This window comes from Nerophis lumbriciformis, linkage group LG16 (assembly GCF_033978685.3).
Source record: "Nerophis lumbriciformis linkage group LG16, RoL_Nlum_v2.1, whole genome shotgun sequence".
Taxonomy (NCBI): domain Eukaryota; kingdom Metazoa; phylum Chordata; class Actinopteri; order Syngnathiformes; family Syngnathidae; genus Nerophis; species Nerophis lumbriciformis.
In genome coordinates this window covers 41,277,768-41,349,856 of record NC_084563.2, presented here as the reverse complement: position 1 = coordinate 41,349,856, position 72,089 = coordinate 41,277,768, and the positions used below count along the sequence as shown (strand labels likewise).

The window sequence follows — 72,089 nt, the reverse complement described above, 5'->3', positions numbered from 1 at the left end:
TTTAGGCTTCATAATGCGCCACACATTTTCAATGGGAGACAGGTCTGGACTACAGGCAGGCCAGTCTAGTACCCGCACTCTTTTACTATGAAGCCACGTTGATGTAACACGTGGCTTGGCATTGTCTTGCTGAAATAAGCAGGGGCGTCCATGGTAACGTTGCTTGGATGGCAACATATGTTGCTCCAAAACCTGTATGTACCTTTCAGCATTAATGGCGCCTTCACAGATGTGTAAGTTACCCATGTCTTGGGCACTAATACACCCCCATGCCATCACAGATGCTGGCTTTTCAACTTTGCGCCTATAACAATCCGGATGGTTCTTTTCCTCTTTGGTCCGGAGGACAAGACGTTCACAGTTTCTAAAAAACAATTTGAAATCTGGACTCGTCAGACCACAGAACACTTTTCCACTTTGTATCAGTCCATCTTAGATGAGCTCAGGCCCAGCGAAGCAGACGGTGTTTCTGGGTGTTGTTGATAAACGGTTTTCGCCTTGCATAGGAGAGTTTTAACTTGCACTTACAGATGTAGCGACCAACTGTAGTTACTGACAGTGGGTTTCTGAAGTGTTCCTGGGCCCATGTGGTGATATCCTTTACACACTGATGTCGCTTGTTAATGCAGTACGGCCTGAGGGATCGGAGGTCACGGGCTTAGCTGCTTACGTGCAGTGATTTCTCCAGATTCTCTTAACCCTTTGATGATATTACAGACCGTAGATGGTGAAATCCCTAAATTCCTTGCAATAGCTGCTTGAGAAAGGTTTTTCTTAAACTGTTCAACAATTTGCTCACGCATTTGTTGACAAAGTGGTGACCTTTGCCCCATCCTTGTTTGTGCATGACTGAGCATTTCATGGAATCTACTTTTATACCCAATCATGGCACCCACCTGTTCCCAATTTGCCTGTTCACCTGTGGGATGTTCCAAATAAGTGTTTGATGAGCATTCCTCAACTTTATCAGTCTTTATTGCCACCTTTCCCAACTTCTGTGTCACGTGTTTCTGGCATCAAATTCTAAAGTTAATGATTATTTGCAACAAAAACAAATGTTTATAAGTTTGAACATCAAATATGTTGTCTTTGTAGCATATTCAACAGAATATGGGTTGAAAAGGATTTGCAAATCATTGCATTTTGTTTATATTTACATCTAACACAATTTCCCAACTCATATGGAAACGGGGTTTGTACATAAATAGAAGTCAGCTTACAGGTCCTCTATTTCGCAGATAAAATCCAATAAATAAGCCTTCACAACAATACTCCTTTTGCATTTCGTGACTTGAATATTAACCAAGTATTAGTGATATTGTTCAGGGTTCGTACACTTTCTCCATGGCCAAATTTAAGCAGTTTTTAAAGACTTTCAAAATAAATTTTCCAGTTTTTCCACCACCCTTCAAAAGGCGAAAACCAATGTGAATCAATCCATAGCCTTGTTGTTTGAAGTCACCAAATGCTGCCTGTAGGAAAAATACGGGAAATCTGCTAAAACCTAAGCCTAACATTGAACCAGCGGTTATCATTAACTGAATGGGGCACTATTTCTGTAGACTATTCAATCTCATTGGTGTTTGCAAACGTTGTTTACGTGTTTGTGTCAGGACATGGTTTTCGCAGCTTACTGTGGGGTTGTTCTCCCAGGAAGGCAAATGGATCACTCCGGACAGGACTTGCAAGTAGAAGCATGGTTTATTCTTGAGAAGTCAAAACAGCACCAAAAACAGAAAACTAGTCGAAGGAAAAGACGTGCCGTTCGCACTTGAAACTAAGGCAAAGACTTAGCGCAGGAAATATGAAACTATGGACATGGAACCTCATGAAACTGTGGCATGAAATAAACAAGACTTAGGCATGAAGTGACCAACTAGCATAAACTATGGCATGGAACAAACAAGACCTACTAGGCAAGGCATGAGACAAACAATGACGCCAGGCCGACTAACTGGCAAAGGCAGGCTTAAATAACGTCTCTGATTGGAAACAGGTGCGCGTCCCGAACACCAGAGGCAGGTGAAAATCATAAGTAGCCATGGTAACAAACAAAGGAGGTGCACAAACAGGAACTAAAGGAGTCCAAAATTAACAGAACATAACAAAACATGATCTGGACCACGGATCATGACGGTTTGTATCACCATCATTCATGTATACATCATTCCTTACAAGAAATAACATTAGTTATTGTTTACTTGCTTGTTTGTATCATAATTCATGTATACATCATTCCTTAAAATAAATAACATTAATTATTATTGTTTACTTGTTTTATCATAATTCATGTAGACATCATTCCTTACAAGAAATAACATTGTTTACTTGTTTGTATCATAATTCATGCATACATCATGTTCATTAAAACAACAATCTCCCGGCATGATGGACCGATGCACCACTGTCCTCTTGGGGGCGAGACGGAGCCGTATATTCAGCTCTGGCATGACAACAACCTAATGTAAGGGCTCGTGCAAAGCCAACAGATCAAGCATGTAACTTTCATTTTTAAGGAAACTTATTCTATTTTTTTCTCCATTTTATAATTAGCCTAATGAGTCTGACTGCCGAACAGTTTAAGAACAACATTTCTCAACAAGCTATTGCAAGGAATTTAGGGATTTCACCACATACGGTCCGTAATATCATCAAAAGTCTGGAGAAATTACTGCATGTAAGCGGCAATGCCCGTGACTTTCGATCCCTCAGGCCAGGCCTGGGCAATTATTTTGACTCGGGGGCCACATTTAGATAAAAACATGTGTCTGAGGGCCGGTATATCTATTTTTAGGAAAACTAATACAAAACCTCACAATAATGTCTAATTGAATGCTAAAAACGTTATGACAGACCGCCTTAAAAAACGTAATGGAATTTTAAATTTTTCTATGAACGATAAAACACTGAATATTGACAAAATATGAATGTCACACCCCCTTTCGATCGACATATTTTACAATCAAGTGAAACGCGGCAAAAATGCAACAAACAGTGAAATATGAACGTGAAGGGTACAAAATAAACCCACCTACAATCTGATACATCACTAAGCTTTAGAACTTTGTTGTGAAAATCTCCTTCCAAGTCTGTGGAAACGCTTCCCGCCCACACTGCTTGGTGCCTCGTCTGAGCTGCTGTGACGTAGATTACCATAGTAACTAATTAGATGACCATAGTAACTGGTATATCATCCAAAAGCACAGATTCCAACCATAAAAATAGTTAGTATCGTTCCAAGACTTACGGTCATTACAAAACATCACTGCACATCATAATGGCAGCTACAGTTTCCATCTTAAAGATCTAAAAAAATGTCCGGCGGGCCAGATTGAAAAGCTCAACAGGCCGCATGTGGCCCCCGGGCCTTAATTTGCCCAGGTCTGCCTCAGGCGGTACAGCATCAAAAAGCAGCATCAGTGTGTAAAGGATATCACCACATGGGCTCAGGAACACTTCAGAGAACCACTGTCAGTAACTACAGCTCGTTGCTACATCTGTAAGTGCAAGTTAAAACTCTACAATGCAATGCAAAAGCCATTTATCAACAACACCCAGAAACTTCGCCGGCTTCGCAGGGCCCAAACTCATCTAAGATGGACTGATGCAAAGTGGAAAAGTGTTCTGTGCTCTGACAAGTCCACATTTCAAATTGTTTTTGGAATCTTTGAACGTCGTGTCCTCTGGAACAAAGAGGAAAAGAACCATCCGGATTGTTATAGGCGCAAAGTTCAAAAGCCAGCATCTGTGATGGTATGGGGGCGTATTAGAACTCAGGACCTTCTTTTTGTGAGGCACTGGCACAAACAATTGTTCCACCGTTCTGCACTTCTTCAGTCCATCACATTTTAAAATAAATCTAAGACAGTGAATCTGAAAATTGACAAGGACTTGGTGACTCTCTGTGGGCTTTATTATAGATCAATGAATAGGAGAAAACATTTTCCTCTCTTCACGACCTAAACCTCTATTCCACAGTCTGGTTTGGGGGTTGATGCCACAACTACCACCGACCACCTTGCAACCACACCTCTAATCATCAGTCTCAGGTACAGAATACCACTCATTCAGACTGTATCTCCTTCCCTCTCTAGTGTTCTTAATTTTTTTGTCAACCATTTAGTGGCATGGTGAAGCAAAATGAGGGATCTGGATCTTTTTGTAAAAAGAAATATTGTAAAGAAAATATTTACATGATAGTATTTCATCTTTAAATTAATCTAGCACAGGGATGTCAAACTGGTTTTCATTGAGGGCCACATGGCAGTTATGGCTGCCATCAGAGGGCCGCTTGTAACAGCGAATAACGGATGAATTTGCCTCTGGATTTCATTATTAATTGTATATATATTTTTAGGTAGACTGTCGATTTTACAGTAACAATTTTCTATTTACAAATTTCTACTAGAAAATATTTTATTTTATTATTTATTTATTTTTATAATATTTTACGGCAGCATCGCGTGGACATCGAGGGTGGTACCTCTGGATTGGCAGACCGGGGTGGTGGTTCCTCTCTTTAAAAAGGGGAACCGGAGGGTGTGTTCCAACTATCGTGGGATCACACTCCTCAGCCTTCCCGGTAAGGTCTATTCAGGTGTACTGGAGAGGAGGCTACGCGGGATAGTCGAACCTCGGATTCAGGAGGAACAGTGTGGTTTTTGTCCTGGTCGTGAAACTGTGGACCAGCTCTATACTCTCGGCAGGGTCCTTGAGGGTGCATGGGAGTTTGCCCAACCAGTCTACATGTGCTTTGTGGACTTGGAGAAGGCATTCGACCATGTCCCTCGGGAAGTCCTGTGGGGAGTGCTCAGAGAGTATGGGGTATCGGACTGTCTGATTGTGGCGGTCCGCTCCCTGTATGATCAGTGTCAGAGCTTGGTCCGCATTGCCGGCAGTAAGTCGGACACGTTTCCAGTGAGGGTTGGACTCCGCCAAGGCTGCTCTTTGTCACCGATTCTGTTCATAACTTGTATGGACAGAATTTCTAGGCACAGTCAAGGCGTTGAGGGGATCCGGTTTGGTGGCTGCAGGATTAGGTCTCTGCTTTTGCAGATGATGTGGTCCTGATGGCTTCTCAGTCGTTCCGCAGCTGAGTGTGAAGCGACTGGGATGAGAATCAGCACCTCCAAGTCTGGGTCCATGGTTCTCGCCCGGAAAAGGGTGGAGTGCCATCTCCGGGTTGCGGAGGAGACCCTGCCCAAAGTGGAGGGGTTCAAGTACCTCGGAGTCTTGTTCATGAGTGAGGGAAGAGTGGATCGTGAGATCGACAGGCGGATCAGTGCTGCGTCTTCAGTAATGTATCGATCCGTTGTGGTGAAGAAGGAGCTGAGCCGGAAGGCAAAGCTCTCAATTTACCGGTCGATCTACGTTCCCATCCTCACCTATGGTCATGAGCTTTGGGTTATGACCGAAAGGACAAGATCACGGCCGAAATGAGTTTCCTCCGCCGGGTGGCGGGGCTCTCCCTTAGAGATAGGGTGAGAAGCTCTGCCATCCGGGGGAAGCTCAAAGTAAAGCCGCTGCTCCTCCACATCGAGAGGAGCCAGATGAGGTGGTTCGGGCATCTGGTCAGGATGCCATCCGAATGCCTCCCTAGGGAGGTGTTTAGGGCACGTCAGACCGGTAGGAGGCCACGGGGAAGACCCAGGACACTTTGGGAAGACTATGTCTCCCGGCTGGCCTGGGAACGACTCGGGATCCCCCGGGAAAAGCTGGACGAAGTGGCTGGGGAGAGGAAGAACTGGGCTTCCCTGCTTAGGCTGCTGCCCCCGCGACCCGACCTCGGATAAGCGGAAGAAGATGGATGGATGGAATATTTTACGGTAAATATAAAAACAGTACCACTGTTTTTTTGTTTTGTTTTTACGGAAAAAGCTGGCAGCTTAGTTGCCAGAATTTTACTATTATTTTACTATACTTTTACATTGTTTTTTACAACATGATCTTGTTAATGGAATAAACAGTGTAAGTTATTTTTGTATTCTAGCAACTTAGCTGCCAGTTTTATATCATAAAAACAATTGTACCATCTTTCCATTTACAGTAATACACCGTTTAAAACAACAACCGTATATTTTACAGTAAAAAACTGGCAGCTCAGTCAACAGAATTTTAACGCAAAAAAACAGTAGTATTTTTTATTTTTTTTATTTTTATGCCGTAAAGAACAACGTAAAATGTATCGTCATTTTTATCAATTTGATAGGTAGTTTGCGGTAACGTTAAGTATATTTATTTATTTTATTTGTTTGGAAAGTATGATAGTATACTGTAATATTTGTTGCAATATTGGATAATATTAAAGTTTAAAAGGTATGCAATTTGAAGCAGTACATATATTTGTTTTTGTCAAAATGAAAACAAATCTATTATATTTTGTGAGAAAATGTTAAGTACTTTATTGACACATATCATTTCCAGGTGTTTGCGGGACAGATCTGGCCCCGGGGCCTTGAGTTTGACACCTGTGATCAAGCACATCAAAGCAACAACAACAATTATCTCTTCTGCTTGTCATATAAAATGAATATCCAACAAAGTTTTAATCGCTTGCTGAAATTGTGGTCACGTGTTTTTAAAGGCCACTTAAATACTATTCACTGATTGCTTTGTCCATTGCTAAGCTAATTGGCGTGTGTTGGACTGGCACAGATGCTTTCATCTGGAGGTTATTTCAACCTCAAACAAGCGTCATTTATAAGCTTGTTATAATAACCGAGCATCGCAAAGTAAGTTGCTTTTGTTAAAATCCCAGCTGACGATGCATTCATACGCCCAGGCTCTTATGCAAACTTATACAGAGTGCATGAATGAATTTTAAAATAAATTGGACATACATTGCCTTAAATAATAAATAATAAATAATCCCATCTCATCTAAATTAAAACTGACAGGACAACAGAAATGTATCATTTTATTTGTTTCGCAAAACTACTGAAAACAGTCAAATATTATATCATAGGTATGAGCTGTCAAATGATAGAAATATTTTATCAGATTACCGTATTTTTCGGACTATAAATCGCAGTTTTGTTCATAGTTTGGCCGGGGGTGCGATTTATACTCAGGAGCGACTTATGTGTGAAATTATTAACACACTACTGTAAAATATCAAACAATATTTTATATAGCTCATTCACGTAAGAGACTAGACGTATAAGATTTCATGGGATTTAGCGATTAGGGGTGACAGATTGTTTGGTAAACGTATAGCATGTTCTATATGTTATAGTTATTTGAATGACTCTTACCATAATATGTTACGTTAACATACCAGGCACGTTCTCAGTTGGTTATTTATGCCCCATATAACGTACACTTATTCAGGCTGTTGTTCACTATTCTTTATTTATTTTAAATTGCCTTTCAAATGTCTATTCTTGGTGTTGAGTTTTATCAAATAAATTTCCCCCAAAAATGCGACTTATACTCCAGTGCAACTCATATATGTTTTTTTCCTTCTTTATTATGCATTTTCGGCAGGTGCGACTTATACTCCGGTGCGACTTATACTCCGAAAAATACGGTAATCTGTTTTTAGAATAATTCCTTACAATTAAACATCAATCAACTACGTCATAAATATGGCCATTTTGTCTGAACTGAATTAACAGAAACATGCATGGCAGGACACAATTACATATACCGTATTTTTCGGAGTATAAGTCGCACCGGAGTATAAGTCGCACCTGCCGAAAATGCATAATAAAAAAGGGAAAAAAACATATATAAGTCGCACTGGAGCCCGGCCAAACTATGAAAAAAACTGCGTCTTATAGTCCGAAAAATACGGTAGCACTGAAGGAAATACATTCATATTTAGCTAAAACATAAAAAATCAGTTGAAAGACATGACACTAAACCAGGCCTGGGCAATTATTTTGACTCAGGGGCCACATTTAGAGGAAAACATGTGTCTGGGGGCCGGTATATCTATTTTTAGGAACACTAATACAAAACCTCACAATAATGTCTGATTGAAGGCTAAAAACGTTATGACCGCCTTAAAAAACGGAATGGAATTTTGAATTTTTCTATGAACGATAAAACATTGAATATTAACAGAATATGAATGTAACACCCCCTTTTGATCGACATAGTTTACAATCAAACACAGCGAAATATGAACGTGAAGTGTAAAAACAAAAGAAAAAAACACCTATAATCTGATACATCTGATAAATCACTAAACTTTAGAACTTTGTTGTAAAAATCTGCGCCTGACACCCGCATTTTAGGGTGTTCTGTGGAAACGCTCCCCACCCACCCTGCTTGGTGCCTCGTCTGAGCTGCTCTGACTTAGATTACCATAGTAACTAAATTGATTACCATAGTAACTAATTAGATTACCATGATAACTAGTATATCATGCAAAAGCGCAGATTCCAACAATTGAAATACTTTGTAAAGTTCAAGTCATTAGAACACATCACTGCACATTATAATGGCAGCTACAGGTTCCATTTTTAAAGATCTAAAAAAATTATTTGGGCTGTATATATGCGCACTAATTGACTGAAAGAGCACGCACTTGGCGTGATGATGTCATGTTGTCAATGGAAAAATGCATTTTTAGACCATATGATTTGCCTGAGCGGCTAGGAGACCCCGAGAGTAACAAGCGGTTGCCTTGTTGCCTTTCCATTAAGAACAAGAAATTCGTTTTTAGTACCCTATTTTTCGGATTATAAATCGCTCCGGAGTATAAATCGCACCAGCCGAAAATGCATAATAAAGAAGGAAAAAAAAACATATATAAGTCGCATTTTTGGGGGGAAATTATTTGATCAAATCCAACACCTAGAATAGACATTTGAAAGGCAATTTAAAATAAATAAAGAATAGTGAACAACAGGCTGAATAAGTGTACGTTATATGAGGCATAAATAACCAACTGGTATGTTAACGTAACATATTATGGTAAGAGTCATTCAAATAACTATAACATATAGAACATGCTATACGTTTACCAAACAATCTGTCACTCCTAATCGCTAAATCCCATGAAATCTTCTTCCTCTGTGTCGCTTCTAAACAACTCTGACAACTCCAAAGGTAGACAATGTGCCGCTTACTCTTGTCATTTTCTGCTGCAGATTTCACTACGTCCAGCTTGTAACCTGCAGTATATGATTTCCTATTCGGTGCCGTTTTTGTTCAGCCCTTCTCAGTTTTTATAAGTTACCGCCAATGTTGAAATGATCCATTTTCATAGGTACAGAAACAGTAGCATCTTTTTTTTCCACAATGCACTTCTGCCATGACCCACCCCCGCCGAATTTTTATTGGTTGCCGTGTGTGTGACGATTGCTGATATACGCCTAGTCTCTTACGTGAATTAGATAAATAATATTATTTGATATTTTACGGTAATGTGTTAATAATTTCACATAAATCGCTCCAGAGTATAAATCGCACCCCCGGCCAAACTATGAAAAAAACTAATATTTCTAATCCGAAAAATACGGTATAAGTTTGCTCGAGCATTTACTTAATTTAAGAATATTTTTCAACATATTGATCAAAAAGGTCTATTTTTTTCTCTACCAAGAAAAGTGCACTTGTTATTAGTGAGAATTACTTATTTTAAGGTATTTTGGGGTTCATTGATGTTAGCTATATAGGGACCGCAATGTCCCTTTGGGACAGAGGACCCTATTGTAATTGTAAGGTTTTATTATTATTATACCGGCCGCCTCTTTGAGCTGTAATTTGACCCTCTTAACATGCTTCAAAACTCACCAAATTTGACACACACATCAGGGCTGGCGAAAATTGCAATCTAATAAAAAAACAACAACAAAAAAAAACAACTCAAAATTGCGCTCTAGCGCCCCCTAGGAAAAAACAGACAAAACTGCCTGTAACTTCCAGTAGGAATGTCATAGAGACATGAAACAAAAACCTCTATGTAGGTCTGACTTAGACCTATATTTCATACACTGACATCTTTCAGCAAAAATCAACAGGAAGTTTGCTATTCCCCCTTCAAAACAACATTTTAGTAAAAACAGTCTTTTTTGCCTCTTTGAGCTGTTATTTGACCCCCTAAAAATGCTTCAAAACTCACCAAACTGGACACACACATCAGGACTGGCAAAAATTGCGGTCTAATATAAAAAAACAACCCCAAAACACAAAATGGTGCTCTAGCACCCCCTAGGAAAAACAGACAAAACTACCTGTAACTTCCAGTAGGAATGTCGTAGAGACATTAAACAAAAACCTCTATGTAGGTCTCACTTAGACCTAGATTTCATACATCTTTCAGCAAAAATCAACAGGAAGTTTGCTATTCCCCCTTCAAAACAACATTTTAGTAAGAACAGTCTTTTTTGCCTCTTTGAGCTGTTATTTGACCCCCTTAAAATGCTTCAAAACTCACCAAACTGGACACACACATCAGGACTGGCAAAAATTGCGGTCTAATAAAAAAACCAAACCCCAAAACTCAAAATGGTGCTCTAGCACCCCCGAGGAAAAAACACAGACAAAACTACCTGTAACTTCCAGTAGGAATGTCGTAGAGACATGAAACAAAAACCTCTATGTAGGTCTCACTTAGACCTAGATTTCATACACTAACATCTTTCAGCAAAAATCAACAGGAAGTATTTTGGGGTTCATTGAGGTTAGCTAATTAGGGACCGCAATGTCCCTTTGGGACAGAGGACCCTATTGTAATTGTAAGGTTTATTATTATTATACCGGCCGCCTCTTTGAGCTGTAATTTGACCCTCTTAACATGCTTCAAAACTCACCAAATTTGACACACACATCAGGACTGGCGAAAATTGCAATCTAATAAATAAAAATAAAATAAAAAAACTCAAAATTGCGCTCTAGCGCCTCCTAGGAAAAACAGACAAAACTGCCTGTAACTTCCAGTAAGAATGTCGTAGCAACATGAAACAAAAACCTCTATGTAGGTCTCACTTAGACCTAGATTTCATACACTAACATCTTTCAGCAAAAATCAACAGGAAGTATTTTGGGGTTCCTTGAGGTTAGCTAATTAGGGACCGCAATGTCCCTTTGGGACAGAGGACCCTATTGTAATTGTAAGATTTTATTATTATTATTATACCGGCCGCCTCTTTGAGCTGTTATTTGACCCTCTTAACATGCTTCAAAATTCACCAAATTTGACACACACATCAGGACTGGCGAAAATTGCAATCTAATAAATAAAAAAATTCAAAAAACTCAAAATTGCGCTCTAGCGCCTCCTAGGAAAAACAGACAAAACTACCTGTAACTTCCAGTAGGAATGTCGTAGAGAAATTAAACAAAAACCTCTATGTAGGTCTCACTTAGACCTAGATTTCATACATCTTTCAGCAAAAATCAACAGGAAGTTTGCTATTCCCCCTTCAAAACAACATTTTAGTAAGAACAGTCTTTTTTGCCTCTTTGAGCTGTTATTTGACCCCCTTAAAATGCTTCAAAACTCACCAAACTGGACACACACATCAGGACTGGCAAAAATTGCGGTCTAATAAAAAAACCAAACCCCAAAACTCAAAATGGTGCTCTACCACCCCCGAGGAAAAAACACAGACAAAACTACCTGTAACTTCCAGTAGGAATGTCGTAGAGACATGAAACAAAAACCTCTATGTAGGTCTCACTTAGACCTAGATTTCATACACTAACATCTTTCAGCAAAAATCAACAGGAAGTATTTTGGGGTTCATTGAGGTTAGCTAATTAGGGACCGCAATGTCCCTTTGGGACAGAGGACCCTATTGTAATTGTAAGGTTTATTATTATTATACCGGCCGCCTCTTTGAGCTGTAATTTGACCCTCTTAACATGCTTCAAAACTCACCAAATTTGACACACACATCAGGACTGGCGAAAATTGCAATCTAATAAATAAAAATAAAATAAAAAAACTCAAAATTGCGCTCTAGCGCCTCCTAGGAAAAACAGACAAAACTGCCTGTAACTTCCAGTAAGAATGTCGTAGCGACATGAAACAAAAACCTCTATGTAGGTCTCACTTAGACCTAGATTTCATACACTAACATCTTTCAGCAAAAATCAACAGGAAGTATTTTGGGGTTCCTTGAGGTTAGCTAATTAGGGACCGCAATGTCCCTTTGGGACAGAGGACCCTATTGTAATTGTAAGATTTTATTATTATTATTATACCGGCCGCCTCTTTGAGCTGTAATTTGACCCTCTTAACATGCTTCAAAATTCACCAAATTTGACACACACATCAGGACTGGCGAAAATTGCAATCTAATAAATAAAAAAATTCAAAAAACTCAAAATTGCGCTCTAGCGCCTCCTAGGAAAAACAGACAAAACTACCTGTAACTTCCAGTAGGAATGTCGTAGAGACATTAAACAAAAACCTCTATGTAGGTCTCACTTAGACCTAGATTTCATACATCTTTCAGCAAAAATCAACAGGAAGTTTGCTATTCCCCCTTCAAAACAACATTTTAGTAAGAACAGTCTTTTTTGCCTCTTTGAGCTGTTATTTGACCCCCTAAAAATGCTTCAAAACTCACCAAACTGGACACACACATCAGGACTGGCAGAAATTGCGGTCTAATATAAAAAAACAACCCCAAAACACAAAATGGTGCTCTAGCACCCCCGAGGAAAAAACACAGACAAAACTACCTGTAACTTCCAGTAGGAATGTCGTAGAGACATGAAACAAAAACCTCTATGTAGGTCTCACTTAGACCTAGATTTCATACACTAACATCTTTCAGCAAAAATCAACAGGAAGTATTTTGGGGTTCATTGAGGTTAGCTAATTAGGGACCGCAATGTCCCTTTGGGACAGAGGACCCTATTGTAATTGTAAGGTTTATTATTATTATACCGGCCGCCTCTTTGAGCTGTAATTTGACCCTCTTAACATGCTTCAAAACTCACCAAATTTGACACACACATCAGGACTGGCGAAAATTGCAATCTAATAAATAAAAATAAAATAAAAAAACTCAAAATTGCGCTCTAGCGCCTCCTAGGAAAAACAGACAAAACTGCCTGTAACTTCCAGTAAGAATGTCGTAGCGACATGAAACAAAAACCTCTATGTAGGTCTCACTTAGACCTAGATTTCATACACTAACATCTTTCAGCAAAAATCAACAGGAAGTATTTTGGGGTTCCTTGAGGTTAGCTAATTAGGGACCGCAATGTCCCTTTGGGACAGAGGACCCTATTGTAATTGTAAGATTTTATTATTATTATTATACCGGCCGCCTCTTTGAGCTGTAATTTGACCCTCTTAACATGCTTCAAAATTCACCAAATTTGACACACACATCAGGACTGGCGAAAATTGCAATCTAATAAATAAAAAAATTCAAAAAACTCAAAATTGCGCTCTAGCGCCTCCTAGGAAAAACAGACAAAACTACCTGTAACTTCCAGTAGGAATGTCGTAGAGACATTAAACAAAAACCTCTATGTAGGTCTCACTTAGACCTAGATTTCATACATCTTTCAGCAAAAATCAACAGGAAGTTTGCTATTCCCCCTTCAAAACAACATTTTAGTAAGAACAGTCTTTTTTGCCTCTTTGAGCTGTTATTTGACCCCCTTAAAATGCTTCAAAACTCACCAAACTGGACACACACATCAGGATTGGCAAAAATTGCGGTCTAATAAAAAAAACAAACCCCAAAACTCAAAATGGTGCTCTAGCACCCCCGAGGAAAAAACACAGACAAAACTACCTGTAACTTCCAGTAGGAATGTCGTAGAGACATGAAACAAAAACCTCTATGTAGGTCTCACTTAGACCTAGATTTCATACACTAACATCTTTCAGCAAAAATCAACAGGAAGTATTTTGGGGTTCATTGAGGTTAGCTAATTAGGGACCGCAATGTCCCTTTGGGACAGAGGACCCTATTGTAATTGTAAGGTTTATTATTATTATACCGGCCGCCTCTTTGAGCTGTAATTTGACCCTCTTAACATGCTTCAAAACTCACCAAATTTGACACACACATCAGGACTGGCGAAAATTGCAATCTAATAAATAAAAATAAAATAAAAAAACTCAAAATTGCGCTCTAGCGCCTCCTAGGAAAAACAGACAAAACTGCCTGTAACTTCCAGTAAGAATGTCGTAGCGACATGAAACAAAAACCTCTATGTAGGTCTCACTTAGACCTAGATTTCATACACTAACATCTTTCAGCAAAAATCAACAGGAAGTATTTTGGGGTTCCTTGAGGTTAGCTAATTAGGGACCGCAATGTCCCTTTGGGACAGAGGACCCTATTGTAATTGTAAGATTTTATTATTATTATTATACCGGCCGCCTCTTTGAGCTGTAATTTGACCCTCTTAACATGCTTCAAAATTCACCAAATTTGACACACACATCAGGACTGGCGAAAATTGCAATCTAATAAATAAAAAAATTCAAAAAACTCAAAATTGCGCTCTAGCGCCTCCTAGGAAAAACAGACAAAACTACCTGTAACTTCCAGTAGGAATGTCGTAGAGACATTAAACAAAAACCTCTATGTAGGTCTCACTTAGACCTAGATTTCATACATCTTTCAGCAAAAATCAACAGGAAGTTTGCTATTCCCCCTTCAAAACAACATTTTAGTAAAAACAGTCTTTTTTGCCTCTTTGAGCTGTTATTTGACCCCCTAAAAATGCTTCAAAACTCACCAAACTGGACACACACATCAGGACTGGCAAAAATTGCGGTCTAATATAAAAAAACAACCCCAAAACACAAAATGGTGCTCTAGCACCCCCGAGGAAAAAACACAGACAAAACTACCTGTAACTTCCAGTAGGAATGTCGTAGAGACATGAAACAAAAACCTCTATGTAGGTCTCACTTAGACCTAGATTTCATACACTAACATCTTTCAGCAAAAATCAACAGGAAGTATTTTGGGGTTCCTTGAGGTTAGCTAATTAGGGACCGCAATGTCCCTTTGGGACAGAGGACCCTATTGTAATTGTAAGATTTTATTATTATTATTATACCGGCCGCCTCTTTGAGCTGTAATTTGACCCTCTTAACATGCTTCAAAATTCACCAAATTTGACACACACATCAGGACTGGCGAAAATTGCAATCTAATAAATAAAAAAATTCAAAAAACTCAAAATTGCGCTCTAGCGCCTCCTAGGAAAAACAGACAAAACTACCTGTAACTTCCAGTAGGAATGTCGTAGAGACATTAAACAAAAACCTCTATGTAGGTCTCACTTAGACCTAGATTTCATACATCTTTCAGCAAAAATCAACAGGAAGTTTGCTATTCCCCCTTCAAAACAACATTTTAGTAAGAACAGTCTTTTTTGCCTCTTTGAGCTGTTATTTGACCCCCTTAAAATGCTTCAAAACTCACCAAACTGGACACACACATCAGGACTGGCAAAAATTGCGGTCTAATAAAAAAAACAAACCCCAAAACTCAAAATGGTGCTCTAGCACCCCCGAGGAAAAAACACAGACAAAACTACCTGTAACTTCCAGTAGGAATGTCGTAGAGACATGAAACAAAAACCTCTATGTAGGTCTCACTTAGACCTAGATTTCATACACTAACATCTTTCAGCAAAAATCAACAGGAAGTATTTTGGGGTTCATTGAGGTTAGCTAATTAGGGACCGCAATGTCCCTTTGGGACAGAGGACCCTATTGTAATTGTAAGGTTTATTATTATTATACCGGCCGCCTCTTTGAGCTGTAATTTGACCCTCTTAACATGCTTCAAAACTCACCAAATTTGACACACACATCAGGACTGGCGAAAATTGCAATCTAATAAATAAAAATAAAATAAAAAAACTCAAAATTGCGCTCTAGCGCCTCCTAGGAAAAACAGACAAAACTGCCTGTAACTTCCAGTAAGAATGTCGTAGCGACATGAAACAAAAACCTCTATGTAGGTCTCACTTAGACCTAGATTTCATACACTAACATCTTTCAGCAAAAATCAACAGGAAGTATTTTGGGGTTCCTTGAGGTTAGCTAATTAGGGACCGCAATGTCCCTTTGGGACAGAGGACCCTATTGTAATTGTAAGATTTTATTATTATTATTATACCGGCCGCCTCTTTGAGCTGTAATTTGACCCTCTTAACATGCTTCAAAATTCACCAAATTTGACACACACATCAGGACTGGCGAAAATTGCAATCTAATAAATAAAAAAATTCAAAAAACTCAAAATTGCGCTCTAGCGCCTCCTAGGAAAAACAGACAAAACTACCTGTAACTTCCAGTAGGAATGTCGTAGAGACATTAAACAAAAACCTCTATGTAGGTCTCACTTAGACCTAGATTTCATACATCTTTCAGCAAAAATCAACAGGAAGTTTGCTATTCCCCCTTCAAAACAACATTTTAGTAAGAACAGTCTTTTTTGCCTCTTTGAGCTGTTATTTGACCCCCTTAAAATGCTTCAAAACTCACCAAACTGGACACACACATCAGGACTGGCAAAAATTGCGGTCTAATAAAAAAAACAAACCCCAAAACTCAAAATGGTGCTCTAGCACCCCCGAGGAAAAAACACAGACAAAACTACCTGTAACTTCCAGTAGGAATGTCGTAGAGACATGAAACAAAAACCTCTATGTAGGTCTCACTTAGACCTAGATTTCATACACTAACATCTTTCAGCAAAAATCAACAGGAAGTATTTTGGGGTTCATTGAGGTTAGCTAATTAGGGACCGCAATGTCCCTTTGGGACAGAGGACCCTATTGTAATTGTAAGGTTTATTATTATTATACCGGCCGCCTCTTTGAGCTGTAATTTGACCCTCTTAACATGCTTCAAAACTCACCAAATTTGACACACACATCAGGACTGGCGAAAATTGCAATCTAATAAATAAAAATAAAATAAAAAAACTCAAAATTGCGCTCTAGCGCCTCCTAGGAAAAACAGACAAAACTGCCTGTAACTTCCAGTAAGAATGTCGTAGCGACATGAAACAAAAACCTCTATGTAGGTCTCACTTAGACCTAGATTTCATACACTAACATCTTTCAGCAAAAATCAACAGGAAGTATTTTGGGGTTCCTTGAGGTTAGCTAATTAGGGACCGCAATGTCCCTTTGGGACAGAGGACCCTATTGTAATTGTAAGATTTTATTATTATTATTATACCGGCCGCCTCTTTGAGCTGTAATTTGACCCTCTTAACATGCTTCAAAATTCACCAAATTTGACACACACATCAGGACTGGCGAAAATTGCAATCTAATAAATAAAAAAATTCAAAAAACTCAAAATTGCGCTCTAGCGCCTCCTAGGAAAAACAGACAAAACTACCTGTAACTTCCAGTAGGAATGTCGTAGAGACATTAAACAAAAACCTCTATGTAGGTCTCACTTAGACCTAGATTTCATACATCTTTCAGCAAAAATCAACAGGAAGTTTGCTATTCCCCCTTCAAAACAACATTTTAGTAAGAACAGTCTTTTTTGCCTCTTTGAGCTGTTATTTGACCCCCTTAAAATGCTTCAAAACTCACCAAACTGGACACACACATCAGGATTGGCAAAAATTGCGGTCTAATAAAAAAAACAAACCCCAAAACTCAAAATGGTGCTCTAGCACCCCCGAGGAAAAAACACAGACAAAACTACCTGTAACTTCCAGTAGGAATGTCGTAGAGACATGAAACAAAAACCTCTATGTAGGTCTCACTTAGACCTAGATTTCATACACTAACATCTTTCAGCAAAAATCAACAGGAAGTATTTTGGGGTTCATTGAGGTTAGCTAATTAGGGACCGCAATGTCCCTTTGGGACAGAGGACCCTATTGTAATTGTAAGGTTTATTATTATTATACCGGCCGCCTCTTTGAGCTGTAATTTGACCCTCTTAACATGCTTCAAAACTCACCAAATTTGACACACACATCAGGACTGGCGAAAATTGCAATCTAATAAATAAAAATAAAATAAAAAAACTCAAAATTGCGCTCTAGCGCCTCCTAGGAAAAACAGACAAAACTGCCTGTAACTTCCAGTAAGAATGTCGTAGCGACATGAAACAAAAACCTCTATGTAGGTCTCACTTAGACCTAGATTTCATACACTAACATCTTTCAGCAAAAATCAACAGGAAGTATTTTGGGGTTCCTTGAGGTTAGCTAATTAGGGACCGCAATGTCCCTTTGGGACAGAGGACCCTATTGTAATTGTAAGATTTTATTATTATTATTATACCGGCCGCCTCTTTGAGCTGTAATTTGACCCTCTTAACATGCTTCAAAATTCACCAAATTTGACACACACATCAGGACTGGCGAAAATTGCAATCTAATAAATAAAAAAATTCAAAAAACTCAAAATTGCGCTCTAGCGCCTCCTAGGAAAAACAGACAAAACTACCTGTAACTTCCAGTAGGAATGTCGTAGAGACATTAAACAAAAACCTCTATGTAGGTCTCACTTAGACCTAGATTTCATACATCTTTCAGCAAAAATCAACAGGAAGTTTGCTATTCCCCCTTCAAAACAACATTTTAGTAAGAACAGTCTTTTTTGCCTCTTTGAGCTGTTATTTGACCCCCTTAAAATGCTTCAAAACTCACCAAACTGGACACACACATCAGGACTGGCAAAAATTGCGGTCTAATAAAAAAACCAAACCCCAAAACTCAAAATGGTGCTCTAGCACCCCCGAGGAAAAAACACAGACAAAACTACCTGTAACTTCCAGTAGGAATGTCGTAGAGACATGAAACAAAAACCTCTATGTAGGTCTCACTTAGACCTAGATTTCATACACTAACATCTTTCAGCAAAAATCAACAGGAAGTATTTTGGGGTTCATTGAGGTTAGCTAATTAGGGACCGCAATGTCCCTTTGGGACAGAGGACCCTATTGTAATTGTAAGGTTTATTATTATTATACCGGCCGCCTCTTTGAGCTGTAATTTGACCCTCTTAACATGCTTCAAAACTCACCAAATTTGACACACACATCAGGACTGGCGAAAATTGCAATCTAATAAATAAAAATAAAATAAAAAAACTCAAAATTGCGCTCTAGCGCCTCCTAGGAAAAACAGACAAAACTGCCTGTAACTTCCAGTAAGAATGTCGTAGCGACATGAAACAAAAACCTCTATGTAGGTCTCACTTAGACCTAGATTTCATACATCTTTCAGCAAAAATCAACAGGAAGTTTGCTATTCCCCCTTCAAAACAACATTTTAGTAAGAACAGTCTTTTTTGCCTCTTTGAGCTGTTATTTGACCCCCTTAAAATGCTTCAAAACTCACCAAACTGGACACACACATCAGGACTGGCAAAAATTGCGGTCTAATAAAAAAACCAAACCCCAAAACTCAAAATGGTGCTCTAGCACCCCCGAGGAAAAAACACAGACAAAACTACCTGTAACTTCCAGTAGGAATGTCGTAGAGACATGAAACAAAAACCTCTATGTAGGTCTCACTTAGACCTAGATTTCATACACTAACATCTTTCAGCAAAAATCAACAGGAAGTATTTTGGGGTTCATTGAGGTTAGCTAATTAGGGACCGCAACGTCCCTTTGGGACAGAGGACCCTATTGTAATTGTAAGGTTTATTATTATTATACCGGCCGCCTCTTTGAGCTGTAATTAGACCCTCTTAACATGCTTCAAAACTCACCAAATTTGACACACACATCAGGACTGGCGAAAATTGCAATCTAATAAATAAAAATAAAATAAAAAAACTCAAAATTGTGCTCTAGCGCCTCCTAGGAAAAACAGACAAAACTGCCTGTAACTTCCAGTAAGAATGTCGTAGCGACATGAAACAAAAACCTCTATGTAGGTCTCACTTAGACCTAGATTTCATACACTAACATCTTTCAGCAAAAATCAACAGGAAGTATTTTGGGGTTCCTTGAGGTTAGCTAATTAGGGACCGCAATGTCCCTTTGGGACAGAGGACCCTATTGTAATTGTAAGATTTTATTATTATTATTATACCGGCCGCCTCTTTGAGCTGTAATTTGACCCTCTTAACATGCTTCAAAATTCACCAAATTTGACACACACATCAGGACTGGCAAAAATTGCAATCTAATAAATAAAAAAATTCAAAAAACTCAAAATTGCGCTCTAGCGCCTCCTAGGAAAAACAGACAAAACTACCTGTAACTTCCAGTAGGAATGTCGTAGAGACATTAAACAAAAACCTCTATGTAGGTCTCACTTAGACCTAGATTTCATACATCTTTCAGCAAAAATCAACAGGAAGTTTGCTATTCCCCCTTCAAAACAACATTTTAGTAAGAACAGTCTTTTTTGCCTCTTTGAGCTGTTATTTGACCCCCTTAAAATGCTTCAAAACTCACCAAACTGGACACACACATCAGGACTGGCAAAAATTGCGGTCTAATAAAAAACCTAACCCCAAAACTCAAAATGGTGCTCTACCACCCCCGAGGAAAAAACACAGACAAAACTACCTGTAACTTCCAGTAGGAATGTCGTAGAGACATGAAACAAAAACCTCTATGTAGGTCTCACTTAGACCTAGATTTCATACACTAACATCTTTCAGCAAAAATCAACAGGAAGTATTTTGGGGTTCATTGAGGTTAGCTAATTAGGGACCGCAATGTCCCTTTGGGACAGAGGACCCTATTGTAATTGTAAGGTTTATTATTATTATACCGGCCGCCTCTTTGAGCTGTAATTTGACCCTCTTAACATGCTTCAAAACTCACCAAATTTGACACACACATCAGGACTGGCGAAAATTGCAATCTAATAAATAAAAATAAAATAAAAAAACTCAAAATTGCGCTCTAGCGCCTCCTAGGAAAAACAGACAAAACTGCCTGTAACTTCCAGTAAGAATGTCGTAGCGACATGAAACAAAAACCTCTATGTAGGTCTCACTTAGACCTAGATTTCATACACTAACATCTTTCAGCAAAAATCAACAGGAAGTATTTTGGGGTTCATTGAGGTTAGCTAATTAGGGACCGCAATGTCCCTTTGGGACAGAGGACCCTATTGTAATTGTAAGATTTTATTATTATTATTATACCGGCCGCCTCTTTGAGCTGTAATTTGACCCTCTTAACATGCTTCAAAATTCACCAAATTTGACACACACATCAGGACTGGCGAAAATTGCAATCTAATAAATAAAAAAATTCAAAAAACTCAAAATTGCGCTCTAGCGCCTCCTAGGAAAAACAGACAAAACTACCTGTAACTTCCAGTAAGAATGTCGTAGAGACATTAAACAAAAACCTCTATGCAGGTCTCACTTAGACCTAGATTTCATACATCTTTCAGCAAAAATCAACAGGAAGTTTGCTATTCCCCCTTCAAAACAACATTTTAGTAAGAACAGTCTTTTTTGCCTCTTTGAGCTGTTATTTGACCCCCTTAAAATGCTTCAAAACTCACCAAACTGGACACACACATCAGGACTGGCAAAAATTGCGGTCTAATAAAAAACCTAACCCCAAAACTCAAAATTACGCTCTAGCGCCGCCCAGGAAGAAAACACAGACAAAACTGCTCTTAGGAAGAAAACACAGACAAAACTGTCTGTAACTTCCAGTGGGAATGTCGTAGAGACATGAAACAGAAACCTCTATGTTGGTCTCACTTAGACCTACATTTCATTCATTGACAACCCCCAGCAAAAATCAACAAGAAGTTTGCTATTCCTCCTTCAAAACAAAAGTTTTGTAAAAACCGGTCACCTTTTTTCAAAAATTATCTCCTCTGAGCGCGTTTGTCGTGTCGGCTTCAAACAAACACAGGAGAGAGATTGAACCCTTCTGATTAAAAGTTGACCAAAGAGGTTTAATTACTGCTCCGGTTTGGATTGCATGTGCCGTCAAAGTCGGTCCCGTCCATTTGCTTAGTTCAAATAAAATACCCCTCATTTTTGTATTTTTCCTTTTCTCGTTTTTGAACACTGACTTTTTGCAGTGTAGATATTCACCCATATGTTCATATTTCAAACATAGTTGCAAATGGTGATTAAATAATGAATAATTTGTGAACTGTGATGAATCTGATTAAACATTTGAATCATTTGACAGCAATGCTAATAACATTTTGACATGCCAGGCTCAAGTATGCATGCCAACTCCTGAGACAGCAGTCCTGGGATGTTAGCTTGCTTTCATTCCTCCTAACACACACTGTCAAAGGTTATTTTTGTCAAAAGGTTACATTACCTCAGGAATAAGCGACACCAAAGCCCCTCATTCCGCTCATGTGCAACACACACACTGAAGCCGCATAAAACCCCTACTCTCGCTCCTTTCTGCGGCTCCCGGTTCATTTAGGAATTCATCCTGTGAAGTAAGAAGACTGCGGGGGAATGACACGTTGCAATGGGAATCCTGTTAAAACGACATAAATACCGCAGGTTCAAACGAGATCAGCAGACTGCGAGTTTTGTGAGGTAGCATCTGCCCTGGAAGCAAAGCACCTCGCCAAGGTGCACCTTTTGACTGACACAGGAACCAGTCAGACGTGACAGAGCCACATCTCCCCCTGTCGAGGGAAAATAATACTGTTTGTCAAACCTCTGCATGTGATTTCCACGGCTTTTGGCTGAGCCGTGTGGAAAATGTCAGGCCAAAATGTGACTCTCCTAGGAGAAACTGCAAACTATTCTTGAAGTACCGGTTGCACATTTATCACAGAATGTTGTGATATGTCGCTGATAAAAAAAAAAACAATAATAATTTTCTCTACAACTTCATACATATTTCTGTAGCTCTTTTGCTCAATTCAGTTTTGACACTGGATGGTTGGGATATCGACTTTTACACCCTTTCAGGCATTATTAGCCATTTTGCATGTTTGGTTTAGGAGTGTTGTTTATACAACTTTCATATTTAGTATGAGAATTATACTGTCATATTGAGTAAAAAAAAATAGTTTTTGTTTGCAAAACTTACAAAAGCTCATGTTTCTAGTAAAACTCACAAAGATGCATTATTTCAGGCACTATTAGACATTTTGCATGTTTGGTTTAAGAGTTATGTTTGAATAAATGTGTATTACTTTTTTTCACAATAGCTCAGTATTCTAAGAACATTACTGTCATATTGAATTAAAAAAAGAATTTGTGTGTTTGCAAACCTTACAAAAGCACTTGATTCTAGTAAAACTCACATTGATACATTAATACAGGCATTATTAGACATGTTGGATGTTTGGTTTTGGAGTTATGTTTATATAACTTTCATATTTAGTAGGACAATTATACTGTCATATTGAGTAAAAAGAAAACTGTTTGTGTTTGCAAAACTTACAAAAGCTAATTGTTCTAGTAAAACTCAAAGATACAGTATTTCAGGCATTATTAGACATTTTGCATGTTTGGTTTAGGAGTTATGTTTGAATAAATGTGTATTGGTTTTTTTTTGCAATAGCTCAGGATTCTAAGAACATTACTGTCGTATTGAATAAAGATAAAAATAAAATTTGTGTTTGCAAACCTTACAAAAACACTTGATTCTGGTAAAACTCACATTGATACATTAATACAGGCATTATTAGACATGTTGCATGTTTGGTTTTGGAGTTATGTTTATATAACTTTCATATTTAGTATGACAATTATACTGTCATATTGAGTAAAAAGAAAAATGTTTGTGTTTGCAAAACTTACAAAAGCTAATTGTTCTAGTAAAACTCACAAAGATACAGTATTTCAGGCATCATTAGACATTGTGCATGTTTGGTTTAGGAGTTATGTTTGAAAAAATGTGTATTGGGTTTTTTTCGCAATAGCTCAGGATTCTAAGAACATTACTGTCATATTGAATAAAAATAAAAATAAAAATTGTGTTTGCAAACCTTACAAAAACACTTGATTCTGGTAAAACTCACATAGATACATTAATACAGGCATTATTAGACATTTTGCATATTTGGTTTTGGAGTTATGTTTATATAACTTTCATATTTATTATGACAATTATACTGTTATATTGAGTAAAAAAAAATATTGTGTTTGCAAAACTTACAAAAGCTCATGTTTCCAGTAAAACTCACAAAGATACAGTATTTCAGGCATTATTAGACATTTTGCATGTTTGGTTAGGAGTTATGTTTGAATAAATGTGTATTACTTTTTTCGCTATAGCTCAGGATTCTAAGAACATTACTGTCATATTGAGAAAAAAAATAATTTTTGTGATTGCATACCTTACAAAAGCACTTGATTCTAGTAAAACTCACATAGACACACTAACACAGGCATTATTAGACATGTTGTATGTTTGGTTTTGGAGTTATGTTTAAATAACTTTAATATTTAGTATGACAAATATACAGTCATATTGAGTAAAAAACTATTTTTTGTATTTGCAAACCTTACAAAAGCACTTGACTCTAGTAAAACTCACACAGATACATTATTACAGGCATTATTAGACATATTGCATGTTTGGTTTTGGAGTTATGTTTATAAAACTTTCATATTTAGTATGACAATTATACTGTTATATTGAGTAAAAAAAAAGTTGTGTTTGCAAAACTTACAAAAGCTCATGTTTCTAGTAAAACTCACAAAGATACAGTATGTCAGGCATTATTAGACATTTTGCATGTTTGGTTTAGGAGTTATGTTTGAATAAATGTGTATTGTTGTTGTTTTTCGCAATAGCTCAGGATTCTAAGAATACTACTGTCATATTGAATACAAATCTAAAAAAAAAAGTGTTTGCAAACATTACAAAAGCACGAGATTCTAGTAAGACTCACACACATACATTAGTACAGGCATTATTAGACATGTTGCATGTTTGGTTTTGGAGTTATGTTTATACAACTTTCATATTTAGTATGACAATTATACTGTCATATTGAGTAAAACAGTATTTTTTATATTTGCAAACCTTACAAAAGCACTTGATTCTAGTAAAACTCACACAGATACATTAATACAGGCATTATTAGACATATTGCATGTTTGGTTTTGGAGTTATGTTTATATAACTTTCATATTTAGTATGACAATTATACTGTCATATTGAGTAAAACAGTATTTTTTGTATTTGCAAACCTTACAAAAGCACTTGATTCTAGTAAAACTCACACAGATACATTATTACAGGCATTATTAGACATATTGCATGTTTGGTTTTGGAGTTATGTTTATATAACTTTCATATTTAGTATGACAAGTATACTGTCATATTAAGTAAAAAAAAAATGTTTTTGTGTTTGCAAAACTTACAAAAGCTCATGTTTCTAGTAAAACTCACAAAGATGCATTATTGCAGGCATTATTAGACATTTTGCATGTTTGGTTTAAGAGTTATGTTTGAATACATGTGTATTAGTTTTTTCACAATAGCTCAGTATTCTAAGAACATTACTGTCATATTGAATTAAAAAAATAATTTCTGTGTTTGCATCCTTACAAAAGCACTTGATTCTAGTAAAACTCACATAGATACATTAATACAGGCATTATTAGACATGTTGCATGTTTGGTTTTGGGGTTATGTTTATATAACTTTCATATTTAGTATGACAATAATACTGTCATATTGAGTAAAAAAAACATTTTTTATCTTTGCAAAACTTACAAAAGCTCATGTTTCTAGTAAAACTCACAAAGACACATTATTTCAGGCATTATTAGACATATTGCATGTTTGGTTTTGGAGTTATGTTTATATAACTTTCATATTTAGTATGACAAGTATACTGTCATATTAAGTAAAAAAAAATGTTTTTGTGTTTGCAAAACTTACAAAAGCTCATGTTTCTAGTAAAACTCACAAAGATGCATTATTGCAGGCATTATTAGACATTTTGCATGTTTGGTTTAAGAGTTATGTTTGAATAAATGTGTATTAGTTTTTTCACAATAGCTCAGTATTCTAAGAACATTACTGTCATATTGAATTAAAAAAATAATTTCTGTGTTTGCATCCTTACAAAAGCACTTGATTCTAGTAAAACTCACATAGATACATTAATACAGGCATTATTAGACATGTTGCATGTTTGGTTTTGGGGTTATGTTTATATAACTTTCATATTTAGTATGACAATAATACTGTCATATTGAGTAAAAAAAACATTTTTTATCTTTGCAAAACTTACAAAAGCTCATGTTTCTAGTAAAACTCACAAAGACACATTATTTCAGGCATTATTAGACATATTGCATGTTTGGTTTAGGAGTTATTCTTGAATACATTTGTTAGTGCTTTTTTCGCATTATCTCAGGATTCTAAGAAAATTACTGTCATATTGAGTAAAAAACTAAGTTTAGTGTTTGGAAACCTTACAACAGCACATGTTTCTAGTAAAACTCACAACGATACATTTATACAGTCATTATTAGACATATTGCATGTTTGGTTTAGGAGTTATTCTTCAATACATTTTGTATCGCTATTTTCGCATTAGCTCAGGATTCTAAGAACATTACTGTCAAATTGAGTAAAAATACAAGTCCTGTGTTTGCAAAAATGGGAGGGCCCAAAATATCCCGTTTTTCATTGTTTTGTTGATTCAATTAATAACATTAACATTTACAGCTTTACATTAAAAGGATTGTGAGAGCAATTGTTTTTAAATGCTGGATTTACTAGTATTGCTCATGTTGTAATTCTTACTATAATTCTTAATTTTTAGTTGGTTATTTTTCCAGGATTTTTTTCTCCCAAAAGAATATTTTATTTGGTACATGGTGTAATGATAAATGTGACAAGTAGATGACAGTCACACATGAGATAATGTTTTAATGTTCCATTGAAAATATAGAACATTAAACACGGTGCTCAAAAACCTATCAAAATGTTTTAGTACGACTTTGGTAAGCTATGAAGCCGCACCGCTTGTTGGATTGTACTGTGCTTCAACATACGAGTATTATTATGGTGTGTGTATAAGGTAAGATATTATCTGGCGTTTTGTTTCGCAGTATTATGCATCAGCAACTTTTCTTACATTCTGGTATCTACTGATCTGTATTTGGGATCTGCATAAGTCCTGGAAATTTGCACGCGTCCGCCTTTGTAGTCCGTGTAGACGATAAACTTCTTATTTTTCTCTATCTTCTTGTTATGGGGCTTTCATCCTCCGCTGTTGCCATTTCTAATATAAAGTAGTGTAAAGTTCTTACTTATATCTGTCAGTAAACTCGCCATGAAAGCGCTAAAACATACCGGTGTAGTGAGTTTACATTATTCACCCAAGGATCTTTAGTTATTAGAGAGTTCCGGTCGGATGGTTTTTCACGGGACACATTTCCGGTGTTGTTTCCGAATGAGGAGATGCTGCTTCGTTATTGATTTAAGTAAAGTCTGAATGTCATTTAAACAGTTAGCTCCATCCTTTGACACTTCTTCCACCCCCGTCCTTGCACGCTACACCATACTTGCCAACCCTAACAAATTTTCCGGGAAACTAACGAATTTCAGCGCCTCTCCCGAAAACCTCCCGGGACAAATATTTTTCCGAAAATCTCCCGATTTCCAGTCGGAGCTGGAGGCCACGCCCCTTTCAGCTCCATTCGGACCTGAGTGACGTGTCGACAGCCTGTTTTCACGTTCGCTTTCCCGCGATGTAAACAGCGTGCCTGCCCAATCACATTATAACATCTACGGCTTTTAGAGAGTGCACAACTGCGCACACAACAAGGAGACGAAGCAGGAGAACGAGGAAGATACAGCCACGGCGACGCCGATGACGAGTAAGATGAAGAAATACGCTTGTAAGTCCCAAAACGAATAGAAACAAGAATTTCAGTTTATCCAGGACAGTTCGAAGGGGAAGGGGTATGCTGCCTGTAAATTTTGCAGAACAGACTTCTCCATTGAACACGGTGGCCGAGCGGATATACTCATTCATGAACGGTCAGCGAAGCACAAGGTGGCGGCAGCGCAGCACAGCCCAGTATTATGGGCCACCTCGCTAAATGGAGACCCGAGGGTGTAACTTATGCCGAGACAAAGATGGCTATGCTGATAGCTGGAAGCAACATCCTGTTCTCAATTGCGGATGTCTTCAACAAATCCGTGAAGGATATGTTACCGGATTCAGAGATCGCTCGCCAGTACGCAAATGGCAGAACAAAGGCTACTCAAATAGTGAAAGGTAAGTGTTTTTTTGTTTTTTTTTAGTAAGCAGCAAGCTGTGCTTCTGGCTGCAACGCATTGCACTTTCAAGTACAACAATGAGTAGATGAGTGTTATGTGTGTGTATATGTGTAAATAAATGAACACTGAAATTCAAGCATTTCTTTTATTTATATATATATATATATATAGCTAAAATTCACTGAAAGTCAAGTATTTCTTATATATACAGGTAAAAGCCAGTAAATTAGAATATTTTGAAAAACTTGATTTATTTCAGTAATTGCATTCAAAAGGTGTAACTTGTACATTATATTTATTCATTGCACACAGACTGATGCATTCAAATGTTTATTTCATTTAATTTTGATGATTTGAAGTGGCAACAAATGAAAATCCAAAATTCCATGTGTCACAAAATTAGAATATTACTTAAGGCTAATACAAAAAAGGGATTTTTAGAAATGTTGGCCAACTGAAAAGTATGAAAATGAAAAATATGAGCATGTACAATACTCAATACTTGGTTGGAGCTCCTTTTGCCTCAATTACTGCGTTAATGCGGCGTGGCATGGAGTCGATGAGTTTCTGGCACTGCTCAGGTGTTATGAGAGCCCAGGTTGCTCTGATAGTGGCCTTCAACTCTTCTGCGTTTTTGGGTCTGGCATTCTGCATCTTCCTTTTCACAATACCCCACAGATTTTCTATGGGGCTAAGGTCAGGGGAGTTGGCGGGCCAATTTAGAACAGAAATACCATGGTCCGTAAACCAGGCACGGGTAAATTTTGCGCTGTGTGCAGGCGCCAAGTCCTGTTGGAACTTGAAATCTCCATCTCCATAGAGCAGGTCAGCAGCAGGAAGCATGAAGTGCTCTAAAACTTGCTGGTAGACGGCTGCGTTGACCCTGGATCTCAGGAAAAAGAGTGGACCTACACCAGCAGATGACATGGCACCCCAAACCATCACTGATGGTGGAAACTTTACACTAGACTTCAGGCAACGTGGATCCTGTGCCTCTCCTGTCTTCCTCCAGACTCTGGGACCTCGATTTCCAAAGGAAATGCAAAATTTGCATGGTTGGGTGATGGTTTGGGGTGCCATGTCATCTGCTGGTGTCGGTCCACTCTGTTTCCTGAGATCCAGGGTCAACGCAGCTGTCTACCAGCAAGTTTTAGAGCACTTCATGCTTCCTGCTGCTGACCTGCTCTATGGAGATGGAGATTTCAAGTTCCAACAGGACTTGGCGCCTGCACACAGCGCAAAATCTACCCGTGCCTGGTTTACGGTCCATGGTATTTCTGTTCTAAATTGGCCCGCCAACTCCCCTGACCTTAGCCCCATAGAAAATCTGTGGGGTATTGTGAAAAGGAAGATGCAGAATGCCAGACCCAAAAACGCAGAAGAGTTGAAGGCCACTATCAGAGCAACCTGGGCTCTCATAACACCTGAGCAGTGCCAGAAACTCATCGACTCCATGCCACACCGCATTAACGCAGTAATTGAGGCAAAAGGAGCTCCAACCAAGTATTGAGTATTGTACATGCTCATATTTTTCATTTTTATACTTTTCAGTTGGCCAACATTTCTAAAAATCCCTTTTTTGTATTAGCCTTACACAATATTCTAATTTTGTGACACACGGAATTTTGGATTTTCATTTGTTGCCACTTCAAATCATCAAAATTAAATGAAATAAACATTTGAATGCATCAGTCTGTGTGCAATGAATAAATATAATGTACAAGTTACACCTTTTGAATGCAATTACTGAAATAAATCAAGTTTTTCTAAATATTCTAATTTACTGGCTTTTACCTGTATATATATATATATATATATATATATATATATATATATATATATATATGAAATACTTGACTTTTGATGAGTTCTAGCTGTAAATATATTCCTCCCCTCTTAACCACGCCCCCGCCCCATTCCCGACCACACACCCCCCTCCCCACCCCCCATCCCCATCTCCCGAATTCGGAGGTCTCAAGGTTGGCAGGTATGCGCTACACCGCTACAACAAAGATGACGGGGAGAAGACGCTGCCAAAGGTGAGCCACGTAAATAAGGCCGCCCACAAAACGGCGCATCCTGAAGCGACTGTCAGAAAGCGACTTGAAGATGATCTGTAAAACATCATCTATGCAACATTTTGACCGAAGAACCACCATTACATGTTATGTAGACCACAAGGAAGTGTTTTCCATTCAGAAAAAAAATTATATGACCCCTTTAATGCGCCCTATAATCCGGTGCGTCTTTTGTATGAAAATAGACCTGACTACACACGCTCATCAGCCGTGCGCCTTATAATACGGTGTGCCCTATGGTCCGGAAAATACGGTACTAAACATTTAAAGTTTATCAAACAAACCTTTAACGAAGTGATCGCTGCAAACTTGTGCATTCGACCACTCTGCTCCCTTGCAGGGGAGTGCGCGCCGTTTTTCTCGTCATGGTTTTCGAAAATCTTGCACTCTTCCGCCCTCCTTGACTACCTCTCGAGGAACCCTGAAGAAACGTGTATCCTTTTCGCGAATTGAACGATTCGTACAGCCGAAAACAATGCAAACATAGGAGGTTTTGTTTTTCTTTCTTTTTAGAAAGGCTAAATGGCACCTACTACTAATTCAAAACAGACGCTGACTTGACCACCACGCATATTTGTAAATCCAATCAATAGGTTATATTCACCCGATGTCACGTCCGGCTCATTAACTATGCGAGGGCTCGAAGTGGTGGGCCAGTGATCGTCTGTTGTCATAGAGTTCTGGGCGGAATTTTGTCTTTTTTTCCATGAAAAATGCCATATGCTTGCGGACTTTTAGGCTGTCGGAACCGTTCAAATAGCGAAAAGGATAAAAGTTTCTTCAACGTTCCTCAAGATGTGATCAACTAGAGCAGGGGTCGGCAACCCGCGGCTCCGGAGCCGCATGCGGCTCTTTGATCACTCTAATGCGGCTCAGCAGCTTACTTGATGAACCCCCCAATTTTCCCGTGAGACTTCCGGATTTCAGTGCCTTTCGCAGAAAACTCCCGGGATTAATATTCACCGATTTTCACCCTTACGGCTATAATAAGGGGGTGCCATGATGGTACAACATTTGGCGCCCTCTACAATCTGTATTAACAGAGTGCCAGCCCAACACTTGTTATACATTATACATCTTCTGCTTGCACACGTACGTGACAGCAAGGCATACTTGGTCAAAAGCCACACAGGTTACACTGACGGTGGTCATATAAAACAACTTTAACACTCTTACTAATAATGCGCCACACTTTGAACCAAAACCAAACAAGAATGACAAACACATTTCGGGAGAACATCTGCACCTTAACACAACATAAACACAACAGATCAAACACCCAGAATCCCATGCAGCCCTGAATCTTCCGGGCTACATTACACACCCCTGCTACCACCAAACCCCGCCCCCACCCCAACCCTGCTCCCTCACACATCAACCCCCCCCCCCCTCGGTGCGTCGGTTGAGGTGGGCGGGGTTTGGTAGCGGGGGTGTATAATGTATCCCGGAAGAGTTAGGGCTGCATGGGATTCTGGGTATTTGTCCTGTTGTGTTTATGTTGTGTTACGGTGCAGATGTTCTCCCGAAATTTGTTTGTCATTCTTGTTTGGTGTGGGTTCACAGTGTGGCGCATTATTAGTAAGAGTGTTAAAGTTTTTTGTTTTTTATACCGCCACCGTCAGTGTGAGCTGTGTGGTTGTTGACCAAGTATGCCTTGCTGTTATCTACGTGAGCAGAGCAGAAGCCCCATACAATGTGTGGCTGATCAGGCACGCTGGTTGTAGTGAATGCTATATGCTGTACCATCACGGCACGCATGACGTGCCGCACCAGCTTTCAAATTCCACATAAAAGGTGTGGGCAACGTGTCTGAGACCCCTGGTAATACATAGCACAAAGCAAAAAAAAAAACCTTCGTGTGCAGTTATTTCATTTAAAATTTCAAAAGAATTTAGCGGCTCCCATTGTTTTCTATAATTTGTGAAACTGGTCAAAATGGCTCTTTGACTGGTAAAGGTTGCCGACCCCTGAACTAGAGCGAAAGATGACAAAACGTGTCCAAGGGAGCCGAGTGGAATAACACACGTTTGCACTAATCACTTCATTAAAGGTTTGTTTGCTATACTTTTAAAGTTAAAGTACCAATGATTGTCACACACACACTAGGTGTGGCGAAAATATTCCCTGCATTTGACCCATTACCCTTGTTCACCCACTTGGAGGTGAGGGGAGCAGTGAGCAGCAGCGGTGGCCGCGCCCGGGAATAATTTTTGGTGATTTAACCCCCAATTCCAACCCCTGATGCTGAGTGCCAAACAGGGAGGTAATGGGTCCCATTTTTATAGTCTTTGGTATGACTTTGGTATGATCACTCGACTCATTTTTGAAAACATATAGGAATAGATTCCATTGCATAGATAGGTTTGAACTCATGACCTACCGATCTCAGGGCGGACACTCAAACCACAAGTCCACTGAACAGGTATTGCTTTAGCGTTTAGTATTTGCCAATTCATATTATCTTGATATCATTTGTGTTATATCTTGTTTCAGAGTTCTTAAAACACATTTTTGCGATGAGTGTTTCGTAAACCACCATTGCTCGGCGAGTTTAAATAAAAGAAAAGGAATGTGAGCAAAACCTAAAAGTGTTAAGCAAAGGCAACAATCATACAAACCCCGTTTCCATATGAGTTGGGAAATTATAAATTGTGTTAGATGTAAATCTAAACGGAATACAATGATTTGCAAATCCTTTTCAACCCATATTTAATTGAATGCACTATAAAGACAAGATATTTGATGTTCAAACTCATAAACTTTTTTTTTTTTTGCAAATAATAATTAACTTAGAATTTCATGGCTGCAACACAAGCCAAAGTGGTTGGAAAAAGGGCATGTTCACCACTGTGTTACATGGCTTTTCCTTTTAACAACACTCAGTAAACGTTTGGGAACTAAAGAGACACATTTTTTAAGCTTCTCAGGTGGAATTCTTTCCCATTCTTGCTTGATGTACAGCTTAAGTTGTTCAACAGTCCGGGGGTCTTCGTTGTGGTATTTTAGGCTTCATAATGCGCCACACATTTTCATTGGGAGACAGGTCTGGACGACAGGCAGGCCAGTCTAGTACCCGCACTCTTTTACTATGAAGCCACGTTGATGTAACACGTGGTTTGGCATTGTCTTGCTGAAATAAGCAGGGGCGTCCATGGTAACGATGCTTGGATGGCAACATATGTTGCTCCAAAACCTGTATGTACCTTTCAGCATTAATGGCGCCTTCACAGATGTGTAAGTTACCCATGTCTTGGGCACTAATACACCCCCATACCATCACAGATGCTGGCTTTTCAACTTTGCGCCTATAACAATCCGGATGGTTCTTTTCCTCTTTGGTCCGGAGGACACGACGTCCACAGTTTCCAAAAACAATTTGAAATGTGGACTCGTCAGACCACAGAACACTTTTCCACTTTGTATCAGTCCATCTTAGATGAGCTCAGGCCCAGCAAAGCCGACGGCGTTTCTGGGTGTTGTTGATAAACGGTTTTCGCCTTGCATAGGAGAGTTTTAACTTGCACTTACAGATGTAGCGACCAACTGTAGTTACTGACAGTGGGTTTTTGAAGTGTTCCTGAGCCCATGTGGTGATATCCTTTACACACTGATGTCGCTTGTTGATGCAGTACAGCCTGAGGGATCGAAGGTCACGGGCTTAGCTTACGTGCAGTGATTTCTCCAGATTCTCTGAACCCTTTGATGATATTACGGACCGTAGATGGTCAAATCCCTAAATTCCTTGCAATAGCTGGTTAAGAAAGGTTTTTCTTAAACTGTTCAACAATTTGCTCACGCATTTGTTGACAAAGTGGTGACCCTCGCCCCATCATTGTTTGTGAATGACTGAGCATTTCATGGAATCTACATTTATACCCAATCATGGCACCCACCTGTTCCCAATGTGCCTGTTCACCTGTGGGATGTTCCAAATAAGTGTTTGATGAGCATTCCTCAACTTCATCAGTATTTATTGCCACCTTTCCCAACTTCTTTGTCACGTGTTGCTGACATCAAATTCTAAAGTTGATGATTTGCAAAAAAAAAATGTTTATCAGTTTGAACATCAGATATGTTGTCTTTGTAGCATATTCAACTGAATATGGGTTGAAAATGATTTGCAAATCATTGTATTCCGTTTATATTTATATCTAACACAATGTCCCAACTCATATGGAAACGGGGCTTGTAAATAAAGCTTTCAGCACATACACAATGTTGACATCTATAGTTATGTTTTGATAAATACGGAGAAAAACACGCGTACTCGTAAACGGCGTGTGCAACAACGAGGCAACAAACATGCCAGTAGAAGCAAAGTTAAATCATGAAATGCAACCTGCAAACGATGCCTGATTTATCCAGGAGAGTCTCTAACTGTTGGGATATACTATGTTTGGATATATTTACGATATGGTGGGGGTGGGAGGAGTCTCTGCAGATTTTCTGAGCCCTGGTCAGGCAGCGGCTTTTTGCGATCTTCTGGATAGGAGGAAGAGGAGTCCTGATGATCTTTTCTGAACGTCCTCACCACTCTCTGCAGAGACTTCCAGTCTGAGGCACTGCAGGCTCCAGTCCAGACAGAGATGCAGTTGGTCAGTAGGCTTGCTATAGTGCCTCTGTAGAATGTGGTGAAGATGGGGGTGGGAGCTGTGCTCTTTTTATCCAACTCAAAAAGTGCATGCGCTGCTGAGCTCTTTTTACAAGAGCTCCGGTGTGTAGGGACCAGGTTATATTGTCAGTTATCTGCACCCCCAGAAACTTGGTGCTGCTTACGATCTCCACTGCTGTGCCGTTGATGAAGAGTGGAGTGTGGCTGGACTGGTGCCTCCTGAAGTCGACGATGATCTCCTTGGTCTTGTCGACGTTCAGGACCAGGTTGTTGGTTCTGCACCAGTCAACCAGATGTTTCACATCCTCCCTGTAGTCCATGTAGTTGTTGTCACAGATGAGGCCCACTACTGTCGTGTCGTCCGCATACTTCACAATGTGGTTAGTAGTGGACCTGGCGCAGCAGTCATGGGTCATCAACGTGAACAGCAGTGGACTCAGGATGCAGCCCTGAGGGGAGCCGGTGCTCAGGGAGATGGCACTGGAGGACTGTGAGAGTGACTTGACTTGACTAAAAACCAAGAAAAGTCCCAACCTTGTGTGCTTATTGGAGGACATTTAGATGCTAACTGGCTATCCAGCTTTTGCACAAGTAAACATGCAGCACCACTGCTTGTATTAGGGATGTCCCGATCCAGGTTTTTGCACTTCCTATCCGATACCGATATTGTTTTTGCACTTCCGATCCGATACCGATACTGACCGATACTGGCCTATCCGAGCATGTATTAAAGTTTAAAGTTATTTAGCCTACTTAGTTGTCAGAATCATGTTGAAAAGGGTTTTAGTACTCTTGAAAACAACTAGCCAGCTGAATTAAGGGAGTTTGAATAATACACAATGGTTGGTAACAAGAAACTGACCTGTTTATTCAAGGATAAACACAAAATAGACAAAATTATACATGACAAACAGAAATGGCATCATTGAACTAGGGCTGGGCGAAATGGCCTTTTTTTAATATTGCGATATTTTAAGGCCATATTGCGATACACGATATACGTATATCTCGATATTTTGCCTCAGCCTTGAATGAACACTTGATGCATATAATCACAGCAGTATGATGATTCTATGTGTTTTGATTGATTGATTGAGACTTTTATTAGTAGGTTGCACAGTGAAGTACATATTCCGTACAATTGACCACTAAATGGTAACACCCGAATAAGTTTTTCAACTTGTTTAAGTCGGGGTCCACTTAAATTGATTCATGATACAGATATATACTATCAGATATATACAATCATTATAATACAGTCATCACACAAGATAATCACATTGAATTAATTACATTATTTATAATCCAGGGTGTGGAGGGGGGCGCCGGATGTAAGTGTCAAAAAGACAGTCAAAAGAGTTTGATATGAGAATAAATCTAAAGTTAAAATATAGGGTAGAAATGCACCCATTTGCAGGAAATGTAGTCTTGATTTTCAAAATTTTCTTTCAAGGCTTGCATGTCTACATTAAAACATTCTTCTTCATACTGCATTAATATATGCTACTTTTAAACTTTCATGCAGAGAAGGAAATCACGACTAAAAAAATCACTATTTTTTTCATACGGTGTTGATCTGGAAATTTTTGCCTCGGCATTATGATGGTGTGGACGTGTGGCACCGAATGGAGATAAGCGTCTCGACAGACGTTACAATATTTGAACAATGATGACGAAAACTGTTTTCTCTGTCGTGTCCGTGTGTCGAAAATTGTTATGCGCTTATTTTTTTTTATTTGATTTTGTGCGTGGCATATAATTGCTATGCGCAGAGGACGTTTGAGCAGTACGCAATTGCACAGGCGCGCACCTTAAAGAGAACGTTGGTCACACGGCTGCGCTAGCATCACAGCTAACGTTAGCCATGCTGCTACCTCTCTGCTGGGAGAGGGCGTATACGTATGTGACGTATGACGTGACAGTATGTGACGTGTGTAAGAAGGTGCGCTTGCTGTCTGTGAGAGGGAGACACAGAAAAGAGTGAGAAGAGCCTGTCGTGTAATGCCAGCAGCTAAAAGCAACTGCGTGAGAATCCACATACCTGTGGATGTGTTGAAGGTGTGCTGGAAAATGCGGAACGGAAATTAGTGAGCAGCAGAAAAGTGGAATGTATTATTTGAATAAGTGCGTTGGAAAACACGGAGCGTAGGTTTTTTTTTTAAACTGGATCTGGATCGGCATTTTCCCATGCCTTGCCGATACGCATTTTTTGGCAAATATTGGCGGCCGATCCGATCCAAATATCGGATCGGGACATCCCTAGCTTGTATCGGAGCTTTTATGGAATATTTTATTTTATTTTTATTTTATTTATTTATTTATTTTTTTTTTTTTATGTCCTGTCCAGCTTCTCAGGCAAATCATATAGTTGATGTAGATGCCCATGTCGGCTGTTCAGATTTACTTTACAAAAGAGAAGTGTAGGATACTTCTCTTGTTGCCTTATTTGTATTTGACTTTATTAAATGTATTTATATTATCATTTAGTGCAGCCGGGCCGGAGCAGGAGGGGATAGAAAGAGAAAAAAAAAGAAGACAGAGGGGGAAATTGTGGGGACAAGAGGGGGATTAGACAGAGAGACAAAAACAACAACAGCAAACAACAACAACAACAACAACAATAGAGCAACATCAGCAAATATGACATGTACAAATATGATGGTAAGAGTAATAGCAAATAAGCAGTTAGCGAAAAATAAAAAATAATACAGAAATAACAATGAGCATTATTACACTACAAATGGATCAATACAAATACCAATAGAAATAGCGCTATTGATAATGAACAATACCAATAATTTACCTTTATTATCAACAATACAGTTGTTTAAATGCAACAATACATATACGTAATGATAACTTGAGATACGAAAGAATGCAGAAAAATGGAGGGGGAGAAAGAGAAGCAACCTACATTAACCTTGTAGATTGTTATAGTCACAATAGGTTAAGCTTTGTCAGTGTGCCATGTGTTACACCCAGTTTACCCTAGGGCAACAACGTTAATATATGTTTGATGAAACGTGATTATGTGCATGAGTGTAAGTATGCATATGTACTTGTATATGTACAGAATGTGTATATGTGTTTGTACAATGAATGTATATGTACAGAATGTGTATATGTGTTTGTACAGTGAATGTATATGTACAGGATGTGTATGTGTATGTTTGTATATTGAATGTGCGTGTGGATGTACGAACATTAGGTAGGTAAATATGTACTGTATTTGTGTATGTATGTGGGAGCGTAGGTACCTATGTACGTATGTGAGCATATGTGAATTTGCATGTACAATACATTCGACTCCCAGAGTGCGTGGGAGCCAGAGCACGGCCCCATCACCCCCGAGAGCCCAACCCACAAACAGTAGGCGTGGTGCCCAGGGAACCAGGGACCACCGCCCCCACGCAGCCAAGCCGGCCAGCGACAGGAACCCCAGAGCCCGACCCACCGTACCGCCCACAAGGGCCAGCAGCAGGCCGCAGACAGACGCACCCGGCAGAGGACAGGGCACGAGAAAAGCAGGGGACAGCCAGACCCCAAGCCAGCGAGAGACCACACCCCACACGGGCAGAAAGGCGAGACGCCCCGCCCGAGGGACCCAGAGACTCCCCGCAACCGGACGGGAAGACCGCCCCCGCCCCACCGGCAACCGGGCCCCCACGAGCCCACCCCCCACCCCCGGAGAGCGCGGCGAGGCCAGCCCCCGGCCACCCCACCCAAACCGGCCGCCGCAGGACCACCCAGGCACAGGGCCACGGGAACCACCCACCCCACCCGCAGGGACCCCAACGATGGAGATGGAACAACCAGCAACCGCCCCGCCGAGCCCCCCCCCTGAGGGAGGGGAAAATTAAAAAATAATATTAATAAAATATATGGTATGGAATATTTTAGATGCGAGCGGATATCATCCGATTAGTATATATATTGGGTCAGGGCACTTCTAGTTTTAAGCAGCTCAAAAATGTAATAATAGGAAAAGGGGAAATAATGCATTTGCATAAACCAGCAGAGATTACAACCTAATCATTGTAAAACAAACAAAGCATGCTGGGAAGAGAAACCCATGTTCTCATCAACCGGCTACAAAGACCCCACCAATGCAGCTGGCTCGCTGTCACCACGACCCAAAGATCAAGAACAAAGTCCCTAAGGTGTGAGTGAAGCTGAGGTTGTCATGGAGGGTTAGGTTGCTCCTATGCTAAATCATCCACGTTTCTTGTTAGCTTCAGTCTGCCATTGTAAATGTGAACAAAATACTATTCTCACTTGATGCATTCCTAAAAGGAAATGTGCAAACAAATGTCCTCTGTGAAGAATGGCGTGATCAGCAGAATGCAAATGCACGGCTCGTATGCGGTGCTTAGGCTGCATCTCCACATCAAACACGGATCAATTCCTAAGCCTTGTCGGGATGCAACATTTGCCCGGACGTGAGCGCCTGCAATATTTCACTGCAATGAAAATGCACAGTAAATAGAATGGATACGTTGTCTTTGCCATAGGCGCCGATCTACATTTCTGCCAGTGCGTGCTCGGTTAGTGTTGTCCCGATACCAATGTTTTGGTACCGGTACCAAAATGTACTTCAGTACTTTCCGGTACTTTTCTAAATAAAGGGGACCACAAAAATATGTCATTATTGTCTTTATTTTAACAAAAAAATCTTAGGGTACATTAAACATATGTTTATTATTGCAATTTAGTCCTTAAAGGGGAACATTATCACCAGACCTATGTAAGCCTCAATATATACCTTGATGTTGCAGAAAAAAGACCATATATTTTTTTAACCGATTTCCGAACTCTAAATGGGTGAATTTTGCCGAATTAAACGCCTCGGAGCGATGACGTCACAATGTGACGTCACATCGGGAAGCAATCCGCCATTTTCTCACTTTCGTCGGTGTGTTGTCGGAGGGTGTAACAACACGAACAGGGACGGATTCAAGTTGCACCAGTGGTCCAAAGATGCGAAAGTGGCAAGAAATTGGACAAAATTTGTTCAAAACAGGGGGTGTGGGGAAAGCCAACGAAATGGTCAGTCGTTTGTTCCGCACTAGAGATGCGCGGTTTGCGGACACAACCGCGGAGTCCGCGGATTATCCGCGGGTCGGGCGGTTGAAATAAAAAAAAAATAGATTTTATCCGCGGGTCGGGTCGGGCGGTTGAAATTTAAAAAAATTTGATTTTAAATAGATTCAGGCAGGTGGCAGTTAAACCAATTCGGAAATATATATACATAGTTAAATGTTGTTACCCACATATGAAAAACGAGCAGGCACCTGCAGCATGCCACAACAGAAGAAGAAAAAAAAAGAGATGGCAACGCCGGCGGCAAACGTGGTACGCGACAAACTAAAAAAGGGAATACCGTATTTTCCGCACTATAAGGCGCACCTAAAAACCACAAATTTTCTCAAAAGCTAACAGTGCGCCTTATAACCCGGTGCGCTTTATTACGATTCATTTTCATAAAGTTTCGATCTCGCAACTTCGGTAAACAGCCGCCATCTTTTTTCCCGGTAGAACAGGAAGCGCTTCTTCTTCTACGCAAGCAACCGCCAAGGAAAGCACCCGCCCCCATAGAACAGGAAGCGCTTTAAGCAACCACCCGCCCCCGGAAGAAGAAGAAAAAACGCGCGGATATCACCGTACGTTTCATTTCCTGTTTACATCTGTAAAGACCACAAAATGGCTCCTACAAAGGACAAGGATCCGGTTCATAAAAAGACGCAATCTCTCCATCCGCACACGGATTACTACCGTATTTCACAGCAACTGATATTCCTGTGAACTGCACTGTGGAACGGGAGCACGTACGGTGAATATTCGCACCACAGGGAATGAGAAGTCATCCTTCACTGTGGTTCTAGCTTGCCATGCTAATGGCCAGAAACTTCCTCCCATGGTGATATTCAAAAGGAAGACCTTGCCAAAAGAGACCTTTCCAGCCGGCGTCATCATAAAAGCTAACTCGAAGGGATGGATGGATGAAGAAAAGATGAGCGAGTGGTTAAGGGAAGTTTACGCGAAGAGGCCGGGTGGCTTTTTTCACGCTGCTCCGTCCATGTTGATATACGACTCTATGCGCGCCCACATCACAGATGGTGTCAAAAAACAAGTGAAGCACACAAATACAACACTCGCCGTCATTCCGGGTGGATTAACCAAAGAACTCCAACCGCTGGATATTGGTGTCAACAGGGCATTCAAATCACGAGTGCGAACGGCGTGGGAAAAATGGATGACCGAAGGCGAACACACCTTCACTAAGACGGGCAGACAACGCCGGACGACATACGCCAACATCTGCCAGTGGATTGTAAATGCCTGGGCAGATATTTCTGTCACAACTGTGGTCCGAGCTTTCCGGAAGGCAGGATTCACAGAACTGCTGCACAACAACAGCGACACTGAATCCGATGACTTCGAAGAGACGGAGCCGGCCATTTTGGAACCCACGCTTGCGCAACTTTTCAATTCGGACACCGAAGACGAAGAATTCGAAGGATTTACCGGTACGAATGAAGAATAACTTCAGAAAGTGAGCGCTATGTTTATTTTGTGTGTTGTGACATTAACGTTCGAGCAACATTACCGGTATGTTGCTATTGCTCTACACCATTTTGAATTTTACTATGTTTGTGATTGCACATTTGCGTACATTTTGGGACAGAGTTGTTAGAACGCTGGTTTTCAATATATTATTAAAGTTTGACTGAACTATCTGACTGTTTTTTTGACATTCACTTTAGCGCAGCGTTTTTTTGACATTCACTTTAGCGCAGCGTAGGCGCGGCTTATAGTCCGGGGCGGCTTATTGGTGGACAAAATTATGAAATATGTAATTCATAGAAGGTGCGGCTAATAATCCGGTGCGCCTTATAGTGCGGAAAATACGGTACTAAAGACCAGGGGAAAAAAAGGCCAGAAAAGTTCAGCGTGGACTCGTTTTTATGAGGTTGTAAATCAGGATGATAGTAATGCTGGCTACGTGATTTGCAAGAGCTGTGACGCTGTTTATGTCTACGACAGTCACAAAACCGGGACATCTAACATGGTGCATCACATTTGTGCAAAACCCCGAATCTCCACAAACACCCTGAGCATGAGCAGTTTCGTCCGCCGTGATCCCAGAAGAGTGCCACAGGATGTTAAAACAAGATAGAACGCAGCTGCCTGCAGCAGTTTGAGTGGCGCGAGCGCGCTTGGAGGTGCGCTCAGCGCGGCTCCCAGATGATTGTGCACTGGTGTGCGTCTGGGCCGTGACAGCGTGGCACTCATTGAATGTCTCTGCTGCATTGGATCAGTCTCCTTTCTTTAACAGGCAAAAGCTTTATAACCTCACTAATGCCTTGCATCGTCTATATTAGATATATAACAACGGGCGGATGGCGGATGGCGGGCGGGTGCGGTTTTGATTAAATGTTAGTTTGGGTGAATGGCGGATGGTTGACGACTTTTGTGATAAATGATAATGATAAATGGGTTGTACTTGTATAGCGCTTTTCTACCTTCAAGGTACTCAAAGCGCTTTGACACTACTTCCACATTTACCCATTCACACACACATTCACACACTGATGGAGGGAGCTGCCATGCAAGGCGCTAACCAGCACCCATCAGGAGCAAGGGTGAAGTGTCTTGCTCAGGACACAACGGACATGACGAGGTTGGTACTAGGTGGGGATTGAACCAGGGACCCTCGGGTCGCGCACGGCCACTCTTCCACTGCGCCACGCCGTCCCATGATGATGATGCGGTTGCGGATGAAATAATTGCCTATCCGCGCATCTCTATTCCACACACTTTACCGACGAAAGCTATGCTACGACAGAGATGGCAAGAATGTGTGGATATCCTGCGACACTCAAAGCAGATGCATTTCCAACGATAAAGTCAAAGAAATCTGCCGCCAGACCCCCATTGAATCTGCCGGAGTGTGTGAGCAATTCAGGGACAAAGGCCCTCGGTAGCACGGCAAGCAATGGCGGCAGTTTGTTCCCGCAGACGAGCGAGCTAAACCCCCTGGATGTCTTGGCTCACACCGTCCCTTATGCCACCGAAGCTGATCAAGAGAGGAATATCGACCCTAGCTTCCCTGGCCTGCTGACATCAACTCCAAAACTGGACAGATCAGCTTTCAGGAAAAGAGAGCGGATGAGGGTATGTCTACAGAATATATTAATTGATGAAAACTTTATTCATTACTCGCGGTTTTATGTAAATTATTATACATAAACTGTGTTTACCAAATATTTAGCTTAAAAACATTTTTTTTTTCCCAATCATTCGAGTACATTCGGGTAGTCTTGTGTAATGCAGTATTTTGTGTCTATTTAGGTATGGTTAACCTGAGTGCTGAAATCGTGGAAAAATATATGTTCTTAGCGCGCCTGAAATGGGCTGTCTGCACTCTCAAAGTGCATGTTGTTGCCAAATGTATTTCATATGCTGTAAACCTAGTTCATAGTTGTTAGTAATTATCTTATCAGATAGTGTTAAGCCGCTGAAATCCGAGTCTGAATCCGAGCTAATGTCGCTATACCTTGCTGTTTGTTTGTATTGGCATCACTGTGTGACGTCACAGGAAAATGGACGGGTGTATATAACGATGGTTAAAATCAGGCACTTTGAAAAAAACTTCGAAAAATAAAATAAGCCGCTGGGAACCGATTTTTAATGGTTTTAACCCTTCTGAAATTGTGATAATGTTCCCCTTTAAATAAAATAGTGAACGTACAAGACAACCTGTCTTTTAGTAGTAAGTAAGCAAACAAAGGCTCCTAATTTAGTCTGCTGACTTATGCAGTAACATATTGTGTCATTTATCATTCTATTATTTTGTCAACATTATTAAGGACAAGTGGTAGAAAATTAATTATTAATCTACTTGTTCATTTACTGTTAATATCTGCTCACTTTCTCTTCGAACATGTTTTATCTACAATTCCGTTAAAATTGTTTGATAGTTTTGGATTACACCACACATTTAGGTATCGATCTGATACCAAGTTGTTACGGGATCATACATTGGTCATATTCAAAGTCCTCATGTGTCCAGGGATGTATTTCCTGAGTTCATAAATATAATATAAATAAAAAAAAAAACGAAAGAAGATTTTGTGATGTTAAAAAATATCGATGTAATCATAGTAGTATCGACTAGATACGCTATTGTACTTGGTATCATTACAGTGAATGTTAGATGTAGATCCACCAATGGCCTTTGTTTGTAGTGTAGCGTCCGTCCCGGAAGAGTTAGTGCTGCAGGGAATTCTGGGAATTTGTTCTGTAGTGTTTATGTTGTGTTGTGCATATATTCTTCCAAAATAGAATAGAATACAATGGACTTTATTGTCATTATATTTGCATATAACGAAATTAAGGACTAGTGGGAACAAATATGGGGTAAAAATGTGTTTGTCATTGGTGTTTAGTGTGGTTTCACTATATGGCACATGTTTATGACAGTGTTGAAATTGTTCATACTGCCACCCTTAGTGTGACATGTATGGCTGTTGACCAAGTTTGCTCTTTGTTTGCTCGTGAGCAGTGTGTCCAAAGTTGAGATGATTGTGTCATTCGTTCATTATCTGGCACAATGAAATCTTGGTTAGGTTTTGTTAAGTATAGAATATATGATTTGTGACTTTTTCATTAAGTTAATCGGACTAAACTCGTCACAAAATTAACAACAAGATTGTTGTTTCAAAATGTTTTCTAAAGATTGAATGTTGTCATCAATCCCAAGTGGATGCTCGGCACCTATGGTCTTTGCTCATGTTTGAGTTAAGAGTAGTGCAGTGAAGGAGAACTGTATCTCCTACGCGTATTCCTTCAATCTCGAATAAAGTTCACCAAGTTGTTGTTAATTTTCAGATTCACCATTTTAGAACTATCTTTCAGTGATGATTGTTTGAAGCAAATAAACACAATTCTCAATTCCAACAAGCAGGAAAAGGGAGACATCCTGCTACCTATGGCCCTTGTTCCTTGTTGTCCTTCTTCCATTTGACTCCGGTTTCCATGGTAACGGCTGCTTTGCTATGGAGCCAAAACACTGCCATTAAGACTTGGTATTGGGGAAAAAAAAGACACGTGGGAAAAGTTTAATCGGCACCAAAACAGGTTTTGGCAACAAATAAACGCAAACACGGAAAAAATACCATATTTTTTGGAGGATATTTTTTTAATCTGACCACAGAACTTTCCTCCAGACGGTCGTATCTTTGTCCATGTGAAATCAGATGAAACAAAAATTGAGCTGTTTGGCCACAATACCCAGCAATATGTTTGGAGTAGAAAAGGTGAGGCCTTTAATCCCAGGAACACCATGCCAACAGTCAAGCATGGTGGTGGTAGTATTATGCTCTGGGCCTGTTTTGCTGCCAATGGAACTGGTGCTTTGAATGGGACAATAAAAAAGGAGGATGACTTCCAAATTCTTCAGGACAACCTAAAATCATCAGCCCGAAGGTTGGGTCTTGGGCACAGTTGGGTGTTCCAACAGGACAATGACCCCAAACACACGTCAATAGTGGTAAAGGAATGGCTAAATCAGGCTAGAATTAAGGTTTTAAAATGGCCTTCGCAAAGTCCTGACTTAAACGTGTGGACAATGCTGAAGAAACAAGTCGATGTCAGAAAACCAACAAATTTAGCTGAACTGCACCAATTTTGTCAAGAGGAGTGGTCAAAAATTCAACCAGAAGCTTGTGGATGGCTACCAAAAGTGCCTTATTGCAGTGAAACTTGCCAAGCGACATGTAAGCAAATATTAACATTGCTGTACGTATACTTTTGACCCAGCAGATTTGGTCACATTTTCAGTAGATCCATAATAAATTCATAAAAGAACCAAACTTCATGAATGTTTTTGGTGACCAACAAGTATGTGCTCCAATCACTCTATCACAAAAGAATAAGAGTTGTAGAAATTATTGGAAACTCAAGACAGCTGTGACATTATGTTCTTTACAAGTGTGTACTAGACTTGGGCTTGCAAGTAAAACCCCGAAGAAGACAGGAGGAGGCGGGGCTTACATGGCAAATCACGGCCATTAATTTGAAGCCATAAAAAAGATAAGCGAAACCGTGGAAAAAGAGAAGCCGATGTGAAAAAGTAAAAGTAAAAAAAATAAAAACCTGTGAAACACACAAAAACAATAACCATCTACACAAATATAAAAAAATGGCTCTAAAAACTTAAATAAGCCTATCACATTGTGATTTTTTTATTTTTTTTTAAATGTATTTATTTTGCTACAGCACTTAAATCACAATGATTTTTATTGGTTTAGTAGGTATTTGTGGGGGGAGATGTTGCCAGCGCTGCCTGCAGGAGCAAAGGTCACCGCCTCTGTCCATGGTGCTGAGGACAGAGCACCATCAAACGGGGGCGTGGCAGTGCTAACGGCGAGACACAGCTGGCAGGTGATTAGATTTCACAGGTGGTACGTGTTAATCTAATCATCTCTTGTCTTCAACAGCAAGCGGCCGGGAGCAAGAGAGAGAGAGAGGATACGGACGTGACTGGAAAGTCGCGTCCTGCTGGAGAGAGAACTTTGATTAAAACAATTGATTATTAAAACCTTGTTAAAACCTGCACGCTTGGCTCCTGTGCCGTGTCTGACAGTGGGACCGCTAGGAAGTGACTTCCACAGTATTGTATTTTATTTTTCTACAGTGTGCCTGTATACTGGTGATTGTTTGTGGATTTTTAAAATGTTTTTATGTTTGATACACATTGCGTTTGCTTGCTTTATTCTGTCTTGACGCTGAATTACAAATGTCTGCATAACTGTTTTACCTCCAGGTACCATTAAAGAAACCTTGAAAAACATATGATACAAAAAAGTATCCACTAAAAAATAAGCGTGTTTTTTTTTTTTTTTTATGTTTTAATCTTACGCCATCAGTATGTGAATGTGACGTATAATGTAAAGCACTTTAGGTATCATTCCAGATAGGGATGTCCGATAATGGCTTTTTTGCCGATATCCGATATTCCGATATTGTCCAACTCTTAATTACCGATACCGATATCAACCTATACCGATATACACAGTCGTGGAATTAACACATTATTATGCCTAATTTGGACAACCAGGTATGGTGAAGATAAGGTCCTTTTTTTTTTTAATTTATAAAATTAAATAGGATAAATACATTTAAAACATTTTCTTAAATAAAAAAGAAAGTAAAACAATATAAAAACAGTTATATAGAAACTAGTAAATAATAAAAATGAGTAAAATTAACTGTTAAAGGTTAGTACTATTAGTGGACCAGCAGCACGCACAATCATGTGTGCTTACGGACTGTATCCCTTGCAGACTGTATTGATATATATTGATATATAATATAGGAATCAGAAATATTAATAACAGAAAGAAACAACCCTTTTGCGTGAATGGGGGAGGGAGTTTTTTTTGGGTTGGTGCACTAATTGTAAGTGTATCTTGTGTTATTTATGTTGATTTAATAAAAAAATTAAAAAAAAAAAAAAAAATTTAAAAAAAAGATACCGATAATAAAAAAAAACGATACCGATAATTTCCGATATTACATTTTAAAGCATGTATCGGACATCTCTAATTCCAGATATAGTAATGCGCTTTATAAATACAGACCATTTACCATTTTACCATTTACCAATGTTTGTATTTATTTGTGGCCAAAACTTGTTTTGGTGCCAATACAACTTTTTCCATGTCTTTTTTTCTCCAATACCAAATTTTACTGGCAGTGCTTTGGCTCCGAACTGCGCTGGCTTATCTTGATGAGAATTGCCTCTGGCATACCCCTCACATACCCTTAATATGTGTGGTACTTTAAAACTAACAAATTACAGAAATACCTAATTAATACTATGCCGTAATAATTATATAATACCGTATTTTCCGGACCCTAGGGCGCACCGGATTATAAGGCACAATGCCGATGAATGGTCTATTTTTGATCTGTTTTCATACAAAAGACGCAGCAGATTATAGGGCGCATTAAAGGAGTCATATTATTATTATTATTATTTTTCGAAATGGAAAACACTTCCTTGTGGTCTACATAGCATGTAATGGTTGTTCTTTGGTCAAAATGTTGAATAGATTATGTTGTGGTGACAGTCGCTTCAGGATGCACCGTTTTGTTTGTCTTATTTACGTGGCTCACCTTCGACCGTTTCTTCTCCCTGTCATCTTTGTTGTAGTGGTGTAGCGTGCAAGGACGGGTGTGGGAGAAGTGTCAAAAGACGGAGCTAACTGTTTTAATGACATTCAGACTTTACTTAATACAATAATAGAGCAGCAGCTCCTCATCCGTCGGAAATGTGTCCCGTGAAAAACCGTCCGACCGGAACTCTCTAATAACTAAAGTTCCTTAGGTGCATAATACAAACTCACTACACCGGTATGTTTTAGCGCTTTCATGGCGAGTTTACTGACAGATATAAGTAATAACTTTACACTACTTTATATTAGAAATGGCAACAGCGGAGGATGAATGTCCCATAACAAGAAGATAGAGAAGAAGAAAAAGCTTATTGACTACGGTGTTGTCACAGACTACAAAGGCGGAAGCGTGCTAATTTTGAGGATTTATGCAGACCCAAATACATATCAGCAGGGTAAGAAAAGTTGCTTTTGCATAATATTTCAAAACTTAACGCCATATCATATATGTCTTACCTTATACACACACCATAATAATACTCGTATGTTGAAGCACAGTACAATCCATCAAGCGGTGCGGCTTCATAGATTACCAAAGTCGTACTAAAACATTTTGATATATTTTTGAGCGCCGTGTGTAATGTTCTATATTTTCAATGGAACATATAAAATGTTGGTGTTGTTTACTTCAGTCATATTGCCATCATATTGCAGTCTACACGTATTTCTTATGTTTGACTGCCATCTACTGGTCACAAATACAATAGTCTACTATTACACCATGTACCGAATACAACTGCTTCAAGGTCGGTCAGCAAAACCAGAATTATTCCGTACATTAGGCGCACCGGATTATAAGGCGCACTGTCAAGTTTTGAGGAAAAATACGGTTTTTAAGTGCGCCTTATAGTTCGGAAAATACGGTAGTTAGCACATAGAAGTATGATAGGAAGATCAATATACTCATTTTATTATGTTCATGCAAGCAATATGTAGTTTGCATTTAAAATATTCAAATACACCAGCAGTCATTGATGATAGCTTCTCCGTACTCAAATTAATGCAGAAGTTAAAAATAAGGTTTTACTCTTTTTCTGGGTGGAGGTATTTTTCATAGCTGCAAGAGGTTGATTGATCTCCCTGCTGGGGAATCCCTTTTAATGAAAAAGAGATTTTTTTTTTTTTAATAGCATTTCATATTAAGAGTTGGCAAAATGCCCAGGAGAGCCGAACGGCACTCACTTGATGGACACTCAGGCCTGAGCTCTTGTTATATTCTCTCTGCACCATTTTATCTGAGAGCCGTGTCTTTTCTCTGAATCTCTGTCTTTTATCTAAACGGTGAGATTTGTCATTTGTAGTTTGATTCAAGAGCTAAATTGAGTGTGGTGAAAAAAAAAAAAAAAAAAAAAAAAGTCTTGGCCCATTTACTATAAAACGACAAATAGCAAATTACACCAGAGTGCGCCTTTGGCGTGATATCATTGCGCTGCGACTGGTTAGCGTTGTGGCTAATGGCTTTGCAAAGTGAGTGATGGCTGCTTCCACTTCGCTTTGATCTGGTGGAGAGTTTGATGAAGTCCGGACGTCGGAATGGCATGTCGAAGCCGCTTAGGTTGGCTTTGGCCTACGTTGACGTGCAAACAAACAGAGTTGATTGGGACCAGCATGCCATTTGGCCCCCACATCAACAGCTCATTCTCCTCCGGTGTGTAGCGAAGGCTCTCTTTCGGCACCCGCCAAATCCCCTCATCAAATACCTCAATATCTTCCATTGTGGGGAAACTTTGTGCTGGCAGTCTTCTGTTACGTTCAGGTTGCATACTTTTGCGGTGGTCCTTTCCCCAAGATGCAGAAAGGTCGTCCGGAAGCAGAATGCAGGCGAGATGATAATTTATTCTCTAAATGCAATCTCAAACTTGGGAAAACTTGAGGTAACAAACATAGCACAAAAGAAAACAATAATCAACTAGTAGTGTAGGTCAGTGTTTTTCAACCACTGTTCCGTAAACTGGTGTGCCGTGAGATACAGTCCGGTGTGCTGTGGGAGATTATGTAATTTCACCTATTTGGGTTAAAAATATTTTTTGCAAACCAGTAATAGTATTCTGCAAATATACTCTTCCATATCAGTAGGTGGCAGCAGGTAGCTAATTGCTTTGTAGATGTCGGGAACATGGTTTGTTGCGATCACAGTATGCGGGAGGCATTGTGCAGGTAAAAAGGTATCTAATGCTTAAAGCTAAAATAAACAAAAGGCAAGTGCTGCTAAGAAAAGGCATTAAAGGTTAAGGATGGCTATGCAAAACTGAACTGGCTGCAAAGTAAACAAAAACAGAATGCTGGACGACAGCAAAGACTTACAGCGTGTGGAGCAGACGGCGTCCACAAAGTACATCCGTACATGACAATCACACTATTATGTTGGACTCTCACACTATTATGTTATATCCACTATGGACTGGACTCTCACAATATTATGCTAGATCCACTCGACATTTATTGCACCGGTCGCCCAAGGGGGGCGGGGGGATCCCCCACATCTGCGGTCCCCGGCAAGGTTTCTCATTGTCATCCCATTGGGTTGAGTTTTTTCTTGCCCTGTTGTGGGATCTGAGAGGATGTCGTTGTGGCTTGTGCAGCCCTTTGAGACCCTCGTGATTTAGGGCTATATAAGTAAACACTGATTGACTGAATAAATCAACAATGTCCCCACAAAGACGGATAGCATCCGCACAACTTAAACAGTCTTGATTGCAAAGCAGGTGCGGGGGAACAGCGTTCAAGGAAGACATAATCCATGGTTGGTTATGGTTTAAATTCATATCCAACAACTGTGAGAACGACTTTTTACTGTCAATATTGGCTTCTGAGTTTCATTGTTTTATGTTTTCTGCTTGTGGTGTGCCTCTGGATTTTTTCAATGGAAAAAAATGTGCCTTGACTCAGAAAAAGTTGAAAAACACTGGTGTAGGTAGCCAACAAACATAACTGTCGCGTGTTGCGAACAAGAATGCAAGACAGTGTTCTTCTTCTTCTTCTTCTTCTTCTTCTTCTTCATTGTATGGCGGGTCGCAACCAACGTTATCGGTGCCTACCGCCACTTACTGTACCTACTGTAAGTGTGTATCCTCAGGGTGAGCACTTAGGTTACAGACAATATTGTATACATATCAAATATGCATTGAATGGGATTGTGCTGAAAATACTAATTTCTCCTCGGGGATTATTAAAGTATTTCCGATTTTGATTCTGATTTACACAAAACCAAACTAAACATAACAAAAATATATATAAATACAATTAAAAAAAACTGGGAATTGCAAACTTCCTGTTGATTTTTGCTGGGGGTTGTCAATAGATGAAATATAGGTCTACGTGAGACCTACATAGAGGTTTTTGTTTCATGTCTTTAAGACATTCCTACCGGAAGTTACAAGCAATGTTGTCTGTGTTTTCTTCCTAAGAGCAGTTTTGTCTGTGTTTTATTCCTAGGGGGCGCTAGAGCGCAATTTTGAGTTTTCGGGTTTGTTTTTTTTATTAGATCGCAATTTCCGCCAGTCCTGATGTGTGTGTCCAGTTTGGTCAGTTTGAAGCATGTTAAGGGGGTCAAATTACAGCTCAAAGAGACAAAAATGAATGTTTTTACGAAATTTTTGTTTTAAAGGGGGAATTGCCAACTAACTTCCTGTTCATTTTTGCTGAAGGATGTTAGTGTATGAAATCTAGGTCTAAGTCAGACCTACATAAAGTTTTTTTTTTTCATGTCTCTACGATATTCCTACTGGAAGTTACAGGCCGTTTTGTCTGTGTTTTTTCCTAGAGGGCGCTAGAGCGCAATTTTGAGTTTTGGGGTTTGGTTTTATTATTAGATGGCAATTTTCGCCAGTCCTGATGTGTGTGTCAAATATGGTGAGTTTTGAAGCATGTTAAGGGGGTCAAATTAAAGCTCAAAGAGGCGGCGGTTTAATAAAGAATAATAATAAAACCTTACAAATTCAATCGGGTCCTCTGTCCCAAAGGGACATGGCGGTCCCTAAATAGTGCGCTATATCTTGCACTCCTGCCTGTGGGCAGGTATCGTGACATTAGTAAAAAGCAATACAATTCAACAAATACACTGAAACATCATCTAAAAATACACATTATCAAAATAAAGTTCAAAACCTATTAAAACCAGGCCTGCCAACTAATACCGGAGACTGGAGAGACTGACCGTGTACCTGGAAGCTATAGGGGTAGTAAAAGTTTGAATGAGCCGGATGGACTTGAATGCAGCAACCATGTATACAATTCTAATGCAGGGGTGTCAAACTCAAATACAGAGTGGGCCAAAATTTAAAACTGAACAAAGCCGCGGATCAAGGTTGAACAAATTAACCTTTTAATAGGGACCCAAACAAGTTTTGCATTGAATATTGAACAAGCAAGGCTTATATAACTTTATAGTGACATGCAAAATAATAATAATAATTTAAAAATATCAATGGCATTTAAAATACAATTTAAATAAAAATGGAATGCCTCTTTTCTATTTTCAGCCTTCTGAGGTAAATATCAACATCAACGTTTTCCACAGGCTAATACATTTGAAAATAAAATAACAATGAATAAAACATCCATTCAGGACTTTAAACTGCTCAGTTTGCAACACACTGATCTAATCTGATGTGCCCAAGCCAGATACCTGCCATCTTTTCTTGGATGCTAGTTCATTAATGTCGGGGCTCAGGCTTTGAGCTGAGGCAACCTTCATTATCGAACAAAGGTGTTCATCAGTCATTATATCTCGTCCACCCGGACCACAATCTTGGGGGGGCCGTGCCTTAAATGCACTGCTTTTAACGTACTTTAAGAGCTATCGTCACGTCCGCTTTTCATCCATTCTAACATCGTTCAGACCCAGTCAAAAGACATGTGCGGCTTCTGTACGCACACACAAGTGAATGCAACGCTTACTTCATCAACAGGGATACAGGTTACACTGAGGTTACCAGTATAAAAATGACAAGATGGCGGCGCCCTGATGGCAGCGGCTTGCAGACGCTCTTGGAAGTGTAGAGCGATTTGGCAAAAATACCCGTCAATTCTGTCTATTTCATGGCTGGCTCACAGCGTGGACACTTCGTGATCAGATACGACCGACAGACGATTCTGGATGTGGATAGATCGGGCCGTTATAGGCTGAAAGATGCGGGTACTTTCGACCTCCTCGCTAACATGGGGATTCTTCGCTGGCTACATCCAGCGGCCTCTAAAGCAGCGGAGTCAAGTGCCAGCGGGGACCGTCAACGGAAGACACGTAAGCGGTGTGAGCGGAAGCAGAAGCGGGGATGCCGAGCGGGGCTAACAACAAAGCGAAAGGCTAATCCTCAAAGAAGCGCTAGTCCGGGTGAGAAGTTTGTTAAAATAGAACTAGCCAGCGCCAGGCTGGATAATACCTGCACACATAGCAACTATTTTAGAACAATACACAACTCAAAATTATTATTTTTTTCTGTGTCAGAAGTAGACATGCACTCTACTGAGGTGGCAAGTTATGATGCGTTCGGTTTATTACAACATCAAGCAAACAATCGGAAAATTCCCGTCATATCAATTCCTAGATATGGTCGAAATTATTTAAAGTGCACTACACATAATAAACACAACATTATTAATATTGCTACTACGGATAATTTCAACAAAAACTCCTCAAAACAGCCCACTACCTATAATATGGGCTTCTTAAACATAAGATCATTATCTTCCAAAACGCTATTAGTTAATGAGGTCATTAGAGACAATAATCTTGACGTTATTGGTCTCGCCGAGACCTGGCTCAAACCAGACGATTTCTTTGCGCTGGGTGAGGCGTCTCCTCCTGGCTATGCGGGAGCGCATATTGCCCGTCCCATCAAAAGGGGTGGGGGAGTACACTCATACACAATAAAAACTTTAATCTTACCCCGAACCTAAATAATAAATATAACTCGTTTGAGATGCTTACTATGAGGTTTGTCACACCGCTGCCTCTCCACCTGGCTGTTATCTACCGCCCCCCAGGACCCAATTCGGACTTCATCAGTGAATTTTCAGAGTTCGTTGCTGATTTAGTGACGCACGCCGACAATATAATCATAATGGGGGACTTTAATATCCATATGAATACCCCATCGGACCCTCAGTGCATGGCGCTCCAGACTATAATTGATAGCTGTGGTCTTACACAAATAATAAATGAACCTACGCATCGCAACAGAAATACGATAGATCTAGTGCTGGTCAGGGGTGTCACCACCTCCAAAGTTACGATACTCCCATATACTAAAGTAATGTCCGATCATTACCTTATAAAATTTGAAGTTCTGACTCATTGTCAACAAACTAATAATAATAACTACTATAGCAGCCGCAACATTAATGCTGCCACAACGATGACTCTTGCTGGCCTACTGCCTTCGGTAATGGCACCATTCCCAAATTATGTCGGCTCTATTGATAACCTCACTAACAACTTTAACGACGCCCTGCGCGACACCATTGATAGTATAGCACCGCTAAAGCTTAAAAGAGCCCCTAAAAGGCGCACCCCATGGTTTACAGAAGAAACTAGAGCCCATAAATTATCATGTAGAAAGCTGGAACGCAAATGGCGCGCTACTAAACTTGAGGTTTTCCATCAAGCATGGAGTGATAGTTTAATAACTTATAAACACATGCTTACCCTAGCTAAAGCTAAATATTACTCAAATCTCATCCACCTCAACAAAAATGAGTAGCATCGCTAACCCAACAAGGGACTCCTCCCAGTAGCTCCACCCACTCAGCAGATGATTTTATGAATTTCTTTAATAAGAAAATTGAACTCATTAGAAAGGAGATTAAAGACAATGCATCGCAGCTACAACTGGGTGTTATTAACACAGATACGACTGTATCTACGAAGGATACCGCCCTCCAAAATAGTTTCTCTCTCTTTGATGAAATAACACTAGAGGAATTGTTAAGATGTGTCAATGGGACAAAACAAACAACATGTTTACTTGACCCATTTCCTGGGAAACTTATTAAGGAGCTTTTTGTATTATTAGGTCCATCAGTGCTAAATATTATAAACGTATCACTTTCCTCTGGCACTGTTCCACTAGCATTCAAAAAAGCGGTTATTCATCCTTAGCTCAAAAGACCTAACCTCGATCCTGACCTCATGGTAAACTACCGGCCGGTGTCCCACCTTCCGTTTATCTCGAAAATCCTCGAAAAAATTGTCGCACAGCAGCTAAATGAACACTTAATGTCTAACAATCTCTGTGAACCTTTTCAATCCGGTTTCAGGGCAAATCACTCTACAGAGACAGCCCTCGCAAAAATGACTAATGATCTACTGCTAACGATGGATTCTGATGCGTCATCTATGTTGCTGCTTCTTGATCTTAGCGCTGCTTTCGATACCGTCGATCATAACATTTTATTAGAGCGTATCAAAACACGTATTGGTATGTCAGACTTAGCCTTGTCGTGGTTTAACTCTTATCTTACTGACAGGATGCAGTGCGTCTCCCATAACAATGTGACCTCGGACTATGTTAAGGTAACGTGCGGAGTCCCCCAAGGTTCGGTTCTTGGCCCTGCACTCTTTAGTATTTATATGTTGCCACTAGGCGACATCATACGCAAATACGGTGTTAGCTTTCATTGCTATGCTGATGACACCCAACTCTACATGCCCCTAAAGCTGACCAACACGCCGGATTGTAGTCAGCTGGAGGCGTGTCTTAATGAAATTAAACAATGGATGTCCGCTTACTTCTTGCAACTCAACACTAAGAAAACGGAAATGCTGATTATCGGTCCTGCTAAACACCGACATTTATTTGATAATACCACCTTAACATTTGACAACCAAACAATTACACAAAGCGACTCAGTAAAGAATCTGGGTATTATCTTCCACCCAACTCTCTCCTTTGAGTCACACATTAAGAGTGTTACTAAAACGGCCTTCTTTCATCTCCGTAATATCGCTAAAATTCGTTCCATTTTGTCCACTAGCGACGCTGAGATAATTATTCATGCGTTCGTTACGTCTCGTCTCGATTACTGTAACGTATTATTTTCGGGTCTCCCTATGTCTAGCATTAAAAGATTACAGTTGGTACAAAATGCGGCTGCTAGACTTTTGACCAGAACAAGAAAGTTTGATCATATTACGCCTATACTGGCTCACCTGCACTGGCTTCCTGTGCACTTAAGATGCGACTTTAAGGTTTTACTACTTACGTATAAAATACTACACGGTCTAGCTCCAGCCTATCTTGCCGATTGTATTGTACCATATGTCCCGGCAAGAAATCTGCGTTCAAAGAACTCCGGCTTATTAGTGATTCCCAGAGCCCAAAAAAAATCTGCGGGCTGTAGAGCGTTTTCTATTCGGGCTCCAGCACTAAGGAATGCCCTCCCAGTAACAGTTAGAGATGCTACCTCAGTAGAAACATTTAAGTCCCATCTCAAAACTCATTTGTATACTCTAGCCTTTGAATAGCCCCCCTTTTTTTTTAGACCAATTGATCTGCCGTTTCTTTTCTTTTCTCCTCTGCTCCCCCCTATCCCTTGTGGAAGGGGAGACACACAGATCCGGTGGCCATGGATGGGGTGCTGGCTGTCCGGGGTCGGGATCCAGGGTGGACCGCTCGCCTGTATATCGGTTGGGAACATCTCTGCGCTGCTGACCCGTCTCCGCTCGGGATGGTTTCCTGCTGACCCCACTGTGGACTGGACTCTTACTGTTATGCTGGATCCACTATGGACTGGACTCTCACAATATTATGTTAGACCCACTCGACATCCATTGCATTCGGTCTCCCCTAGAGGGGGGGGGGGGGTTACCCACATATGCGGTCCTCTCCAAGGTTTCTCATAGTCATTCACATCGACGTCCCACTGGGGTGAGTTTTTCCTTGCCCTTATGTGGGCTATACCGAGGATGTCGTTGTGGCTTGTGCAGCCCTTTGAGACACTTGTGATTTAGGGCTATATAAATAAACATTGATTGATTGATTGATGATAAAAAACAATCCACACCAAACAAGAATGACAAACACATTTCCGGAGAACATCCGCACTGTAACACAACATAAACACAACAGAACAAATACTCAGAATCCTTTGCAGCACTAACTCTTCCGGGACGCTACAAAATACACCCCCGCTACCACGAAATCTACTCCCCCCCCCCCACACACACACACACACACACACCTTGTAGCGTCCCGGAAGAGTAAGTGCTGCAAAGGGTTCTGGGTATTTGTTTATTTGTTGTGTTGTGTTACGGTGCGGATGTTCTCCCGAAATGTGTTTGTCATTCTTGTTCGGTGTGGATTCACAGTGTGGCGTACATTTCTAACAGTGTTAAAGAGGAACATTATCACCAGACCTATGTAAGCGTCAATATATACCTTGATGTTGCAGAAAAAAGACCATATTTTTTTAACCGATTTCCGAACTCTAGATGGGTGAATTTTGGTGAATTAAACGCCTTTCTATTATTCGCTCTCGGAGCGATGACGTCACAACGTGACATAACGGGAAGCAAACCACCATTTTCTCAAACACATTACAAACATCGAGTCAAATCAGCTCTGTTATTTTCCGTTTTTTTCGACTGTTTTCCGTACCTCGGAGACATCATGCCTCGTCGGTGTGTTGTCGGAGGGTGTAACAACACGAACAGGGACGGATTCAAGTTGCACCAGTGGCCCAAAGATGCGAAAGTGGCAAGAAATTGGACGTTTGTTCCGCACACTTTACCGACGAAAGCTATGCTACGACAGTTTGGCAAGAATGTGTGGATATCCTGCGACACTCAAAGCAGATGCATTTCCAACGATAAAGTCAAAGAAATCTGCCGCCAGACCCCCCATTTAATCTGCCGGAGTGTGTGAGCAATTCAGGGACAAAGGGCCTCGGTAGCACGGCAAGCAATGGCGGCAGTTTGTTCCCGCAGACGAGCGAGCTAAACCCCCTGGATGTCTTGGCTCACACCGTCCCTTATGCCACCGAAGATGATCAAGAGAAGAATATCGACCCTAGCTTCATAGTTGTTAGTTTCCTTTAATGCCAAACAAACACATATCAATCGTTGGTTAGAAGGCGATCGCCGAATTCGTCCTCGCTTTCTCCCGTGTCGCTGGCTGTCGTGTCGTTTTCGTCGGTTTCGCCTGCATAAGGTTCAAACCGATATGGCTCAATAGCTTCAGTTTCTTCTTCAATTTCGTTTTCGCTACCTGCCTCCACACTACAACCATCCGTTTCAAAACATGCGTAATCTGTTGAATCGCTTAAGCCGCTGAAATCCGAGTCTGAATCCGAGCTAATGTCGCTATAGCTTGCTGTTCTTTCCGCCATGTTTGTTTGTGTTGGCATCACTATGTGACGTCACAGGAAAATGGACGGGTGTATATAACGATGGTTAAAATCAGGCACTTTGAAGCTTTTTTTAGGGATATTGCGTGATGGGTAAAATTTTGAAAAAACTTCGAAAAATAAAATAAGCCACTGGGAACTGATTTTTAATGGTTTTAACCCTTCTGAAATTGTGATAATGTTCCCCTTTAAAGATTTTTATTCGGCTACCCTCAGTGTAACCTGTATCGCTGTTGATGAAGTATGCCTTGCATTCAATTGTGTGTGCGTGCAGAAGCCACACATGTTATGTGACTGGGCCAGCACTCGTTGGACTGGCTGATAAGCGCAGACGTGATGATTATCGGGAGGGGCGCCTTATTTTGGAAGACTCCCGGGAGGGTTGGCAAGTATTAGAATTAGCGGTGAATGCGGTGTTACCGCGGCACCGCCGCAATATATAATCGGCAGGCCAGTGTTAGTGTTGATTTGATATCGCCTCAAGGACCAAGTGAAATTACACGGCGGGCCAAATTTGGCCCGCGGGCCCATGTTCTAATGACATGTTCCCCATAGCTGAAACCGCTACTGGTAGTGATGCGTCCGGCAACACCGATGCATCGGCGCATGCGTCGAGCTCATAGAGCAAAACCCTGTGTCGGTGCGCGTACCGCTTTTAGAAAGTCACGTGACCGATCATGAGCTGTTTTGGTCACGTGACCGATACGCGAACTGACGCCTCCTCTGTGCCCTGTGAGCGTGTCTTTTCTACAGCCGGAGAAATAATAACTAAGAGAAATCGTCTAAAATGTGATACGTCGGGAAAACTTTTTTTTTTTTTTTTTTTTTTTTTTAATAAAAATGTGTAAAAAAATAAAATAAAACAAATTCCCAGTCCACAATCATCCACAACACGTTCTCTTAGATTTCCATGTTATGATACATGTTCACAATATCTATTGACTGTATCTAAAAAAGATAAAAATATATTTTTATTTAAATGAAGATATGAAATAATACTAAATTAAATACAATGACTTGGTTTATATTATTGTATATACTAGGGCAGGGGTCACCAACGCCGTGCCCGCGGTCACCAGATAGCCCGTAAGGACCAGATCAGTCGCCTGTTCTAAAAATAGCTCAAAGAGCAGCACTTACCAGTGAGCTGCCTCTATTTTTTAAATTTTATTTATTTACTAGCAAGCTGGTCTCGCTTTGCTCGACATTTTTAATTCTAAAAGAGACAAAACTCAAATAGAATTTGAAAATCCAAGAAAATATTTTAAAGACTTGGTCTTCACTTGGAATAAGCGGTAGAAAATGGATGGATGGATGGGTCTTCCATCCATCCATCCATCCATTTTCTACCGCTTATTCCCTTCGGGGTCGCGGGGGGCGCTGGAGCCTATTTCAGCTACAATCGGGCGGAAGGCGAGGTACACCCTGGACAAGTCGCCACCTCATCGCAGGGCCAACACAGATAGACAGACAACATTCACACTCACATTCACACACTAGGGCCAATTTAGTGTTGCCAATCAACCTATCCCCAGGTGCATGTCTTTGGAGGTGGGAGGAAGCCGGAGTACCCGGAGGGAACCCACGCAGTCACGGGGAGAACATGCAAACTCCACACAGAAAGATCCCGAGCCTGGGATTGAACCCCAGACTACTCAGCACCTTCTTATTGTGAGGCAGATGCACTAACCCCTCTTCCACCGTGCTGGGTCTTCACTTGTTTAAATAAATTCATTTATTTTTTACTTTGCTTCTTATTACTTTTAGAAATACAATTTTAGAGAAAAAATACAACCTTAAAAATTATTTTAGGATTTTTAAACAAATATACCTTTTTACCTTTTAAATTTCTTCCTCTTCTTTCCTTACAATTTAAATCAATGTTCAAGTAAATTTATTTTTTTTTAATTGTAAAGAATAATAAATATTTTAGCTTCTGTTTTTTCGACGAAGAATATTTGTGAAATATTTCTTCAAACTTACTATGATTAAAATTCAAAAAGATTATTCTGGCAAATCTAGAAAACCTGTAGAATCAAATTTAAATCTTATTTCAAAGTATTTTGAATTTCTTTTAAAATTTTTGCTCTGGAAAATCTAGAAGAAATACTGATTTGTCTTTGTTAGAAATATAGCTTGGTCCAATTTGTTAAATATTCTAACAAAGTGCAGAATGGATTTTAACCAATTTAAAACATGTCATCAAAATTCTAAAATGTATCTTAATCAGGAAAAATTACTAATGATGTTCCATAAATTCTTTTTTTAATTTTTTTTTTAAAAAGATTCAAATTAGCTAGTTTTTCTCTTCTTTTTGTCGGTTGAATTTTGAATTTTAAAGAGTCGAAATTGAAGATAAACTATGTTTCAAAATTTTATTTGAATTTTTTTCGTGTTTTCTCCTCTTTTAAACCGTTCAATTAAGTGTTTTTTCATCATTTATTCTCTACAAAAAACCTTCCGTAAAAGGAAAAAAAAATGTACGACGGAATGACAGACAGAAATACCCATTTTTTTATATACCGTATTTTCCGCACTATAAGGCGCACCTAAAAACCACAAATTTTCTCAAAAGCTAACAGTGCGCCTTATAACCCGGTGCGCTTTATTACGATTCATTTTCATAAAGTTTCGATCTCGCAACTTCGGTAAACAGCCGCCATCTTTTTTCCCGGTAGAACAGGAAGCGCTTCTTCTTCTACGCAAGCAACCGCCAAGGTAAGCACCCGCCCCCATAGAACAGGAAGCGCTTCTTCTTCTACTGTAAGCTACCGCCCGCCCCCGGAAGAAGAAGAAAAAACGCGCGGATATCACCGTACGTTTCATTTCCTGTTTACATCTGTAAAGACCACAAAATGGCTCCTACTAAGCGAAAAGGATCCGGTTCATAAAAAGACGCAATCTCTCCATTCGCACACGGATTACTACCGTATTTCACAGCAACTGATATTCCTGTGAACCGCACTGTGGAACGGGAGCACGTACGGTGAATATTCGCACCACAGGGAATGAGAAGTCATCCTTCACTGTGGTTCTAGCTTGCCATGCTAACTTCCACCCATGGTGATATTCAAAAGGAAGACCTTGCCAAAAGAGACCTTTCCAGCCGGCGTCATCATAAAAGCTAACTCGAAGGGATGGATGGATGAAGAAAAGATGAGCGAGTGGTTAAGGGAAGTTTACGCGAAGAGGCCGGGTGGCTTTTTTCACACAGCTCCGAAGGCGAACACACCTTCACTAAGACGGGCAGACAGCGCCGGACGACATACGCCAACATCTGCCAGTGGATCGTAAATGCCTGGGCAGATATTTCGGTCACAACTGTGGTCCGAGCTTTCCGGAAGGCAGGATTCACAGAACAACAGCGACACTGACTCCCGATGACTTCGACGAGACGGAACCGGCCATTTTGGATACCACGCTTGCGCAACTTTTCAATTCGGACACCGAAGACGAAGAATTCGAAGGATTTACGAATGAAGAATAACTTCAGAAGGTGAGCGCTATGTTTATTTTGTGTGTTGTGACATTAACGTTCGAGCAACATTATGTTACTATTGCTCTACACCATTTTGAATTTTACTATGTTTGTGATTGCACATTTGCGTACATTTTGGGACAGAGTTGTTAGAACGCTGGTTTTCAATATATTATTAAAGTTTGACTGAACTATCTGACTGTTTTTTTGACATTAACTTTAGCGCAGCGTTTTTTTGACATTCACTTTAGCGCAGCGTAGGCGCGGCTTATAGTCCGGGGCGGCTTATTGGTGGACAAAATTATGAAATATGTAATTCATAGAAGGTGCGGCTAATAATCCGGTGCGCCTTATAGTGCGGAAAATACGGTATATACATTTATTTATTTAGCTATTCTTGTTTAAATCACACTTACGTGTAACTTACAAATGACAATATATTTATTTATTTAAGTGTGTATCAAACTGGTAGCCCTTCGCATTAATCAGTACCCAAGAAGTAGTTTTTGGTTTCAAAAAGGTTGGTGACCCCTGTACTAGGGCATCAAATCAGTGTCAGTTGAGTCGGTCCATAGGTTGCCTGTAGGGATTTTTAATGTCCAGCAGATGTCAGTATTTAGTGACACAGTATCGACACAGTATCAATACAGTTTTGCAATGCGTCAAAACGCCTCATCAACCCATCATTAGCTACTGGTAACCAATCACACAGTGCACTTCAAGGCTCCAACTAGAGCTTTAAAGCTCAAACAACACAGTGAAAGGGGTGCACATATTAGTAAAATGCAATAATCAAAATGGAGTACCCCAACGAAGGTCATTCTAAAAGGTAGACCTAAAACAATATCAGGTAGTGATGGGTCCGGCAACACCGATGCATCGGCGCATGCGTCGAGCTCATAGAGCGAAACCCTGTGTCGGTGCGTGTACCGCTTTTAGAAAATCACGTGACCGATCATGAGCTGTTTTGGTCACGTGACCGATACGCGAACTGTGTCGCACTGACGCCTCCTCTGTGCCCTGTGAGCGTGTCTTTTCTACAGCCGGAGAAATAATAACTAAGAAGAGAAAGCGTCTAAAATTGAATACGTTGGAAAAACTGTTGTTTTTTTTAATAAAAATGTGTAAAAATAGATAAATAATATTTTCCAGGTCCACAAGCAACCTCATTCACAACACGTTCTCTTAGATTTCCATTTTATGATACATGTTCACATTATTTATTGACTGTATCTAAAAAAGACAAAAAATATATTTTTATTTATATGAAGTTATGAAATAATCCTAAATGAAATACAATGACTTGGTTTATATTATTGTATATACTAGGTCAGTGGTTCTCAACCTTTTTTCAGCAATGTAGCCCTGTGAATTATTTTTTAATTCAAATACCCCCTAATCAGAGCAAAGCATTTTTGGTTGAAAAAAAAGTAAAATACAGCACTATGTCATCAGTTTCTGATTTATTAAATTGTATAACAGTGCAAAATATTGCTCATTTGTAGTGGTCTTTCTTGAACTATTTGGGAAAAAAAGATATACAAATAGATAAAAACTTGTTGAAAAATAAACAAGTGATTCAATTATAAATAAAGATTTCTACACCTAGAAGTAATAATCAACTTAAAGTGCCCTCTTTGGGGATTGTATTAGAGCTCCATCTGGATTCATGAACTTAATTCTAAACATTTCTTCACAAAAAAAAAAAATCTTTAACATCAATATTTATGGAACATGTCCACAAAAAATCTAGCTGTCAACACTGAATATTGTATTGTTGCATTTCTTTTCACAGTTCTTTTTGACAGACATTTTAGTGACAAACCTGAGCTTGTGCTTCACGGAGTTTATGAACTTACATTCATATTTTGTTGAAGTATTATTCAATAAATATATTTATAAAGGATTTTTGAATTGTTGCTATTTTTAGAATATTTAAAAAAAATCAGGCATACCTTCAAGTACCCCCAGGGGTACGCGTACCCCCATTTGAGAACCACTGTACTAGGTCATAAAATCAGTGTCAGTTGAGTCGGTCCATAGGTTGCCTGTAGGGATTTTTAATGTCCAGCAGATGTCATTATTTAGTGACACAGTATCGACACAGTATCAATACAGTTTTGCAATGTGTCGAAACGCTTCATGAGGCCTCATCAACCCATCACTAATATCAGGCAAGCAGTGTAAGTGCACAAAACTCCACACTTCTACCAGGGTATTGGGTTTCTGGTTCACAATATTAAAGGGGTGTGTGCATTAATATTAAAATGTAGTGGTTGCTAACATCAAACAAAAGTCATAAAATCAGCACCTACCCAGTAGCTAGCAGGTCTGCTCACCAAACACTCAAAGTCAGGCTTTGGGGCAAAGGGAAGGCCGCAGGGCTTTCCTCTCTTATTTATAGCCTCCCCAGGGCCCTAAAGGGCTACCTGTTCTAGCACCCTCTACCTGTCACACCAGGATTCCCTAATTGCTGTATTAATCAGTGATTTTGCCTCGCCCTCTTCGAACTGGGATTTTTGTGTGGTCTCTTGGCTATGTCATCTGTTCTTTCGTTGCCCCATATTCAAATGTGCGCTGGAATCCAACATAATTCTACCACAAGATCAGTCCTCTGAATTCCAAAAAGTAATAAATGCCCTTCCAGCAACAAATCGTCTCTACATTTTCCATATCTGCAGCAGAGTCCGACTGTTCTCAGCAGTTGTATTTCCTCTATCAATTGTAGTGCTCGTCATACTTGCCAACCTTGAGACCGCCGATTTCGGGAGGTGGGGGCGTGGTCGGGGGTGGGGGGCGTGGTTACGAGGGGAGGAGTATATTTACAGCTAGAATTCACCAAGTCAAGTATTTCATATATGTATTTATATATATATATATATATATATATATATTTATCTATATATATATATATATATATATATATATATATATATATATATATATATATATATATATATGAACACTCAAAGCTAGCTGTAAATATACTCCTCTCCTCGTATATATATATATATATATATATATATATATATATATATATATACATATATATATATATACATATATATATATATATATATATGTACATATATATATATAATATATATACATATATATATATACATACATATATATATATATATATATATATATATATATATATACATATATATATATATCCTGAAAATATGCAAACAAAACTGTGTTTAGATCATTGATGCTTCAAACTTGCATAAATAAATCTTGAGGAATATAACATAGCTTGGCTTATGAGAGCTTCAAAATGTAATGAATAAAATGCCAAAGTTGTTGATAAACAAGCAATTATTTTAATAATTAAATATGGTCATTTTAAATGAATTATTATGATCATCCATCCATCCATCCATTTTCTACCGCTTATTCCCATATATATATATATATATGAAATACTTGACTTGGTGAATTCTAGCTGTAAATGTACTCCTCCCCTCGTGTATATATATATATATATATATATATATATATATATATATATATATATATATATATATATATATATATATATATATATATATATACAGCATACATATATATATATACAGTATACATATATATATATATATACAGATAATTAAATATCCATCCATCCATTTTCTGCCGCTTATTCCCTTCGGGGTCGCGGGGGGCGCTGGAGCCTATCTCAGCTACAATCGGGCGGAAGGCGGGGTACACCCTGGACAAGTAATTATTATGATCATTTAAAATTGATTACTTCAAATATGTTTATTTTAATGTATAATTCTATGGCTATATGTAATAAGGAGTCAGAAAAAATACAAATGTTTTTAGCAAAATAAAGTAAAATTTAATTAATAAATATATTTTTTTTAGGTAAGATAAACATACTAATCTCTAGTCTGGATGATTTAGTTCTTGTCACCCTGTTGTCCTCCCGTCTCTTCCCCAAGGATGGCTCCATGAGCTGGGCAAACGTCTGGAGATGCCCTACGTCAGTGGTCCCCAACCTTTTTGTAACTGCGGACCGGTCAACGCTTGAAATTTTGTCCGACGGAGGTTAATAAAAAATTATATAATCATGTGTGCTTACGGACTGTATCCCTGCAGACTGTATTGATCTATATTGATATATAATGTAGGAACCAGAAATATTAATAACAGAAAGAAACAACCCTTTTGTGCGAATGAGTGTGAATGAGTGTAAATGGAGGAGGGAGGTTTTTTGGGTTGGTGCACTAATTGTAAGTGTATCTTGTGTTTTTTATGTTGATTTAATTAAAAAAAAAAAAATATATATATATATATATTATTTTTTTTATTTTTTTTATTTCTTGTGCGGCCCGGTACCAATCGATCCACGGACCGGTGGTTGGGGACCACTGCCCTACGTCAACAACACGGTCGGCGGCCACTGAGAAGATCTTCTCCATCTGCACCATGCTCATCGGCGGTATGCCGGACGCCTCGTAAGGAATAACGTGATTGGGCAGGCACGCTGTTTATATCGTGGGAAAGCGGACCTGAAAAAAGGCTGTCCCCCCTCCGCATGGAGCAGGAGGGGGCGTGGCCTCCAGCTCCGGCTGAAAATCGGGAGATTTTCGGGGGAATATTTGTCCCGGGAGGTTTTCGGGAGAGGCGCTGATTTTCGGGAGTCTCCCGGAAAATTCGGGAGGGTTGGCAAGTATGGTGCTCGTATGATAGCCACCATTCCAGTTGCGAATACCGACAGGTTAATAGTGATTACTTTACAGATTGAAACCTCAATCATAATGTCTCCTCTGTAATATATACAGCTGCCCCAACTTTCTTAATATCAGTTCCTTAGATCCGTCTGTATAAATATTTAGGAAACCTAAGAATCTTGTGTTCACATACGTTTTGACCGTGGGCACATTATCCTAACCTTTCCACCCTTTACTTCTCTCTATTAATTCAACGTCTCCCCTTGGTCTTGGTAGAATCCAAGGGGGAATATCTCCCCACACTGAAACCGGCCTGTACTCCACTTTGTTCAAACTGAGCTGAACTGCTGCACTTTCAACGAACCATTGAAAAACTGCACATTTTTGTTTTTTTCTGTATTTCCAGCAGTCCACCAAAATATTTGTTGTGGGTTTTTCCACCCCAGAACCCATTAATTTCGACCAGTACACCAAAGATAGTTTGTTTCTTCTGAAAGGGGAACATTATCACCAGACCTATGTAAGCGTCAATATATACCTTGATGTTGCAGAAAAAAGACCATATATTTTTTTAACCGATTTCCGAACTCTAAATGGGTGAATTTTGGCGAATGAAACGCCTTTCTATTATTCGCTCTCGGAGCGATGACGTCACAATGTGACGTCACATCGGGAAGCAATCCGCCATTTTCTCACTTTCGTCGGTGTGTTGTCAGAGGGTGTAACAACACGAACAGGGACGGATTCAAGTTGCACCAGTGGCCCAAAGATGCGAAAGTGGCAAGAAATTGGACGAAATTTGTTCAAGATACGAGGCTGTGGGGAAAGCCGATGAAATGGTCAGTCGTTTGTTCCGCACACTTTACCGACGAAAGCTATGCTACAACAGAGATGGCAAGAATGTGTGGATATCCTGCGACACTCAAAGCAGATGCTGACATCAACTCCAAAACTGGACAGATCAGCTTTCAGGAAAAGAGAGTGGATGAGGGTATGTCTACAGAATATATTAATTGATGAAAACGTTATTCATTACTCGCGGTTTTACGTAAATTATTATACATAAACTGTGTTTACCAATAATTTAGCTTAAAAATATTTATTTTTTTCAATCATTCGAGTACATTCGGGTAGTCTTGTGTAATGCAGTATTTTGTGTTAACCTGAGTGCTGAAATTGAGGGAAAATATATGTTCTTAGCGCGCCTGAAATGGGCTGTCTGGACTCTCAAAGTGCATGTTGTTGCCAAATGTATTTCATATGCTGTAAACCTAGTTCATAGTTGTTAGTTTCCTTTAATGCCAAACAAACACATACCAATTGTTGGTTAGAAGGCGATCGCCGAATTCGTCCTCGCTTTCTCCCGTGTCGCTGGCTGTCGTGTGGTTTTCGTCGGTTTCCCTTGCATACGGTTCAAACCGATATGGCTCAATAGCTTCAGTTTCTTCTTCAATTTCGTTTTCGCTACCTGCTTCCACACTACAACCATCCGTTTCAATACATGCGTAATCTGTTGAATCGCTTAAGCCGCTGAAATCCGAGTCTGAATCCGAGCTAATGTCGCCATACCTTGCTGTTCTTTCCGCCATGTTTGTTTGTATTGGCATCACTATGTGACGTCACAGGAAAATGGACGGGTGTATATAACGATGGTTAAAATCAGGCACTTTGAAGCTTTTTTTAGGGATATTGCGTGATGGGTAAAATTTTGAAAAAAACTTTGAAAAATAAAATAAGCCACTCGCAACTGATTTTTAATGGTTTCAACCCTTCTGAAATTGTGATAATGTTCCCCTTTAAATTTAGAGGGAGCTCATTTTCTTCAACGAAGATGGCATTTGTGGGACTTGTTTTAACTGCACCAATTCTAATTCTTATTGCTCTGTATTGTATATATTTTCTCTAACATTCACTACGTTTCCATGCTCTAGTTCAGACTGAAATGTCTTGGCCGCCGCTCCATAATCAATACACTTATAGTCCAAACATGTCCTGATCAGTCCCCTGGAAATGCCCAACAACTGTTTATCTGCTCCCCAGTCGTAGCTTAAGACCTCGTGAGATTCAGTACCTTCTTCCACTTTGTCTCGATTTTAGTGATATATATCTTCCACAGACATCTTTCATCAAACCACAGTCCAAAATATTTCAATTGTTTTACTCTTAATGTTTTGTTCATATATTGTCAGGTTGATGTCACAGGTCTTGCGTTTCCTTGTAATAATCATTAAGCATGCCTTACCATACTTGCCAACCCTCCCGGATTTTCCGGGAGACTCCCGAAATTCAGCGCCTCTCCCGAAAACCTCCCGGGACAAATTTTCTCCCGAAAATCTCCCGAAATTCAGGCGGAGCTGGAGGCCACGCCCCCTCCAGCTCCATGCGGACCTGAGTGACGTGTTGACAGCCTGTTCACACGTCCGCTTTCCCACAATATAAACAGCTAATGATCGAGGGCGAGTTCTTGGTTTCTTATGTGGGTTTATTGTTAGGCAGTTTCATTAACGTCCTCCAAGAGCGGTAACAACACACAACAACAGCAGTCAAGTTTTCATCTACCGTAAAGCAGTTTGTCTGCCGTAAACAGCAATGTTGTGACACTTTTAAACAGGACAATACTGCCATCTAATGTACATGCATATGTGACCCACCCATAATGTGTCACATTTTTGTGTTGATTTATGTATTTTATTTTGTGGTTTGAATTCGTTTTTGGAGCTGTCATTACACATTTATCAGTATTCACATTGGTCTGTAGGGGGCAGTAGGGCGTTTCTTCCCAATTGAATGCTATCACCTGCAGACCGGAAGTGTCTTGTTATTCTGATGAGAGCGACCAGTCTGTGAACAATTGAAACGTCCTGTGTGCTTTTTCCTCCTGTATAACAGGTTAGTTTTGGTGAATCAACTCACTGAATAATATCCATGTGATCTTTATAAGTTTAAGTACACATTCTGATGGTGGAGCCTAACTCTAAAGTGTTTGTGAGTTGTAGTTTGTATTTGTGAATGAATCCAGTGCACAGCTGCAGTAATCAATACAAAAAGGCGACGTGAGTACGCAATGTTTATATAGGAACTTCTGATCCTAATTCAGACTCCCAAATTAGAGCTCCCGTTTTCTTATTGATTTTATAATGTATATTTGTATAATGTTTGTGTTCTGAAATAGTGACAGAGAATAGAACAAGGATGGACAATTCAACCCTTAACTCAACAATGAGTAGATGAGTGTTATGTGTGTGTATATGTGTAAATAAATGAACACTGGAATTCAAGTATTTATTTTATTTATGTATATATATATATATATATATATATATATATATATATATATATATATATATATATGTATGTAATAAAATATATATATCTATATATATATATATATATATATATATATATATATATATATATGTATGTAATAAAATATATATATATATATATATATATATATATATATATATATATATATATATATATATATATATATATATATATATATATATATATATATGTGGCAGAGGGGTTAGTGCATCTGCCTCACAATACGAAGGTACTGAGTAGTCTTGGGTTCAATCCCGGGCTCGGGATCTTTCTGTGTGGAGTTTGCATGTCCTCCCCGTGACTGCGTGGGTTCCCTCCGGGTACTCCGGCTTCCTCCCACCTCCAAAGACATGCACCTGGGGATAATTTGATTGGCAACACTAAATTGGCCCTAGTGTGTGGATGTGAGTGTGAATGTTGTCCGTCTATCTGTGTTGGCCCTGCGATGAGGTGGCGACTTGTCCAGGGTGTACACCGCCTTCCCCCCGATTGTAGCTGAGATAGGCTCCAGCGCCCCCCGCGACCCCAAAGGGAATAAGCGGTAGAAAATGGATGGATGGATATATATATATATATATATATAGCTAGAATTCACTGAAAGTCAAGTATTTCTTATATATATATCTTAACCACGCCCCCAACCACGCCCCCGCCCCCCCCCCCGACCCCCCCCCCCCCCCCCCCCCCACCCCACCCCCCACCTCCCGAAATCGGAGGTCTCAAGGTTGGCAAGTATGATATAGTGATGATCCAACGTCCCTGCCCACGTTCACAAAGGTGTCATTTATCAATACCGTATTTTCCGGACCATAAGGCGCACTGCCGATGCATGGTCTATTTTTGATCTGTTTTCATATATAAGGCGCACCTGATTATAGGGCGCATTAAAGGAGTCATATTATTATTATTGTTTTCTAAATGTAAAACACTTCCTTGTGGTCTGCATAACATGTAATAGTGGTTCTTTGGTCAAAATGTTGTATAGATTATATTTTACAGATCAGCTTGAAGTCGCTTTCTGACAGTGGGCGGTCTTATTTACGTGGCTCACCTTTGGCAGCGTCATCTTTGTTGTAGCGGTGTAGCGTGCAAGGACGGGAGTGGAAGAAGTGTCAAAAGATGGAGCTAACTGTTTTAATGACATTCAGACTTTACTTAAATCAACAATGGAGCAGCATCTCCTCATCCGGAAACCATAACACCGGAAATGTGTCCTGTGAAAAAACGTCCGAACGGAACTCTCTAATAACTAAAGTTCCTTGGGTGAATAATGTAAACTCACTACACCGGTATGTTTTAGTGCTTTCATGGCGAGTTTACTGACAGATATCAGTAAGAACTTTGCACTACTTTATATCAGAAATGGCAACAGAGAAGGATGAATGTCCCATGACAAGAAGATAGAGAACAAGAAGAAGCTTATCGACTATGGCATCGGTGCGGACTACAGTGGCGGACTTGCGCACATTTTCAGGACTTATGCAGATCTCAAATACACATCAGCAGGTACCAGAAGGTAAGAAAAGTTGGTTTTGCATAATATTGTGATACAAAACGCCAGATAATATGTCTGTTAATAGGTGCCATTTTGCAGTCCTTATACACACACCATCGTAATACTTGTATCTCTGACTACGATAGCCGTAATGGGCCGACAATCCATCCAGCGGTGCGGCTTCAAAGTCACACTAAAACATTTTGACAGATTTTTGAGCGCCGTATGTAATGTTTTTTATTTTCAATGGAACATTTAAAGTTTTGGTGTTGTTTACTGGCGTCATATTGCAGTCTACACGTATCTCTTAAGTGTGACTGCCATCTACTGGTCACACTTTTCATTACACTATGTACCAAATAAAACGGCTTTGAGTTTGGTAAGCACAACCAGAATTATTCCGTACCTTAGGCGCACTGTCGATTTTTGAGAAAATGAAAGGATTTTAAATGCGCCTTATAGTACGAAAAATGCGGTAGTCTAATGGCTGTTTAGCATCAAGTTCACGAGCTAACTGCCAGCTCATACCCTGGTTGGGGCCTTTGTGTGGCATTGGAGTCAGGACATGTCTGCTCGCCCCAATTTCCAATTCAGAAATATTGATACTATTTACATTCTGTTAATCATTACATTACTTAGGGATGGGATGTTTTAATATCTGTGTATTTATGTAGATATGTATATGCTGCTAAGTGATATATACTTTAACAGCCCTTTGCCTATACTTTATTGCACTGTGGTC

The 72,089-nt window shown here is 39.7% G+C and overlaps 1 long non-coding RNA gene across 1 annotated transcript; it reads right to left on the bottom strand.

Annotated features, from left to right (window-relative positions):
* Nucleotides 1–22,261: 22,261 nt before the first annotated feature.
* Nucleotides 22,262–64,175, bottom strand: LOC133617438 (uncharacterized). Its single transcript, XR_009817014.1, has 3 exons — nucleotides 64,159–64,175; nucleotides 22,462–22,511; nucleotides 22,262–22,357 (listed from the first exon to the last, which is right to left on the bottom strand). It is a non-coding gene; the product is annotated as an uncharacterized lncRNA (long non-coding RNA).
* Between the last annotated feature and the right edge of the window lie 7,914 nt (nucleotides 64,176–72,089).